Here is a 72,089-nt window from a genome sequence, read left to right on the forward strand (position 1 = left end):
AAGAAACTTCAACCTGAAAAGCTCGAACCCAAGTCGGAAAAATGCGTATTCATAGGATACCCTAAGGAAACTGTAGGGTATACCTTCTACTTAAGATCCGAAGGCAAGATCTTTGTTGCCAAGAACGGATGCTTTCTGGAAAAAGAGTTTCTCTCGAAAGAAGTAAGTGGGAGGAAAGTAGAACTCGATGAAGTACTACCTCTTGAGCGGGATAGTGACGCAGCACAGGAAACCGTTCCTGTGATGCCCACACCAACTGAAGAGGAAAACCATGATAATGATCAAGGTACTTCGGATCAAGTTACTACTGAACTTCGTAGGTCCACAAGGACACGTTCCGCACCAGAGTGGTACGGCAACCCTGTCCTGGAAATCATGTTGTTAGACAACAATGAACCTTCGAACTATGAAGAAGCAATGGCGGGCCCGGATTCCAACAAATGGCTTGAAGCCAGGAAATCCGAGATAGAATCCATGTATGAAAACAAAGTATGGACTTTGACAGACTTTCCCGATGATCGGCGAGCGATAGAAAACAAATGGATCTTTAAGAAGAAGACGGACGCGGATGGTAATGTTACCATCTATAAAGCTCGACTTGTCGCTAAGGGTTATCGACAGGTTCAAGGGATTGACTACGACGAGACATTCTCTCCCGTAGCAAAGCTAAAGTCCGTCCGAATCATGTTAGCAATTGCCGCATACTATGATTATGAGATATGGCAGATGGACGTCAAAACAGCATTCCTTAACGGGCATCTTAAGGAAGAACTGTATATGATGCAGCCGGAAGGTTTTGTCGATCCTCGGAACGCTAACAAAGTATGCAAGCTCCAGCGATCCATTTATGGACTGGTGCAAGCATCTCGGAGTTGGAACATTCGCTTTGATGAGATGATCAAAGCGTTTGGGTTTATGCAGACTTATGGAGAAGCCTGCGTTTACAAGAAAGTGAGTGGGAGCTATGTAGCATTTCTCATATTATATGTAGATGACATACTCCTGATGGGAAATAATATAGAATTTCTGGACAGCATTAAGGCCTACTTGAATAAGTGTTTTTCAATGAAGGACCTTGGAGAAGCTGCTTATATATTAGGCATCAAGATCTATAGAGATAGATCGAGACGCCTCATAGGTCTTTCACAAAGCACATACCTTGATAAGATTTTGAAGAGATTCAGAATGGATCAGTCCAAGAAGGGGTTCTTGCCTATGTTACAAGGTATGAGACTGAGCTCAGCTCAGTCACCGACCACGGCAAAAGATAAAGAAGAGATGAGTGTCATCCCCTATGCTTCAGCCATAGGATCTATTATGTATGCCATGCTGTGTACCAGACCCGATGTAAACCTTGCCGTAAGTTTGGTAGCAAGATACCAAAGTAATCCCGGCAAGGAACACTGGACAGAGGTCAAGAATATCCAGAAGTACCTGAAAAGGACAAAGGACATGTTTCTCGTTTATGGAGGAGACGAAGAGCTCGTCGTAAAGGGTTACGTCGACGCTAGCTTCGACTCAGATCTGGATGACTCTAAGTCACAAACCGGATATGTGTATATGTTGAATGGTGGAGCAGTAAGCTGGTGCAGCTGCAAGCAGAGCGTCGTGGCGGGATCTACATGTGAAGCGGAGTACATGGCAGCCTCGGAGGCAGCACATGAAGCGATTTGGGTGAAGGAGTTCATCACCGACCTAGGAGTCATACCCAATGCGTCGGGGCCGATCAAACTCTTCTGTGACAACACTGGAGCAATTGCCCTCGCAAAGGAGCCCAGGTTTCACAAGAAGACCAGGCACATCAAGCGTCGTTTCAACTCCATCCGTGAAAATGTTCAAGATGGAGACATAGAGATTTGCAAAGTGCACACGGATCTGAATGTCGCAGATCCGCTGACTAAACCTCTCTCGCGTGCAAAACATGATCAACACCAGAACTCTATGGGTGTTCGATTCATCACAATGTAACTAGATTGGTGACTCTAGTGCAAGTGGGAGACTGTTGGAAATATGCCCTAGAGGCAATAATAAAAGTATTATTATATTTCATTGTTCATGATAATTGTTTTTTTATTCATGCTATAACTGTATTATCCGGAAATTGTAATACACGTGTGAATACTTAGACCACACTATGTCCCTGGTAAGCCTCTAGTTGACCAGCTCGTTGTGATCAACAGATAGTCATGGTTTCCTGACTATGGACATTGGATGTCGTTGATAACGGGATCACATCATTAGGATAATGATGTGATGGACAAGACCCAATCCTAAGCATAGCATAAAAGATCGTGTAGTTCGTTTTGCTAGAGCTTTGCAAGTGTCAAGTATCTCTTCCTTCGACCATGAGATCGTGTAACTCCCGGATACCGTAAGAGTGCCTTGGGTGTATCAAACGTCACAACGTAACTGGGTGACTATAAAGGTGCATTACAGGTATCTCCGAAAGTAGCTGTTGGGTTGACACGGATCGAGACTGGGATTTGTCACTCCGTATGACGGAGAGGTATCTCTGGGCCCACTCGGTAATGCATCATCATATTGAGCTCAATGTGACCAAGGTGTTGGACACGGGATCATGCATTACGGTATGAGTAAAGTGACTTGCCGGTAACGAGACTGAACAAGGTATTGGGATACCGACGATCGAGTCTCGGGCAAGTAACGTGCCGATTGACAAAGGGAATTGCATACAGGGTTTGATCGAATCCTCGACATAGTGGTTCATCCGATGACAACATCGAGGAGCATGTGGGAGCCATCATGGGTATCCAGATCCCGCTGATGGTTATTGACTGAGAGCGTCTCGGTCATGTCTGCATGTCTCCCGAACCCGTAGGGTCTACACACTTAAGGTTCGGTGACGCTAGGATTATGAAGATATGTATATGCAGAAACCCGAATGTTGTTCGGAGTCCCGGATGAGATCCCGGACGTCATGAGGAGTTCCGGAATGGTCCGGAGGTAAAGAATTATATATAGGAAGTGCTATTTCGGGCATCGGGACAAGTTTCGGGGTTATCGGTATTGTACCGGGACCACCGGAAGGGTCCCGGGGGTCCACCGGGTGGGGCCACCTGTCCCGGAGGGCCACATGGGCTGTAGGGGGTGCGCCTTGGCCATCATGGGCCAAGGGCACCAGCCCCTATAGGCCCATGCGCCTAGGGTTTCCCCCTAGGAGGAGTCCTAGTGGTGGAAGGCACCCCTAGGTGCCTTGGGGGGGAGGGAAACCTCCCCTAGGCCGCCGCCCCCCCTAGTAGATCTCATCTACTAGGGCCGGCGCCCCCCCGGCACCCCTATATATAGTGGGGGAGAGGAGGGACTTCATACACCAGCCCCTGGCGCCTCCACCTCCCCCCGTTACGTCTCTCCCTCGTAGTCTCGGCGAAGCCCTGCTGCTGTGACGCCCTGCATCCACCACCACGCCGTCGTGCTGCTGTATCTTCATCAACCTCTCCTTCCCCCTTGCTGGATCAAGAAGGAGGAGACGTCTCCCATCCCGTACGTGTGTTGAACGCGGAGGTGCCATCCGTTCGGCGCTGGTCATCGGTGATTTGGATCACGTCGAGTACGACTACATCATCACCTTGCAAGCTTCCGCACGCGATCTAAAAGTGGTATGTAGATGCAAACTCTCTCCCTAGACTCGTTGCTTAGATGAACTCATAGATGGATCTTGGTGAAACCGTAGGAAAAATTTTAATTTTCCGCAACGTTCCCCAACAGCAGGTTCATTCACACCAAGGCTGCGCATGGTAAGAGAAACTTGGCCGCGATCGCCCGGATTGTTGAACGACTCCCTCGTTGCTCTAGGAATTCTCTGTTTGCAAACAAGAAGAGATACCCAAACAGTTAGATCAACACACTGAATCATGTGAAACAACATGGAAAGAAAAAAGAACGAAGCACTTGGGCGGCCAATGCTTACCAAGAAGGTGGACATGTCGGTTTTTGTAAGGACTTTGGTATATGAAGTGCAAACTTCAGCCTAGTCTGTTGCCGGTGCAACTGCACGGGCCGGAGCAGATGCAAGTGCAAGTGTTAGTGGAGGTGCCAAAGCCGCTGCTGCTGTCGGAGATGGTGCTCCTTGTAGAGCTGGTGCCGACGTCGATGCCCGATCCTCCGGTAGATCAGACCGATCCGCTGACGCGGTCGGTGCCCAATCCTCAACTGGATCAGACTGAGCTGCTGCCGCTGTCAGTTCTAGAGCAACTATCGGTGCTCGATCTGTGCGAGACAGTGGCGATCGTGTCTGGTCTGCTATGATCAGCTTTCTAACTTGACTAGGATCCGTGACCGTGATCCAGTTTTTTTCTTCATTTCTTTTAAACGCGAGAAGGACTAATTGTGGCGTTTTTGTTAAACCAAACTGCAGTTCATCATAGGGATTCAGCTTATACTCAGACAACAGAATGGTCCAATTTTTTTAGTAATATAAGTGATGGACAATGCCTTTGTTACTGACACGACATAAGAAGTGAAACCTGCAAAAATAGTCATCATAGAGCAAACCAAACGTATTATTTTGTGATGAATGTCACATGGCAAAACCTGCATCGTAAAATTGCAGGAAAAGAAAGAAAACATGGCATTAAATCAATAAGATTTAGACAGTAAATCAATAAGATTTACTTGATGTGATACGAGTGAATCCTTACCAGGAAATCACTATGTTGAAGTACTAAACAGAAGATTGATCGTCCAACTACGCGTGGCATGTAGGGGCCCCGCCTACTCCCACAAGCAGGACAGTCCAAAGGTCGTGACAAATCGTATAGACCAAACATCCATGGGGCTGGAAATCCTGGTGGGTGCGATAAACCCTGCAATGCATACAGATATTGGAGTGTAACCATAATTAATAGACCGTCCTCACAAAAAATATGATATGGATACTTCAAAATATACAGACTGAATTGAGTGGACAGACATTAACATAGACCATTCTCAGGACTGACCACACACCAAAAGCGGTAGTACTAATAAATAATACAGGGTTCACAAACACAAATCAAGTACTGAACAATAGTACTTACTACAGACAAGAAAAGTTGCACTAACTAAACTCTGCAGACTATTTTTTGCCACCGACCTACGGGATGAACCCCGCATAACTGACTAGGCCATGGACTTCGTGTGAGATGTCTACATGCTCCATCACCATCTTGTCAACCTTGGAGAACCTAACAGAGTGGTCTTTCCACTCATAAACATGATGATGAAGACATGCCACATCAGATTTGCTGGGAAGCTTTACAAGAACCACACCCTTTGTAATCGAAGGCACAGCCAGGAAATTGTTGTGGTCAAGTACAGCCTCGAGAACGCGCCTGACAACAATGCTACAGGAAAACACTAGTTCAGGACACGTGGCGACAAGGACACATCAGCTGGATAGTTCAATAGTAGAACTCATCATCAGGTCTTCCAGTTCACACGACATGACTTTGAGAACCTCATCTCCACCGCAGACCAGGTTCTAATTCAAACAGAAACCATATTTTATTACTACCTCCGTTCAGAAATATAAGATGATTTTCGATATTATAGTCCATATATGACTACATATACGCACACAAATGAGTGAACAAAGACACTAAAACATGTCTTCAAAGGCATGAGAGCAGAGGGATTACATGCAATATCCATAACACAAGTTATTGAGGCAAATATACCCTCTTAAAAGGTAGCATTGATGTTCATAAAGTACTCCCTCCGTCCCAAAATTCTTGTCTTAGATTTGTCTAGATACGGATGTATCAAGTCAGATTTTAGTATCAGATACATCCCTATCTAGACAAATCTAAGACAAAAAATTTGGGACAGAGGGAGTAGTTGAAAGTAATCTATAAGAAATCAGTGTCAACCTCTCACATTTTTTGGTCAAAAGAGGAATTTAGAACCGTCATTTGGCACACAAAAATCACATGCAAGATCACCCAGAAAGTTGTACTACTAGTACTAGTACTGCGTGTTAGATGAAAAAACACGATCAAGATTGAGAAAAAGATCGTCAAGAAGAGATATTACCTGGACTTGCTTAATGAGCGATCCCGGAGAGCCAGGCTTGGATAGGGCGATGGCTTTGAGCTTGTCTGCGGTAGTCTTGGCGGGGTGCTTGCGCTTCTTCGTACCATGAGCCTCGATGGTTTTGTCCAGAGCCATAGACATCACTTCGGCCGGTGCTCCAGCGTCCATCAAGAATTTGTCAAATAGAAATAAAATAAAAGAAACCATAATCACAAACCCAAAAAAAGAAAAGAGAGGGAGTTATAGGATCAGTCTCGGGGTTGCAAGACCGGGCCTTGGCCAGAGTCAACACCATTGATGCGCTCACCTTTCCTTCTTTGGGAGAGAAGAACAATGGCAGAAGCAGGTTGGGGTTTTCTTGAAGAAATTAGGAACAAGATGAGGCAGAAGCGAGGGTTGGGTAGAGAGGAAGCTGAGAGAGAAGAGTGAAATGATGGTTGCTTCGTCCGTCCAACTTACTGCTGGAAAGGAGGGGGTTTTGTGATTTGACGGCTCATTGGGCATTACTGCGGCGCTTCGATCGGGGTAGTCTACCGTCACTCTACTACGGAGTAATTTAGTGCATGGCTGGTGGACCCCGATGCTGGCTGTCCCACACGTCGGCGGAAGTGAGTAATTTAGTGCATGGCTGGAGGAGGATCTGCATGGTAGAGCATGTCCACTATTTTTCAGAAGAAAAAAATGATTACAACAAGCGTTTCAACTCTTACGACGGAGGAGTGCGAAACACGGCAGCCACTTGAACATACACAGTGCTCCTACTACTAGGCATGTGAAGTGGTTCATACGTCAGTACTACACAATCTTGTTGCTAGTGTAGTAAGATATGACGATAACAAATGATGTTGTGTGCATGTCAACTAGATCTATATGTAACATAGTACCACTTTTTCAACTGTCCGGTCGAGAATGGACGGTGAGATCAATGTTAACAGAACTAGGTTCACAGCGCACGGAGAGTACGGTGCTACAGTACTCCACGAAACACGAACCATATGAAGCACGAATAGTGTTAGGCAGGGTGTATGAAGGGTGCACGGGATGGGAGCAAAAGTTCCCTTCTCGACCCACTTTTGGGTGTTTGGCAGAGTGCATGAAGGGTGCATGAGTCCACACTAGTAGGTTGACAAAAATATACGAAGAGGAAACAACTATATTGAGATGAGAATGCAACCAAACACACCCACACGCTTTGTGCTATAGTGACTGATCTGCACCGTCTGAGTTTGATCTAACAGTCATGTTGCGCCGAGACATGGACATGCCCATGCAGAGGGTGCCTAAACACCACTGAAGTCCCTCTGCTTCTTGAGGCGCACGACGTTGGTGATGCAGGGTGCAACCGCCCGCAGAGCCCACTCCCGGTCGACGGGGGCCAGCTCGTCAAAGAAGGCGTCCAATGGCACGAATGGATTCCTGTGACGGAGCCCTGAAAGGATTTTCCCGGCAACGGCGACGGCAGCCCGCAACCCCTCCTTGTCCAGCTCAGCCCCCATCATCGCGTGGAGACGGCTCAGCTCCTCGGAGATATAGGTGAAGAAGGAGACCAGGTCAGGAAGCCGCAGCTCATTGAAGTCGACCGGGTGGTCGAACGGGTTTAGCCCGACGGCCGGCATCGTCGCGCTGGCACGACGGTAGGCATCACGCGGCCACAACACATGCGTGGCAACTTGGTTCACCAAGTGGCTGAGGCGATCCTGGACCTCGTCACGATCGGCCCGCTCGCACTCCAGCTGGCTCCCCTGACGGCCTATCGTCTCTCCCGCTTTCTGCAGCAACGCCACCGACGCCTCGAGCATCTTTGTGGTGGACGCCTACCGCTTTTGAAGCTCCGTGAACTCCCACACATAACGGAGGAGCGTGGCACTCCTCTCCTCCTTGAGCTCACGGAGCTCCACGTCCTTGGCCCTGAGCTCTGCATCCTTGGCATGGAGCTCCTGTGTCAGGAGCCTCACCTCGGACTCCGTGATCTGCTGCGCCGCCATGGCACCAGGTAGAAGCAATGGGGAGAGGAAGCAAAGGGGGCGAAACGGCTGAAAGGCAATGCAATCTACGGGAAGGCGGAGGGAGCGGGGAATCTTTTGGTTTTCACCACGGTAAAACACCAGTCGACGACTTCTCACATCAGGGAGCAGTGGGTACAGGCGGAGTCATCGTGACTAATTGCCACCGCGCCTGCTCCCGTCAATCAAAAAATTAAAAATCCTGCCGCGCCTGCTCCTGTCAATCAAAAAATTAAAAATCCTGCCGCACCCAAACACCAGAGCAACGCCGCGGTGGATATTTAAATTTACCTACCGGCAAGTAGATAAAAAAAGGGGTGAAAAAACAAATGTGGCGGTGGCCTAGCTAATCGGTCGAACTAGCCCAACTAGCTAGCCACCGTGCTTCACTGATGTACTTGGCGGGAAAGGTGGTCTTTCATGATTTGACGACTCATTTATTTCTTCGGTGCTATGACCAAGGAGGACCCAGAAAACGCGCGGTAGGGCGTCCCACGTCAGGAAGAATATATGCGTGCACCACCCGGGAGGACCCCGAAACCGCACGGTAGGTTGTGCCACGTCTCGGCACGGAGGAAAAATGTGCGTGTAAAAATATACTGTATCACACGTAGTACCTATGGTTCGACCTTGGGACCCAGCCAGTCGGTTGAAAACACCCCACTAGCCACACAGCTTCATCATGCAAACGTGGCACAGAGGATAGATGTGGTTAGCCCCGTCTCGACCAGCCACAACGTCTCTTGTTCTAGGCGATTCTTCTATTTTCCAAGTTTTTTAGTTGTAATAACACCACAGCAAGCTAGCGCCGCTCTTCGTGTGTGCCTGTGCAAAGGTTAGACGATGGAGAGAAGAGAGATTGAGATCGCAGACCTGGGACCCACCAGTAAGTGAGATAACGTTCATGCACGTGTTGACGAGGCACTCCCTCTACTCTACTCAATGCAAGTACTGTATAAAATCAAGTTATGGGACAAAGCCAACAACCGTTCATTTTTTCAGGCTATCGACTTACGCTTTGTAGTCCAGGTTGCCAGTTCGAATCTCGTCTTTCAGATTTGTTAGTTTTAGGTCCAAATTTGATTAATGACAAGTGGTACCCCCGTGTGTTGTTCCGATATTTCAGTGTAGGATGGTTTTTTTTTTGAACAAACACTTTGCACGGTTAGACAAGTAACGGCACGAGTTACACGTTTTTTGCAAGTTTACGAAAAAATGACAACGGCATAGAATATCACATCCACCCCACAACTTAGATACTATGGTGATACGAGTTTTTACATCGTTGGAAGTGAGATCCAATGGCTTGGGAGTAGTCTTTGTAATTATGCACAATTTCCAAACTCTCCAAAGGTTTTTTGAAAATATAACATTCAGGCCTCGTGTGTGCCGCTGCATCTTCGATCCAACGGCTCCCCGGTGCTCATATTAGGTGCTCCCCGTAGCTTAATTACCCGCTACGGTGATTGGAGTAGTTGTGGGCCATACTAAGTTTCAAAAAGTTGACATTGGCTCAGTTTGTTGTGCTATTTTGTAGGTCATATGTTTGAATCCATCCAAAAGTTTTCTCACTACCATGGTGTTCATCATATACATATGAATTTGTATTAAAAAAGTAGCGTGGATACAGTGAAATGCGAAATCCATGTTAGAATTGGAGATCGCTACGTGACACACACTCTAATTCAAATAACTAACTACGTGACACACACTCTAATTCAAATAACTAATTATGTGACACACACTCTAATCCACGTTAGCGTGGGTACCGTTTCAATTTTTTTCAAATAACTCCTCATTAATTAATTTATAGTACTCCCTATGTTCACTTTTATAAGACCTTGAAGACATTTTAGACAATGTGCAAAACAGTTCATTTTAAGTTGTCTGAAATGACTTACAAAAGTGAACGGATGGAGTATCTCATTTCGAATGACTAATTATTGCAAGGAAAACACGGGCATGGTAATACATACAGATTCGTTTGTAAATGAAAGAAGATTCGTTTGCATTCTCAAATGTAGGCGCACCAGGCAAACCAGGGTCGTGTCGGGGTGGACGCTGCTTTGGTACCTTAAAGGCAATTGCCTTTGGGTCACTGACATATGGGCCAACCACCTGTTGGGCCCATATGTCATGGACACAAAGGTAGGTGCCTTAAGGCACCTAAGCATTGTCCTGTCGGGGTGGTCGCGTGTGTCGGACGGACGTGTAGCACCTAGCCACCCACCCCCTCCCCCCCAAAAAAGGACGACGACAATATAAGTTCGCGCTTCCATGTTTCGCATTGAAATATCGGGCGGCCCCAATTCCAGCCCTGCAAAATCTCTCTTCTCCACCATCCCCTTCCGCGCCCAGATTTCTCAAATCCCTAATTGCCGCGAACCCTCGAATCGCCCCTCGTCTCGTCTCTTTCCCCACTGTTCCCCACCTCTATGCCGGACGACGACGACGAAGACAACAGTCACACTTCACCACCGCATCAGAGCTACCTCATCTACGCCCTCGTCCACCGCACCGGGTGGTCCACCGACAACGTCGGCTGCCGCAACTGACGTGCCTCACAGACACCGAGTTCCACCGCATCAGGTCCGCTTCACCGATGCCGTCTCCCAGCTCACCGGGGCTACTTCACCGAGCACATCGTCGCACCTCCGCACCCCGAGGCCGTTGGGGCTTCACCAATGGTCTCGTCCACCACATCGTAGTGCTCCGCTGCCACTCAAGATCTGCATCCGTGCACGGCCAGCCAACGCCAGCGCATCACCCTCAACGGTTTTGAAGTGACCCACACTCTAGCCAGGCGAGCATGCCCAAACATCGGCCTAAACTAGGTATCCACACATCACTCCCTTGTGCACTATTCCGACAATGTTTGGATATCCTTTCACTGCTCTCTTAGCTTACACGCCTATGCAACTCTAACCTTAACTCGTATTTCTTCTGGAGATATCATCTGAAACAAGCAAATCCATATTTTAGCGAAGCATGATGGCGCTACGGGATCTGGTACACATCCTGCACACCCGTATAACCTTGTAAGTATCTGTCCTCCAGTACAACATCAAGGACGATTCCTCTTATTTGATCAACCATCCGTCGTGTCAAAAATGCAGAGGGGGATGCAAGGAGCACAAGGCCTACACATCCAAGAAAGTGGTAACATGGACTTGTACATGGAACATCCCAAGCGCAAGCAGAGCTGCAGTGAGCCTATACAACGAGCTAGCGTAAGTCCATGCATTTCGTTCAATTCGTACTGGCATTCGTGTATGATTTGTGTGTAGTGGCTGATCCATGAATTCAAGTTACCAGGGGCGAACATTTAACTTAAAAAATACGAAGGCACTTGCACTCCAGAAATCAACATAACTTGAGAAATGTGAAGCTACATGCACTTTGAAAACCAGCTAATGATCCAAAGTAGTTCAGATTATAAACACTAAATGATGCAAGCACCAAAAAACACAAAATGCAACATGGTGTACAAGGACTACAAACATGGTCTGTACCTGCTTGAATTATTCGTTCTCTAGCTGAAAATATCGAAGTGTAATTGCACGTATAACCAGTGCGCAAACTGCATATCAATATATCTATCCTGCACAAGTATGCCAATAGTTTCAAACAACAGATTAGAAAAGTATTTATGCTATGTTGTCATGATACGGGGACTTTCTGGTAGATGGCCTCGACGTTTCCTCAAGCTATGAAAATGCACTACAATTTGCTTGTCATCAATGCCTACAAATCTCTGTCTCTCTCAACATAGTAGATCATAATTAGACACTAAATCCTTCCATGAGCTTGCAAAATGCTTGCATTAGATCCCTCATTAGACACTATATGTTCATCATCAGGAGCATGTAAAATGTTTGCATCAAATCCTTCATTAGCAGTCTGTTCATTAGACACTTCAGGCTCAAGAACAACATGAGCTTGTATGTTTGCACCGGAAACTTGATTAGATACATCAGATTCAGTCAGTTCAGTATTGATTGGGGGAGTTATAAAATAAGTAGAAATTGGTTTCATTTTCTCATAGATTCCCTACATACAAGCAGTTTTACAACACCGTCAGGTTTAACTATTGGCCAGAAATTGAAGAGTTGAATTAGATATAATCAGGGAAGTGATGTACCTGCTCGTTGCGCATGCTACTCTTGCAAGCTGCGACTGTCCGTTTGCGCAAGCTCGATGCCATGCCCGTGCTGCCGCCGCTACCTCCCACGCAGGCTACACCCAGGGTTGGATCTTCATCTTCTTGTCCTTCTGTTTGCTTGAAGCCCGGCGACCTCCCTCCAACGAGGGCGCGAGGAAGTGTTGTGTCGGTCTGTCCAGCGGCGGCTAGGTTAGGAGCGAACCAGACTGGAGGCTGGAGCGAATGAATTGGGATTTTTCCTGCTGTCGATCGATATGGGAGGCGCTCGTTTGGGCCGCGAGCCTGCTATAGGGCTTGCCTTGCACTTATGTTATTGGCCCATCCAAATTGAAACATTTTTCTTCATTTTTTACATTGCCTGCTCGTGCGTTGGGACGAACAAAATTAGCATGGGCGAACCTGGACGACTCAAACTAGGTGCACACTTTCCAGCCACCTCAGGCGGCCGCCCATACCAGCCCCTATGGTGGCGTCGCCGCTTTTTGCATGTATGATTGGATAGTGAAAAATATTCCAGTGGCGCTTTTGATTTACCCACAGAATGATTGAATTGCTTGTTTCTATGAACTGAGTTCGCCAATAATGTGAAGGATGCCAGTCTTTTCATCCTATTGTAGATTGCTTAGATCTCGATATGCCAAAAGTAATCGCATGAAATATACAGTAAAAGCCAGTGTGATTTGTTTGGCTACAACTAGTCTGACTACACGTCCTCATATAACATATCAAGGACGCACCATCTTACCAGATTAACCATTCGACTTACCCATGTAGTGTGGGAAGAAAGAAGTATTGGGATTGCGTATCCAAGCAATTGATGCCATGGACTCCTTCATACAACCTTGTAAGCGAAAAAGAAGTTGCAGTGTGCCTGTACAAAGAACTAGCATAAGTTCAATTACCTGCTTCTCGGAATTTTAGTTAGCCACTTATTGCAAAATTGTTCAATTACGTTGCTTGGCTTAATTTAGTTTGCTACTGATTACATAATGGCACAGCCTGTTAATCATATTGTAGACTGCGCCTATCTATGTGTTTGATACTTATTGTTAAGAATTACCTGTTTGCCTTAACTTAAATATCTACTTGTTTGTTTAACTGCTTTGCTGCTGCAAAAACAGCGGGTTACAATGATGTTAATAACTACTTTTCAGCATCCAACTGAAACTATTTAATTCCTTGTTTGTTTAACTGGTCTACTGTTATAACTCCCAGTTGAGATGTTTTGCTAACTTCAACTTTTCTGAATCCAATCGGAACTTTAGTGGCAAAACAGGTTAGCCAAAGATCAAAGAGCGAGGTCCCCATGGACGTTGCATCATCCCACAACAGTGGTACTGGCCCAATCGTGCATTATGAATTTCCAACTGCTGATGCTCTAGAGGCTAAACTAGTGGTAGCAAGAGATTCTGCTTCTGCACTTAGAGATGCTCTAGAGGCTAAACTAGTGGTAGAAAGAGATTCTGCTTCCGTACTCCTTTTCGCGCCTAGTCTGGGAATCTCCGGGACGAGATTCTTGTAAGGGGGTAAATATGTCACACCCTAATTTTCAGGCCACAACACTTAAGCTAATAAATCATGATAAAATGTGGTTTGACAAAAACTTTTGGGTGTTTTGCCTTTGCTTTGATTGAATGTTTGACTGCTGTTTGCAAGTGCTCTAAAAATCAAATAAACCCTCCAACTCCTATACTTAATCTCCTTGCTCCAAACTCTTGAACCAATGATCATGCCATGTGTATAGGACATAAAAATAATTTCTTACAAAAATAATTTGGCCAAAAAGTATTTTCTAAATTTAGTTTTCCAAAAACCCCTGAATTGAGGTTTGCACCGCAAGTACTTGATTTGGGGTATGAAAAATCTTTAAAAGAGTATGTTTGACTCCTACTAGGTATAGGACTACCAAAAACCACAAAAATATAATTTTAGAAGTTATTTTCCTATTTTATTTAAAGGATTGTTCTTTAGGCCAGAAATGGTCATTAATAGGTTAAAATTATTTTAATGCTATAAAAATATTTGGGAAAAACTTAGGGATACTCAGTGGACATATATTGTCCATATATAAGAGTTTCAACACATGGTCATGTTCAAAATATTGGTCAAATCCCTCAAAAACCATTTCTGGATATTTCAAGCTTTTGAAATATTTACAAAGGAAATATTGCCCAAAAATTCCAAGAAACTTCTAGCATGTCACATATGACATGTTTGATGATCTTGCCAAGTATCATGTCATGGAGAATAGTATAACCCCATGAAATCTCCTCAAAACCATTTCTGTCCATTTTGAAGTTTGAGCAACTTTACATTTCCAAACATGTCCAGATGTTCTCAAACCTTGTGAACATGCTCAAATGGTCTAATTATTCATCTAGACCAAATGGCACAAGTTGGAGAGAATGTTATCTTGCTCAAAGTGCCCCAAAACCCTCTCTGACCAGAATCAAATTTGAACAACTTTGTGCTACCAACTTTCTCTCCTTGACCCCTACTTTTGTGAGCATGTTCACATGAACAAATGAGGCCACTACACCAAGTGGTTCATCAAGGGGAAGTGATTTGCCCAACTAGATCTACACAAGTTCATTTCTGCTAATTTCTAGGGTTTACAAAAGTTGCTTTGGCAACTTTGCCCAAATAAGCTCCAAATTGGTGGAAGGCCCTAATCATATGTGTCATTTCACCCTGTGGAGTCTCATGGCAGTTGGAAATCATCTGCTAGCCCAAACCATTATCAAACACCTTCTGCCACTTTTCCAAAAACACCATTTTGACCCCTTCCACTAATCTCCATGGGCTCAAAGTTTTACCACAGCCCCTCCTAGTCCCCTTCCACCACCATTAACAATGGAAAATCCACAGCTCAATTATTGGAGGGGTAAAACCCCACTTTCTCTCTCTGGACAACCCATTTCCCTCTCTCTCTCAACCCCACCTCTCTCCCATTGGGTCACCAGGGCATCCAAGGCCACCACCCCTTTGTTTACTCCTCCCCTGACCCCCTAGACACTAGTGGCCATGCCCTGGGCGCCGAAAAGATGCCAATGCCAGGCATATGCGTGCTCTGGAGCGCGCTACAGTGCATCAGGGCACTATAGCCGCGTCCTTCCCAAGGCTTTTGACCACCTAGGGCCTTCCCCTTTTGTCCCCCGAGGCCACCTCGGCGTCTGGGACACACAAGACGGTCGGCCCCCTCCTCCTTCTCTCTCCGGCGACCTCTGACACGTGTGCCCGAGCATCGCCCGCATCCGCCAGTCGCCGCACTTGTGCGGGACCTCCTCGAGCTCGCTCTGCTTTTCCTCTCCCCTAAGAGAGCCATGGACCATGCCCACGAGCACCCCAGGCACGCACCAGAGCGCCCGTTTGGCCTCTGGCGATGCCCCGGGCCACGGCTGTGAGCTCCGATCATGGTGCACCTCGGCCTCGCCGTATATGTCCCTCCCGACCCCCTTCGAGGTCACCATTGAACTCACTGACCCAAACACTCTCCGAGACCCCTCTCCTCCTCTCTGGAGCCGCTCCATCGCTTCCCATGGCCGGAGCCGAGCCGCCGTCCATCCCCAAAATTCGCATCGTCCCGACCCTCTCCTTCCCCTTGAACCATACCATAGGACACCCATAGCCCCAAGGATCCTCACCTGCACATATGTCCTTCCTCCCCGTGCCTGCCTCGTCGTGCCCGAATCTCACCGCCGGCCTCGTCCGCCGTGGCCAGCACCCTGCTCGACCCGGTGCCCTTGGGCGACCTTGGCACCCACAGTTGGACGCGGCCGGGTCCCCTGAGCACGCCGGTGGGCAGAGCATTGCCGGAGACGCCCTGTAGCGCCGGCGACCGGTGTTGAACGCCTGCTTTGTCTCATAACACGCCCACGCGGGAGGTGGAGGACGAACCTGCCAGCGGGCCCCACCTGTCGGCCGGCCAGCGTGGCCGAGCCGCTGACGGGAGGGGCCCCACCCCGTTTAAGTGGAGACGGATAGGGGAAATCCGCCTCCCCCAGGCAAAGGCGCACTTCCGGGAAGACGCTTCCGGCGTCGCCCTGTCGCCCGTGTGGCCGAGCCACTGGGCCGGCCCAGTTGCGCCCCGCCGTTAAATCCCGCCCAGTGCGCGCTGCCGCAGCTGGAATTTGGCCTATTAGGTATTTCCATTTACTTTCTCTTTTTCAGCAAGATTAAAATTTTTCCATATACCTCATTTCAAGTCCAAATTTTATTATTCAAATTTCCAGAGACTCCATACATCTAGATCTATTTAATGCACCATATTGAACATTTTTACTGTGCTCGTTGTTCACTGGATACATTACATAGGTCATTTATCCACATAAGTCCACTTCAAAAATCCATAGATTATTCATTTGAACTCCAAAGCCAGTGAAACCAATTTCTAAATGTTTCCAAAATCATGCCTGATTTAATGGGTACTTTTACTCATTTTTATAAAAAGGGATTCTATAGACAACTTGCAGATCCATTCAAATCCCTTATATCCCTCATATTGAAATGTTCCAAAATATTCACTTATCCAATTCCATTGAAATCACTTTGGTCATTCCTCATATGACCATAGGTATCCTAGAAAAGTCCAACTCACATTTTTGGAGCACTTTTATTTTTTCCTTGTTGTGTTGCTTATTGCAATTGTTTATGACGTTAGTTGACGAAGTAGGCGGAATACTCGGAGATGGACTAGAGGACTTGAAGACTCTGATGAACCAGGCAAGCAGCCCTTTGACCATGTCTATGAAACCCTTTTTATGCATGACATATAGCATCATATTGTTGTTGCAACGGAATCATGATGAGGTGGAACCACTTTGATGGTTTACCTCCGTTACTTCCTCATTGATACTTGCATTGTGCATGACCCTACCTCCTTATGAGGGTTATGCCGGTGGTAGTAGATAGGATGCTATAGTAGTGGCTACGCAAATGGGACGGGAATATGCATGGTGATGGAGACAAAGTATTTTCAAAGGACTTTTCAAAAACCCCGTCGGGTTCCACTTATGCCCGAGGGAGATAATGAGATGGGTAACCGCTTGATGACGAAGTGGTGTACCGAGGCAAGTGTGTGTGTTGCTTTTAAAAACGGATTGGTTTAAGTTGCGACCGTTATTCCAACCTTACATGCGCAACCACTCTACCCTTATATAGGAAAGGGCATTATTGATTACCTAGGCCGATACTAGCTTGGAGCCCACATTACTAGTGACGGGGGAGAGTTGGTGCTCTCTCTCGGGACGGGGTCATGCCAGGTAGGGCGGCCAAGAACATTTTTATGGGGCACCGGACACACCGTTGGTACCCCGTGCCAGTGGTATGTGATGAATATGGGAGCGAGGCTCCACAATTTTAAGTTGTGAAATGTTGGGCATAGGGGTTACTACCAATCGAGTGGACTCCATGTTAGTGTCATCTAGGGAAAGATAGTGATCGGGTGCTTACCCCGGGTACTTGAGGTACCGCGGGTCGTGGATGACACAGAAGTTCCTCAGATCTTGTGGGTAAAGTGTGCAACCTCTGCAGAGTGTAAAACTATTCGAATAGCCATGTCCACGGTCAAGGACCGTTGGGTAACCGCTCTTGGGCTACGTCCACTTGTTTACAAACCAGTGTGTGGGAAGAACTACTTGGGTCAAGTCAAAGGACTTGACCTGATTGAGTTGGGTTCATGCCCATTCTATTTATGTTGATATCTGTAACTAGTCCTCATGGTTAATTGAATTCTCCTGATGCATGTCTTATAAGTTGTTGAACATGTCATTGCACTCAAAACTAGCTTTCTACAAAAAAATCTGCCTATGTCATGCATTGTTGTATCTTGAACCAAAACATGGGTTGCTTGCGAGTACATTCAAAGTACTCATTGGCTTGCGACTGGTTATTTTATTGGCCAGGCATGAAAGAACATGATATATTGAAGAGTACCTTGGTGACGAACATGCGAGCTAGGACGCTTCCCAGTCAGAATGCCTGTAGGGTTAAGGCAGATGGCATGGGTCCAAGTTGTTATTGAAGATTTCCGCTGCGATGATACACTCAAGACTTGACCATAATGGTCCTACTTGTGTAAAATGGTATGTATGGATGTAAGACTCTTGCTATTCAGCTTCTGTGTGTTCAATGAGCATTGATATCTGGGATCACCGTACACGTGCATTCGGTGATCTCGACTTATGAGCCGGGGTCCCTACAGAGCTGGTATCAGAGCCATCCTGACTGTAGGAAGCCTTAGTTAGCATGGTCGTTAGTTAGGGATAAAACTATTTCCAAAACTATTACCAGTTTTCAAAACTATCTGTACTTCTCTTCCCTTCTTAGTTTTTTTGAAAACTAAGGTATACTTTCTTTATTGATCTCTTCCCCTTCAAAACTTATGGTCGCTAGAACCCTTATGCCCCTGACCACTAGATTCCTTGTAATGCTCGTGGATGATCTAGGAGGAATATGCCTTGCTAGACATTCACCCACATCCTCTGAACACAAGCTTGGCAACACCACGACAAGACGACACCAACATAAGATACATCCTCGAGGAATGAGGACATCAAGACTCAGAAGATGGTGACACCCTCGACACTGCCCCAAGATGATGCAACCTTGGCCTACGATGATTAGGGCATAGGGCATGCAAGATCATGATATACATCGCTAATAGAGTAATCTTGTCACTACCGTTGTTATATCGGCAACCACCGGTGGATGAGAACCTCGCCATTTGGTCCGCCTCACTACAGTGACCAGGAAAACGGTTCTCCTCATCCCCCGCTCTTGGTGTCGATGTTGTCATCAACGTAACCGACATGTTGTACCTCTACTATGCCTTGATAATGTCATTTCATAAAGGATTACCTACTTGGTACCATCGACGCCTTAGAAGACAAAAAGGGATCGTCATGATTAAGAAGACAACAGAAGACCAATTCAATGCCTGCTACGAGGAGCCACCTTCACCCCATCACTTCACAGGTGAGAAGTTGTTGAAGAATCTTCAGGCTCAACCCGGATTGTTTCATCAAACAACTACAAGAGATGTAGCAACACCTGAGGAAAACCCAGAAGACTGCATGAGGCACGGAGCAAAGCACGACTACTGAATCCAAGAACCCCTAGGGTAGGATGAGTCGTGTACCACCTATGCGCAGTCGAGTCCGTATGATGGTTCGAATAGAACCATGATTGTGTGTTGCTTGTTTTTATTTGTTTGTGTTTTGATATAAGTCGCACTCTTGCCCTAGGCAACAAGTACACGACTATATCACCTGCCTTATGTTGTTGGTTGTGTTTGGCCCTTCCGGCACTTGTTTGTTTGCACTTAGAACCCCCTTTTTGGCATTCCCCTCCTCTATGCTATTTTCCCTCTCATCTCTCTCCTCAACTGAAGACCGGCATGATAAGGTACACCAAGGATTCTACTTCGACAACCAACTAGCACCGAAGAACTTTTCTACAGCCTCCTCGACCAAGTATAACCCCGTAGAGTTATGTTTAACCCCCCAGACTAGAAACCCATTCCTAGACCCTTCAAGACTTCACGAGATACCCCAGCTCGAGTCCTTAACCATGTGCTTAACCCATAGAATTGCAAGAGAACCAGTTAAGCCTCTGTAAACCTTGCACATCACTGGGTTCATTATGGAACTAGTGGACATAGTGAATGAGCATATTATCATCCTAATATAGCACCAGAACTAACAATGCCATAGGGAAGACCAGTTTGAGGATATAGGAATGGAGGACAAATGACTTGATGAGTTTATATCAGTGACCTTGAGGAATTATTTGAGACTCTTCGGAGGATTATAAGGCTTTCATGTTGGTAGATGAACTTGGTGGGGTCAATTAATAGAGTAGCATGACTCTCATTACCCCTGAGTAAATTGGATTTGGTAGGATAATTGTGTTTGCAAGCTGAAATTCTTGGAGGTGCAAGGATTTGACTTGATCAGATGATATTGATAGGAGATAGTTGTTATGATAATGACTTGGGGGAGACATATAGAAATTCTTGTTGGAAATGAGATTTGGATTTAAGTAGGTGATTCTAGTTGAGTATAGATGCTGAGTAAGTCTATATGGTTCGGAGTAAATTCGATTCAGACTGATAATCTTGATCGTGATACCATGTTTCCCGGTGGGCGATAAACTAGGAGATTGGATTAATTATCGGAGTTTATCTAGGGATCTGTATGAGCTGATCTTGGAGTTTACTTGATCATGATAATCGAAATTGGTGGACTTACTATAGTAGAGATAGCCCTTTCAAGTATTTGGGATTATAGGGACTTTAGGAGATCATGTGGAACACCAGCATAGCCGTTGGATTTGTAGAATTAATGGATTGTGTAGTGGTTGATAGAAGTGAATGGGCTTTTTGGAGTTAATCAAAAGGGAGGAAACAAGATCTTGGAGTGGCATGCGACATGTTTCCTTAGGATAGAGATGCACTATCTTGGACCTTGGAAGAATAGGCTGAGCACTTGGATCGTGGTGTTTAATTCAAGCTTAGCAGCTTGTACGTTCTACCCATGGATTTTTGCATAGATATGAGTTTGGGGATAGTTCACATGTATGATCTTGTTAGACCTCTTCTCAGGAACCATGAGTATAATAATAGCATGAGTGATGATTGGAGCTGACCTACAAGAGTTGATGCTTTCGGTGGTATAAGGTTATTTGTTTAAAGGACTAGATAGAACAATTGGCCTCTGAGAAACTGTGCTCAAGGATAAGATGATAAATGTTCACTCGCACCCTAGAATCCTTGAAACCCTTAAGCCCTACCAAGCTACAACGTGGTCGGATCATGACCATGGGTCTTGACTCTAGATCGAGAACACCTTGGACCATACTCAACCGTGACCACCACCAATACCCCCATCCTACTTTATGTACCTCATGAACAAGTCTTCATGAATTACTTGGACAAGTTGGTTGTCATCTTTAGTGACATACTTGTCTACCCGGAAACGAAAGAAGAGTCGTTCAGCTGGTTAGACGACATTTGAAGACCGCCATGTCAAGAAGGAAGAACTACACCAACCACCATCGTCAAGAAGTAAACCTCCACGTTCAAGACAAGGTGTATCTACAAGCCACTTCTCTCAAAGGAACCCAACATTTTCATGTCAAAGTGAAGCTCACACCAAGATTCAACGGCCCCCTTCGAGATCACTCCAAGATTTAACAACCCCCTCTGAGATCACTACGAGACGAAGAGAAGACATTTACCAGCTGGAGTTGCCACCTGAGTTACCCACTATGCACAGCGTTTTCAACGCGACACACCCCCAGAAGTGTTTTCAACTTCCTAACTAGCCCGATCTCTACGAGGGCATCGACCACCGATCCATCGATCCCCAGCCCAACCTGACCTACGCGAAAACCCCCTTAGCAACCTGGATCAAGCAGAATATCATACATAAAGACACACCATTAGGTACTTCAAGGTTCAAAGGTGCACCACTCGGAAGCAGAAGCATTATGAGGACGTGAAGACTACCCTAGATCCAAGTTTCCGTACTCCTTTCCGCGCCTAGTCTGGGAATCTCGGGGACGAGATTCTTGTAAGGGGGTAGGTCTGTCACATCCTGATTTTCAGGCCACAACACTTAAGCTAATAAATCATGATAAAATGTGGTTTGACAAAAACTTTGGGTGTTTTGTCTTTGCTTTGATTGAATGTTTGACTGCTGTTTGCAAGTGCTCTAAAAATCAAATAAATCCTCCAACTCCTATACTTCATCTCCTTGCTCCAAACTCTTGAACCAATGATCATGCCATGTGTATAGGACATAAAAATAATTTCTTACAAAACTAATTTGGCCAAAAAGTATTTTCTAAATTTAGTTTTCCAAAAACCCCTAAATTGAGGTTTGCACTGCGAGTACTTGATTTGGGGTATGAAAAATCTTTAAAAGAGTATGTTTGACTCCTATTAGGTATAGGACTACCAAAAACCACAAAAATATAATTTTAGAAGTTATTTTCCTATTTTATTTAAAGGATTGTTCTTTAGGCTAGAAATGGTCTTTAATAGGTTAAAATTATTTTAATGCTATAAAAATATTTGGGAAAAACTTAGGGAAACTCAGTGGACATATATTGTCCATATATAAGAGTTTCAACACATGGTCATGTTCAAAATATTGGTCAAATCCCTCAAAAACCCTTTCTGGATATTTCAAGCTTTTGAAATATTTACAAAGGAAATATTGCCCAAAAATTCCAAGAAAATTCTAGCATGTCACATATGACATGTTTGATGATCTTGCCAAGTATCATGTCATGGAGAATAGTATAACCCCATGAAATCTCCTCAAAACCATTTCTGTCCATTTTGAAGTTTGAGCAACTTTACATTTCCAAACATGTCCAAATGTTCTCAAACCTTGTGAACATGCTCAAATGGTCTAATTATTTATCTAGACCAAATGGCACAAGTTGGAGAGAATGTTATCTTGCTCAAAGTGCCCCAAAACCCTCTCTGACCAGAATCAAATTTGAACAACTTTGTGCTACCAACTTTCTCTCCTTGACCCCTACTTTTGTGAGCATGTTCACATGAACAAATGAGGACACTACACCAAGTGGTTCATCAAGGGGAAGTGATTTGCTCAACTAGATCTACACAAGTTCATTTCTGCTAATTTCTAGGGTTTACAAAAGTTGCTTTGGCAACTTTGCCCAAATAAGCTCCAAATTGGTGGAAGGCCCTAATCATATGTGTCATTTCACCCTGTGGAGTCTCATGGCAGTTGGAAATCATCTGCTGGCCCAAACCATTATCAAACACCTTCTGCCACTTTTCCAAAAACACCATTTTGACCCCTTCCACTAATCTCCATGGGCTCAAAGTTTTACCACAGCCCCTCCTAGTCCCCTTCCACCTCCAATAACAATGGAAAATCCACAGCTCAATTATTGGAGGGGTAAAACCCCACTTTCTCTCTCTGGACAGCCCATTTCCCTCTCTCTCAACCCCACCTCTCTCCCATTGGGTCACCAGGGCATCCAAGGCCACCACCCCTTTGTTTACTCCTCCCCTGACCCCCTAGACACTAGTGGCCACGCCCTGGGCGCCGAAAAGATGCCAATGCCAGGCATATGCATGCTCTGGAGCGCGCTACAGTGCATCAGGGCACTATAGCCGTGTCCTGCCCAAGGCTTTTGACTACCTAGGGCCTTCCCCTTGTGTCCCCCGAGGCCACCTCGGCGTCCGGTACACGCAAGACGGTCGGCCCCCTCCTCCTTCTCTCTCCGGCGACCTCTGACATTCGTGCCCGAGCGTCGCCCGTGTCCGCCAGTCGCCGCACTCGTGCGGGACCTCCTCGAGCTCGCTCTGCTTCTCGTCTCCCGAAAGAGAGCCATGGGCCATGCCCACGAGCACCCCAGGCACGCACCAGAGCGCCCGTTTGGCCTCTGGCGATGCCCCGGGCCACGGCTGTGAGCTCCGCTCATGGTGCACCTCGGCCTCGCCGTATATGTCCCTCCTGACCCCTTTCGAGGTCACCATTCAACTCACCGCCCCCAAACACTCTCCCAGACCCCTCTCCTCCTCTCAGGAGCCGCTCCATCGCTTCCCATGGCTGGAGCCGAGCCGCCGTCCATCCCCAAAATTTGCATCGTCCCGACCCTCTCCTTCCCCTTGAACCATACCATAGGACACCCATAGCCCCAAGGATCCTCGCCCGCACATATGTCCTTCCTCCCCGTGCCTGCCTCGTCGTACCCGGATCTCACCGCCGGCCTCGTCCGTGCGGCCAGCGCCCTGCTCGACCCGGTGCCCCTGGGCGACCTTGACACCCACAGTTGGACGCGGCCGGGTCCCCTAAGCACGCTGGTGGGCAGAGCATCGCCGGAGACGCCCTGTAGCATCGGCGACCGGCGTCGAACGCCTTCTCTGTCTCACAACGCGCCCGCGCGGGAGGTGGAGGACGAACCTGCCAGCGGGCCCCGCCTGTCGGCCGGCCAGCATGGCCGAGCCACTGACGGGAGGGGCCCCACCCCGTTTAAGTGGAGACAGATAGGGGAAATCCGCCTCCCCCAGGCGAAGGCGCACTTCCGGGAAGACGCTTCCGGCGTCGCCCTGTCGCCCGCGTGGCCGAGCCACTGGGCCGGCCCAGTTGCGCCCCGCTGTTAAATCCCGCCCAGTGCGCGCTGCCGCCGCTGGAATTTGGCCTATTAGGTATTTCCATTTACTTTTTCTTTTTCAGCAAGATTCAAACTATTCTAGAGACCTCATTTCAAGTCCAAATTTTATTATTCAAATTTCCAGAGACTCCATACATCTAGATCTATTTAATGCACCATATTGAACATTTTTACTGTGCTCGTTGTTCACTGGATACATTACATAGGTCATTTATCCACATAAGTCCACTTCAAAAATCCATAGATTATTCATTTGAACTCCAAATCCAGTGAAACCAATTTCTAAATGTTTCTAAAATCATGCCTGATTTAATGGGTACTTTTACTCATTTTTATAAAAAGGCATTCTGTAGACAACTTGTAGATCCATTCAAATCCCTTATATCCCTCATATTGAAATGTTCCAAAATATTCACTTATCCAATTCCATTGAAATCACTTTGGTCATTCCTCATATGACCAGAGGTATCCTAGAAAAGTCCAACACACATTTTTAGAGCACTTTTATTTTTGCCTTGTTGTGTTGCTTATTGCGATTGTTTCCGACGTTAGTTGACGAAGTAGACGGAATACTCGGAGATGGACTAGAAGACTTGAAGACTCTGATGAACCAGGCAAGCAGCCCTTTGACCATGTCTATGAAACCCTTTTTATGCATGACATATAGCATCATATTGTTGTTGCAACGGAATCATGATGATGTGGAACCACTTTGATGGTTTGCCTCCGTTACTTCCTCGTTGATACTTGCATTGTGCATGACCCTACCTACTTATGAGGGTTATGCCGGTGGGAGTAGATAGGATGCTATAGTAGTGGCTACGCAAATGGGACGGGAATATGCATGGTTATGGAGACAAAGTATTTTCAAAGGACTTTTCGAAATCCCCGTAGGGTGCCACTTATGCCCGAGGGAGATAATGAGATGGGTAACCGCTTGATGACAAAGTGGTGTACCGAGGCAAGTGTGTGTGTTGCTTTTAAAAATGGACTGGTTTAAGTTGCGACTGTTATTCCAACCTTACATGTGCAACCACTCTACCCTTATATGGGGAAGGGCATTATTGATTACCTAGGCCGATACTAGCTTGGAGCCCGCATTACTAGTGACGGGGGAGAGTTGGTGCTCTCTCTCGGGATGGGGTCGTGCCAGGTAGGGCGGCCAAGAACATTTTTATGGGGCACCGGACACACCGTTGGTACCCCGTGCCAGTGGTATGTGATGAATATGGGAGCGAGGCTCCACAATTTTAAGTTGTGAAATGTTGGGCACGGGGGTTACTACCAATCGAGTGGACTCCATGTTAGTGTCGTCTAGGGAAAGATAGTGATCGGGTGCTTACCCCGGGTACTTGAGGTACCGCGGGTCGTGGATGACACGGAAGTTCCCCGGATCTTGTGGGTAAAGAGTGCAACCTCTGCAAAGTGTAAAACTATTCGAATAGCCGTGTCCACGGTCAAGAACAGTTGGGTAACCGCTTTTGGGCTACGTCCACTTGTTTACAAACCAGTGTGTGGGAAGAACTACTTGGTCAAGTCAAAGGACTTGACATGATTGAGTTGGGTTGATGCCCACTCTGTTTATGTTGATATCTGTAACCTGTCCTCATGGTTAATTGAATTCTCCTGATGCATGTCTTATAAGTTGTTTAACATGCCATTGCACTCAAAACTAGCTTTCTGCGAAGAAATCTGCCTATGTCATGCATTGTTGTATCTTGAACCAAAACATGGGTTGCTTGCGAGTACATTCAAAGTACTCATTGGCTTACCACTGGTTATTTTATTGGCCAGGCATGAAAGAACATGATATATTGAAGAGTACCTTGGTGACAAACATGCGAGCTAGGACGCTTCCCAGTCAGAATGCCTGTAGGGTTAAGGCAGATGGAATGGGTCCAAGTTGTTATTAAAGATTTGTGCTGCAATGATACACTCAAGACTTGACCATAATGGTCCTACTTGTGTAAAACGGTATGTATGGATGTAAGACTCTTGTTATTCAGCTTCTGTGTGTTCAGTGAGCATTGATCTCTGGGATCACTATACACGTGCATTCGGTGATCTCGACTTATGAGTCGGGGTCCCTACAAAATCATAGGTGAAATGTTCTTTCCATAGTTGAATAACCTTTGTGTTGTATGCTCATGTAATCAATCAAACCATTTGTTTTAGAGATCATGTAATAATTGTTTTTTGTTTTTTTGTTTGTAATTTTATTTGAGCACAAGTCTTTATTAATTGATAAGACTCGGAGACATTTCATTTGGATTGTTGTGCCAGACCTACAAATATGCCAATCGGGTTGAATGTGCATTCAGCAATAGTAGTATAGATGGACCATAAGTGGCACGCATCGGAAAGGGCCAAGATGCTGGCTAAAAAAAGGATGCTGTTGTATCCAAAAAAAGTACAGCGGCCTGGCTTATGTATGTTAGTTGACATTATTGATCCATATACTCTATAAGTGTTTATATGTCTGTTAGTTCCGTACATTCTTGGTTGATTGACTCGGTATTTGAATCTTGATACATCACTTGTGTACATATCTAAATGGGAGTACACATTATGCTGCGTGTGACATTTGAGTTGGACATGAAGTGTTCCAAATATTCGAATTCACCTTAAACTGGATTCTAGTTTCTGAATTTGAGTAACGGCATTTGTAAACCATATTCATATATGACAGTGGAATACATCTTCGTCGTCCTTTTGAAGATATATAAAAACACATAGAATGATTTATAAAGATTCATATAGGAATAAAAATGGATTCGAATTTAGTTGCCAGGGTAAACGTGGATGCTTATTGTTCCAAAATTCGAAAGAAACATCAAAATGTCCACTCCCACATTGGCTGCCTAAAGCCAAGTGTTTGGGAGATGGAAATTACTCTCTACCCATTACACGGATAATCCATTGGCCCGATTTACACTGCTCTAAATAGGGGTAGGTTAGTAACTTCAATTAGACGTGACACGACCGCCTCTGAGCCCATTCCGACATGGTGGGCGTCAAACATGGGCGGCAAAACTCATTTGATTCAAGCTCGTCCGAAAGACCTCTGTTTCTCCCTCCACTCCCCATTCATACACGGTGGGCGGCAAAACACCCTCTCCTCGTCCGAAATAGATGTAGGCTAATATTTTAAATAGGGGCAGATGTGTAACTTCCATCAGACATGACACAACCGCCCTACCGGTCAGCCCCGTTCATACACCATGGGCACCAACCGTGGGCGGAAAAACACCCTCTCGTCGCCCGAAATAGTTACCGGCAAATATTTCGGAGATGCAAGATTACCGTCCTATCCCCAACAAACGAGACGTCCAAATTTGAAACGGGGGATAAGTTCGTAACTTTCCCATATTCTAGACAGGCGTCGTCCCAAAAACATGGTTCCCCGTACCTGTCATGGTTTTGTCGCGGCAGATGTCCTAGAGAAAGGACTTAGTCGTGAAGCCATCGCGATGGGTTAGCTTGAAGGGGTTAAAGCGGACACAAGGACGCAAGAGAGTTTATACTAGTTCGGCCCCTTCGATGAAGGTAAAAGCCTACGTCTAGTTGTGATAGAATTGATGGGGTTTCGATGACTAGGGAGCAAACAAGCTTCACCTATGTCTCGAGTTGTTGTCTGTTGTCCTTGAACCGCTACTGGGTCGTCCCCTTATATACATGGGTGACTCTCGCCGGCTTACAGAGTCCCAATACCGGCTTATAGATGTGCCCGGTTTGGTCTCTTCTTATTCCTAACTTACAATACAGGTTAACTACTAATGCCGGTTTACAGCTGCAGGCCTTGAGCCGACCATGGGCCTTGAGCCCTCCTCTGTCTTCTTGGGCTTTAACTTACTTAACTACTGACGAAGTTAATCCGGCCCAGATAGGCCAGTTTACGCCCAGTAGTAATATCCCCAACATTAGGCCCCAGATTGGTTTGAACGGGTTCATGTCAATCCTTTAATAAAAGCTTCATCTTCAACATCTTCTTATAAATTGGTAAACCGCCATGATGTCATCTTCTCTGATTGCTGTAAACCGGAGTGATGTCACCTATCATAACGAAGCTATCCATTATGCTTCTTTGTTTAATAGATCGGCGGAAGTCGAGGCGACAGCTCCGTTTTGTGGCCCCTTGATTGTCATGCCTGACTCATGTTCTTTCGCCTTATAAATAGGACCGAAGGGTCATTTCTTTTCTCCTTCCGTGCCTTCTTCATCTTCCTCGCGTCGCCAGCCTCGAAGCTCCGCCGCCGCTGTCGACCTCTGCCTCATCCTTGGCCGCTGCATCAACCTGAGACCAGAACATCGCGGCAACCTTCCGCATCTTCCTCAGTTCCGGTAAATCTTTTATCTTTTCCCCCGCGGATCTGGCCTAGGGTTTCGCAGTTCTTCAGTGTTCATCGTCTGCCTCTTGCTCATACAATAGATCTTTAGATGAATTCGCAAATCTTTATTCTGTGCAATGATAGTTTTTTGACCTTCGCCTTTACTTATGCATCTCAAACCATGGGTCTATATGAACGTTTTGCTCATTGGTTCGGTACTGCTCCTTTGAACCTCTAAGTATTTATCTCTTCTCTGAACTTGCTTCAGATCCAATGCTGTAAAGAAATCTTGTGAAACATGTTTGTGCGTACTTGTCCATCCGCAATCTCAGCTTTTTAATGCTTAGATCAGGCGGTTTAACCTTATAGAAAATTTTCCAAACCGGTATATGCCATTAGTCCCCTTGTTGAACCGCCAGATGTTGGTTGCTTCATGAAACTCCGGTTCAGATAGTTCTGTCTCCGGTTTAACAGTGCACATACCAACGTACCTTGATCAAATGCATTTTTGAATCGGGATCTTCTACCTTGTAGATTCCATCATGGCCAAGCAAGTATATGAGTGCAATTGGGTTCCTTCTCGCGTCACAGAGGATCAACTGGACGATAGTCCTGATTGGCGCTTTAGGCAGCAAAGATACCATCCATTGGAGGGCTCCTGGCAAAGAATGCCCTCCCACACCTCGAGAAGGAGAGGTTGTTGTTTTCGTAGATCACTTAGCCCGGGGCTTTAAGCCGCCCGGTTCCAAATTTTACCGGGATGTTTTAGCCGATTTCCAATTCCATCCGCAAGACACTGGCCACAAATATGTGCCACTTCCAAGTGCTCTGTGAGGTGTTCTTTCAAGAGGAGCCCACAGTGGAATTGTTCAGAGATCTTTTCCATCTAAACCGCCGTACTGAGTTTACTGATGGCTCTAATACGGAGTTGGGTGGCATGGCGATTCAGAAAAGGAAAGAGGTCACATACCCTCACGCCAAGCTGCACAGTCACCCCAAGGAGTGGAATCAGACATGGTTCTACTGCAAAGACACCTCCCCTGCTGGTGAGAATCCCTTGCCTGGCTTTCGTCCGGAGCGGCTCAGCAATACACACCCTTTTCCTCAAAGATTGACTGCCCAGGAGAGAAGCAAATATGCTCCCCAGCTGTCAAAGCTCAGAGCCTTTATGGCCAACGGTTTAACAGGGGTTGATCTTGCTCAATGTTGGATATCATGGAGCATACTGCCCCTTAGTCAGCGCTCCGGTTTGATGTGTGAGTATACCGATAGTGTTGATGATCCACTTCGACATTCAAAACTCCAGCTCTCCGATGAAGAAATCACAGAGGCCGTGCATAAGATACTGAATGAACCGGAACACGTCTGCGCTAGAACCGGCCTGCTTCCCTTCTGTGCCACCAACAAACCGCCAGCTGTAAGATTTTGATTTTTCTCTTTGCTGAATCTGTTATTGATATGTCTGGTCATTGTTTTTAATATCAGTGTCTACATAATCAGGGCGATGATCCATTTTGGAGCAAAAAACTGCCGCAGGAGAAACCAGAAAAACAAGACAAACCGGAAAGAGCAACCCGGCAAAAGATTAAAGCTGTGAAGAAGACTGCCCACAGGAAAAGAACCACTGCATCTTCTAATCTGGCCCCTGATGATGAGGTGGACAATCCGGACTTTGAGGTAGAGCTTGACTCACTTGGTTTATTTTTCATGCGTCTTATTGATGATGATATTTTTCAGGATGATGCCGAAGCCAGCCACGCGGATGTTGCAGAGGTAATTATTCTCTCTTCCGATTCAGAAACTATGCCTTCACAAAAAATTCGTCAGGCAAACCGAAAAGTTAAATTTTCTCATCCTCTTGCTTATTTGGATCCTAAACTTCTTATGAAGACCAATCAACACGAAGCTCGCCGCACCACCCGGCACAGCGGCCAGGTAGTTACCTCCGCCGGTTTACCGAACAGTCCAGTTCGGAAACGCCATTCCGAGGTCTCTAATTTGCTTGTCATTAATCCGCCTGACTCCGATTACCAGGTTACTTCCCACTCATCTTCTGGCGAGTCATTGGCTACTCAGCTCCCACCGCTCAAAACGGTGCTTGGGTAAGCTATACTTATTGTGATGTTTGCAGTACATTGCCTTAGAACATATGTTGTATTTGATTTTGTTATTCTTCTCAGGGCCAAACCTAGGCCAAGCAAGAAGGCCCGCCTGGACAAAGCGGCCGAAGAAGATGTCATTCTTGAACCAGGCAAGACACCCAATCTTGAAGCGGCTATTCCTGAGGATATACCCAACGATCCACCGCAGCAGGACGATGATCTTATTGCTGATGAGAGACCTACTGACGCCTTAGGTCCTGTCAATCAGCCCATAGGTCCCATCCGGATTGAAAGTTCCACCAGTCCAGCAAAACCTACTAACAAGCCAACAGCCCCAGTGCAAACCGGCGGTACCCAGGATGATGAGGTTGTCATTACTAGCACTGGCCATACTGAGCCAAGCAATCCTGTCGCTTTATCCAAACATTCTGCCAAGGAAGAATTTGCTGCCTTTGGCAAAGGCAAGTGGAACGCTAATCTGACGACTTATGCTGCTCTGAACGCCCAAGATATCCATTCCGGCTATCTGAACTGGTTGTATACCAGTCGCGACTATGAAGCCGGTCTGGTTAATATGATGAAAGAGAAATATGAGGTAACTTCCATATGCTCCTTCCTGCTTGTATGCTTCCATTCTTGCTGACTCTCCTAGCCCCCAAGGGCCGGTTTGTTATATTCTTTCAAACCGGGACTTACCAATATAAATCTTGATGCTTTGAAGTTTGCTGATGTAGCCCCCAAGGGCCGGTTCAACTTAACGTAGTTAAACCGGTACTTTAAGTAATTGAAATTGCCGCATCAGAATATATACGAGAAAATAGCCATTAGCCCCCAAGTGCCAAGTTGAATACTTGTATTGATCTTGGGACTTTGTAAGCAATTGAAAGATGAAGACCGAATATGCATTAGCCCCCAAGTGCTAAGTGCATAATTTGTTATGTGATTGGTACTTGAATCCTTATACCGATTTGTTGAAGCATATATCTGTATGCATGCAGGCGGAGCTAAAGATGAAAGAAAACCAAGTCACCGATCTCCAAGAAAACCTGAAAACCCAACAGGCTGAAACCTCCAAAGCAAAAGAGGAATTGGCCAGCGCCTTAAGCGCCATGGAACAGCTTAAGGAGAGCTTCAAGAAGAAGAGGGCGGATTGGGCCACTGAATAGTCCGCTTTGATCAAACAAGCAGAGGATGCCGAGGCTGCACTAAAACCAGTGGCGGATGAACTGACCAGCATAAAGGGGCACGTGCATGCCATGACTACTGCTATCTTTGGTAAGCCAGTTTGCCTTCTGAATTGGCTCTGCCTTCTGACAGAGTCGCCTGTTTATTAACCCATTATGGTATTTCAGGGACACGCATTGATCACTTGGGGTCAGATGTGCGGAAGAAACTAAAAGCTACCTATACATTGGTTGAACAATTGTATAGTGGTGCCCAGCGGATCATCTGTACCGCATCTCATAACAAACCGGAGCCCACTTTGATTCAAGATACTCCGATGAAACTGTCGGTGCTTCCTGCCCGGGTTGAAGAGCTGAAGAAATCTGCTACTCGAACCGGTGCAATCAATGCCTTAATCCGGGCAAAAGCCTGGGTGCCGGATTTTGATCCTATTGAAGCGGCTCAGGGCTATCCCAGCTTGAAGGAAGATGGGTCAGAATTTGGCGAAGCAGATCTGCGAGCAATAAACCGGGAGGTACGTCCGCTAGCTTGTCAACTGGCTGAGGAAGCAGACTTGTCTCATTATCAAGCCCAATATGATAGTCAGAACAAGCGAATAGCTGCACCAATCCATGAATCGGAAAATCTGATCCCTCCAATCCGTAAGCATACTTACGCTCCCGATATTGACCCGTCATTGCTGATCCATGATGAAGCTGTTTTTCAAGCATTAATGGGAATCGACTGGACAACTGTGGATTTCCAGCCACTGGGTAGAGAAACGGAAGCTGAAGCGGCGCAGGATGACCCACAACCATCAGGCCAGGCTGGTGGCCAAGCTTGAACCGGAAGACGGTTTTAAAACTGCCTCTCCTTTGTGAAAAACAATTATATTATTATGGGCACCATGTTGCCTTGTAATAGGCTAGCTGATACCTTTGATGTTGATATGCCTTCGTGCATAACTTGTTCTTCCTATGGTAATGAACTTTCCAAAACACTTTCTGAAATAAGAAATTCGTCAAGTGCCACCGCGGTTGTACCGTCAGGTGGAATATGATGTCTGTATATATGAAATCAAAACATCCAAAACAAAATTTTAAGTATATGATCAAATTTTTGAGATACATAATACCTGCCATCGTTGAGTGTGAAGTTGGCTTGGCCAACCTTGAAGCGGAGTTTTGCAAACCCACATTGTTGGAGGAGATAACAACTCCTGTATATATATATGATGGTGGTTTACCATGTAAACCGTGCCGGGTTATAATAAACACCGTGTTACTCCATAAGAGGATGTTAACAACAAGGATCAAACTGGACAAATAGTCTCCGGATTGACGTGAACTGTGTTCCGTCAATTGATTGGTTAAAAAACTTTGTCGGTTTAAAAACACAATGAAAAGCAAAAAAACCCTTCAAAGAAAAGTGTGAAGCAAAAGCAATGACAAAAACGTTTGCCAAAAAAGGTTTATTTAAGCTGATCAAATGGCGTTACCATGGCCAAACATGACCAAGCTCCCGTTAGGTGTAACTATGGTTCTAGTCAGCCAGGTCCCCAAGTGATTCTGTCGCATTTATGCCGACCAAATGGCATGGTCATGGCTCGGGTTCGACCAAGCCCCCAAGTGATTCTGTGGCCTTAGGCCGATCAAGAGGCATGACTGGTTCAGACATGACCAAGTCCCCAAGTGATCTGGTGGCTCTTGCCTATCAAGAGGCATGGTATTGGTTCGGACACGACCAATCCTCCAAGTGATATAACACGATGCTTTTAGCAAAGCGAACTCAAGGGGTAAACCGGAGGCCGCTTTAGAGCAACTCGGTGTAACCTCACATGATGTAAAAGAACAGATACCCCGCTTTAGCTGAGGTTCTGGTTTATTATATTTAATCATAATATATACATTGTCGTAATATGTACATAAGTATAGCCAATGGCTCAGGTATAGTAAGGCCAAAGATGAGCTATATTCCACGGCCTATTAGTCTCCTCCTCTAATGTACGTGAGTCCTTATGCTCTCGAATATCGATCAGATAGTACGACCCATTGTGTAGATTCTTGCTAACCACGAAAGGCCCCTCCCAAGGTGGGGATAGCTTATGCATATCAGTCTGATCTTGGATGAGCTGAAGCACCAAATCTCCTTCCTGAAAGGCTCTGGTTCTAACCCGGCGACTGTGATAACGACGAAGATCCTGCTAGTAAATCGCCGATCGGGCGGCTGCGATGTCACGCTCTTCATCCAACCGGTCCAAAGCATCTTGCCGTGATGTCTCATTGTCCGCTTCAATATAAGCCGTGACACGAGGTGAATCATGACGGATATCACTGGGGAGAACCGCCTCCGCTCCATAAACCATGAAGAACGGTGTGTATCCTCTTGATCTGTTGGGTGTTGTATTGATGCTCCATAACACAGATGGTAATTCTTCTACCCAACAACCCGGCGTTCTCTGCAAAGGAACCATGAGCCGGGGCTTGATGCCTCTCAAGATCTCTTGATTAGCTCTTTCTGCTTGACCATTGGACTGTGGATGTGCCACTGATGAAACGTCGAGCCGGATGTGCTCCCGTTCACAGAACTCCTTCATAGCACCTTTGGACAAATTGGTACCATTATCTTTGATAATACTGTGCGGAAAGCCAAACCGGGAAATCACCTTTTTGATGAACTGAACCACCGTGGCCGCATCACACTTGCTAACAGGTTCTGCCTCCACCCACTTTGTAAACTTGTCAACCGCCACCAGGAGGTGGGTCTTCTTATCTTTGGACCTTTTGAAAGGCCCAACCATATCCAGCCCCCAAGTCGCAAACGGCCAAGTAATTAGAATCATTCTCAATTCTTGAGCCGGTACATGAGCACGCCTTGAAAACCTTTGACAACCATCACATCGTCTGACCAGATCCTCCGCATCAGCATGAGCAGTTAACCAATAGAAACCATGGCGAAACGCTTTAGCCACCAGAGACTTTGAACCGGCGTGGTGACCACAATCTCCTTCGTGGATTTCATGCAAAATTTCACGGCCTTCTTTAGGAGACACGCAGCGTTGAAAAGCTCCTGATATACTGCAATGATGCAACTCGCTGTTGATGATAGCCATGGATTTGGATCGCCGGATTATCTGCCGGGCTAGAATCTCATCCTATGGCAACTCACCCCGGTTCTTGTACGCCAGGTAAGGAAGCGTCCAATCTGGAATAACATGAAGAGCCACCACCAATTGAGCCTCCGGATCAGGAATAGCCAAATCCTCTTCACCAGGGATCTTGACCGACGGGTTGTGCAGCACATCCAGAAAAACATTGGGTGGGACCGGTTTGCGCGGAGAGCCCAGCCGGCTTAAAGCGTCCGCCGCTTCATTTTTCCGCCGGTCCACGTGGTCCACCTGATAGCCTTTGAAATAACCTACGACAGTATCCACCTCACGACGATATGCTGCCATGAGTGGGTCCTTGGAGTCCCAAGTTCCAGACACTTGCTGAGCCACAAGGTCCGAGTCACCGGAGCACTTAACTCGACTTAGATTCATCTCCTTAGCCATCCGGAGACCATGGAGCAAGGCTTCATACTCAGCTGCATTATTAGTACAAGGGAACATTAAACGGAGAACATAACAAAACTTATCACCTCGTGGGGAAGTTAATACGACTCCAGCCCCCGAGCCTTCCAACTGCCTGGATCCGTCAAAATGGATGGTCCAATATGTATGATCCGGCTTTTCTTCAGGGGCTTGCATTTCCGTCCAATCATTGATGAAATCAACAAGTGCTTGAGACTTAACCGCTGTCCGAGGCACATACTTCAAACTATACGGCCCCAGCTCTATGGCCCACTTTGCAATCCGGACAGTTGCTTCCCGGTTTTGGATGATATCTCCCAAAGGAGCAGAACTGATCACCGAAATTGAGTGCCCTTGGAAATATTGTTTAAGCTTCCGCCCTGACATAAAAACTCCATACACCAGCTTCTGCCAATGCGGATACCTTTGCTTGGAATCAATGAGCACCTCGCTGATATAATAGACCGAACGTTGAACCGGATGCTCCTTACCTGCCTCCTTTCGCTCCACCACAATAGCTACACTGACCGCCCGAACATTAGCAGCAACATATAGCAGTAATGGCTCCTTGTCAACGGGAGCGGCGAGCACAGGCGGATTGGCCAATTGCCGCTTTAAGTCCTCAAATGCTTGATCAGCAGCAGAACTCCAGACAAACTGATCCCGTCTTTTTCAACATCTGATACAAAGGGATTGCCTTCTCACCCAGGCGACTGATAAACCGGCTTAGCGCAGCAATCCGGCCTGCCAGGCGTTGAACATCGTTGATACACTTCGGTTTAGCCAGGGAGGTGATAGCCGTGATCTTCTCCGGATTAGCCTCAATTCTCATGTTGGACACTAGAAAACCCAATAGCTTGCCCGCCGGTACACCAAAGACACACTTGTCCGGATTAAGCATCATCTTGTATGTTCTCAGGTTATCAAAGGTTTCCTTCAAATCATCAATCAGAGTCTCCTTCTCCCTGGATTTAACCACGATATCATCCACGTAAGCATGTACATTACGACCAATCTGCTTGTGAAGACAATTTTGTACACACCGTTGGTAAGTTGCCTGGGCACTCTTGAGCCTGAAGGGCATAGACACATAGCAGAACGCTCCAAAGGGAGTTATAAATGTTGTCTTCTCCTGGTCCTTAACTGCCATTTTGATCTGATGATAGCCAAAATACTCATCCAAAAAACTTAAACGCTCACAACCCGCCGTAGCATCATTAATTTGATCAATATGGGGGAGGGCAAAAGGATCTGCTGGACAAGCTTTATTAAGATCTGTGTAATCCACACACATGCGCCAGGTGCCGTTTTTCTTGAGGACCAGCACCGGATTGGCAAGCCACTCGGGGTGAAAAACTTCAACAATAAAGCCAGCTGCTAAGAGCCTGGTTACCTCTTCTCCAATCGCCTTGCGTCTTTCTTCGTTAAACCGGCGGAGGAACTGTTTCACCGGTTTATATTTAGGATCCACATTAAGTGTGTGCTCAGCGAGTTGCCTCGGTACACCTGGCATGTCGGAGGGCTTCCATGCAAAAATGTCCCGATTCTCACGGATGAACTCGATGAGCGTGCTTTCCTATTTCGGATCCAAGTTGGCACTGATGCTGAACTGCTTGGACGAATCGCTAGGTACGAAGTCAACAAGCTTAGTTTCTGCTGCCGATTTGAACTTCAGGGCCGGATCATGCTCCGTAGTTGGCTTCTTCAACGGAGTCATGTCCGCCAGATCAACATTGTCTTTATAATACTTCAACTCCTCGGTGGCACAAACCGAGTCTGCAGAAGCCGCATCTCCTTCCTCGCATTCCAAAGCGATTTTGCGGCTTCCGTGAGCCGTTATTGTCACCTTGTGACCCGGCATCTTGAGCTGCAAATACACATAACAGGGCCGAGCGATAAACTTGGCGTATGCCGGTCTCCCAAACAGGGCATGATATGGACTTTGGATTTTCACCACTTCAAACGTCAATGTCTCCGACCTGGAATCATGATCATCCCCAAAGGCCACTTCGAGAGCTATCTTACCAACGGGATATGCTGATCTGCCAGGCACTACACCGTGGAATACTATATTAGACGGTTTGAGATTCTTATCTGTTAGTCCCATACGACGGAAGGTCTCATAGTACAGGATGTTAATGCTGCTCCCTCCATCCATGAGCACCTTGGTGAACTTATAACCTCCCACCTGAGGCGCCACCACCAGAGCCAACTGACCCGGATTATCGACCTGGGGTGGGTGATCCTCTCTGCTCCATATGATTGGCTATTCAGACCAATGTAGATAATGGGGTATGGCCGGTTCAACAGAGTTGACTGCCCGCCTCTGAACCTTCCGGTCTCGCTTGTCCAAGATAGTGGTAAAGACATGGTACTGCCCACTACTCAATTGCTTTGGGTTGCTCTGGTAACCTGATTGTTGCTGCTGTTGGTTGTAACCACCCTGGTTGTTCTGACTATTTTGACCATTATGTCCGCCCGGATTACCATTAAATCTTGAACCGGAACTTCCTCCACCGTAACCCGGCCCGGACCCTGAGCCACCGCCAGATTCGTGATCATACCGGAAATTATTAGAATTCTTCAACTCCTGCATAATAAAGCAATCCTTCCAAAGGTGGTTTGCTGGCTCCTCCTTCGTCCCATGTCTTGGACAGGGCTGGCTTAGCAGATAGTTTAGGCGGTTTGGGTTAGGGTTGGGTGCTCCATTACGATTTTTCGGCCTACCCTTGCGTCACTGGCCATTGTCCTGTGCGTTGGTATTAGCCACAAAGTCCATGTTACCATCTGCTTTACACTTGCCTCCTCCGCCATTGCCTGCCCAGTGATGTTGCTGACCTTTGGAGCTGCTGTTCTTCTTCCCTTTCCCTGTCTTGTCATCATCAGATTCGGGATCCTTGGTACTATCAGAATCAGCATATTTCACCAAAGCGGCCATGAGGGTCCCCATGTCGGTGCAATGACGCTTCATCCGTCCTAATTTCAACTTCAGGGGCCCAAACCGGCAGTTGCCTTCTAGGGTTAATACTGCGGTGTCAGCGTTGATGCAGTCTGAGGAGTGCAACACTTGTGAAACCCGGCGCACCCAATGAGTCGTTGATTCTCCTTCCTCCTGGACGCATGCAGCTAAGTCCACTATCGACATAGGCTGTTTACAGGTATCCTTGAAATTGCTGATAAATCGGGCTCGTAATTGGGCCCATGAACTGATAGAATTAGCTGGCAAGCTTTTTAACCAAGTACGGGCTGTTCCTTCAAGCATCATGGTGAAGTATTTCGCACACGCCGTGTCATCCACATCAAGCATCTCCATGGCCATCTCATAGCTCTCCACCCATGTCTCTGGAGGTTGATCCGCCATGTAATTTGGTACCTTGCGCGGGCCTTTGAAATCCTTGGGCAGGCGCACGTTGCGTAAAGCGGGGATAAGGCAAGGCACCCCCAAAGAACTAGAAGTAACACCAGGTTCGATCGAGATGGTTGGACGAACCGGCGTGAGCTGCCGAGCCTGATGCTGTGCGGCTAACTCGGCCTCCCTGCGCGCTCGGGCCCGGTTCACCACTTCCTGAGCGTCATCAGCACCACCCGTCAGGTTATTGCCACGGGGTGCTCCACGTCGTTCATTACTCGACACTGCTGGTTCATCCATATGTCTGCTATAGCTCCGGCTTGGACGGGGGGTCGAGTGGATCCGGTCGCGGCTGTACGAGTACGCTTCCTGTTGGGCCAAAGCTGTCCTTAGAAGTTCCTTGACGCGTCGCATCTCTACTGCCTGTGGCGAGTCACCTTCAATTGGAATGGCCTACAGCCGTGCAGCAGCGGCAACAAGATTTTCTATTGGGTTGGAGTAGTGACCCGGAGGTGTTAAAGCATCCTGAGGTATAACGGTGTTTTGACGAGGTGGGTCCATCTGACGAGGCTGAACCGGTGCACCGGTCCCAGGGGCTTCTGCCCGGTTCCCCTCCAGCGGATTGCCGGCTCTTGGTCCTGGAGTGTTGAAAAGGTCTCTGGCCTCGAAAACCGGAGGTAAGCGGGATCGGTGCTTCCTCCTCATGACTTCATGCGACGCGCTCTGGTCCAACATAAGCTTGTAGGCCTGTGCGTCTAAAGCGGCCCGCTCTGCAGCCATCCTGGTGTCCTCAGCCGCCAGAACCACCTTGGCCTGGGTGATCTATTCCTTTACCTTTGCAATCTCCGTGTTGTGAACGTCCTGATCTGGCGGATTAACTTCCGTCATAAGCACAACCAACGCATCAAATAGTTCTGATAGAACCTGAGCCGGCGGGCGCACAGGGCCTCCTGCCCCGGCAGCCGTCGCCGCCACTGAACCAGAGATCGTTGCCGCGGCTGTCGAAGAATGAAGTGCTGCTTGTGTTCTGGTCATGAATATTCCAACCCGGTTGGGCAGATCAGAGGGGTCCGGAATACTGTCGCCATCGGAACAGCTCCCAATCCGGCCATCTTGTAGCTGATAAAGAGATTCGGTTTTTCCGGTCGAAGATTCGTCACCGGAACAAACGACAGTCGCCCCGCGAAACTCTGATCCGTCCTCATAACTTCCTCCATGGATGACTCCCATGAAGGCACACTTCATGGCCGGTTTAACCCGGGCGGATTGCGCACGCTGAGCCGTCTCGACGAGGTCGGTGCAGATGTCCGGCTCAGGGCCCGGTTCACTGATCTTGCCAATGAAAACGTGAATGCTACCAAAGGGGACCCGGTACGCGTACTCAATTGAGCCGGCCTCGGGGCCCCAGCCTGCATCGTCGATGTAGAGCTTACCGCGATGACTCTTAGTCATCCGGCCTACAGCGTAGCCCTCGAGTCCTTCAAAGCGGCCCTCCAAGAATCGGAAACCATCGTGCGATAGCCCCACGGTGGGTGCCAACTGTCGTGGTTTTGTCACGGCAGATGTCCTGGAGAAAGGACTTAGTCGTGGAGCCATCGCGACAGGTTAGCTTGAAGGGGTTAAAGCGGACACAAGGACGCAAGAGAGTTTATACTAGTTCGGCCCCTTCGATGAAGGTAAAAGCCTACGTCTAGTTGTGATGGAATTGATGGGGTTTTGATGACTAGGGAGCAAACAAGCTTCGCCTATGTCTCGAGTTGTTGTCTGTTGTCCTTGAACCGCCGCCGGGTCGTCCCCTTATATACACGGGTGACTCTCGTCGGCTTACGGAGTCCCAATACTGGCTTATAGATGTGTCCGGTTTGGTCTCTTCTTATTCCTAACTTACAATACAGGTTAACTACTAATGCCGGTTTACGGCTGCAGGCCTTGAGCCGACCATGGGCCTTGAGCCCTCCTCTGTCTTCTTGGGCTTTAACTTACTTAACTATTGACGAAGTTAATCCGGCCCAGATAGGCCAGTTTACGCCCAGTAGTAATATCCCCAACAGTACCTCTCCCTCCATTTTCCCATTCATACACCGTCCGCGCTAGAACACCCCATTCCCACACCAGGCTCCGTCCGCCACCCCATCCATCGCCGCCGTCCTCCACCACATCCATCGCCACCGTCCTCCACCATGCCGGAGCGCCTACCAAGACCACTTCGTCCACTGCTAGAGATGGACGTTTCTCATCCACGGCGACAGACCAATAGCCTTGCATCACGTCCTCTCGCTTCATCGGCGCCGCCGTCCTCTTTGCCGGGGCCGCTCACACGACCTTCTCTTCCACCGCAATGGGACTTATTCCCCGATGCACCCGTCTACCGTCGCAGATTTGCTTCAACGCCACTGACAGCCATTGCACCCCCGATGCCTACACGGCGCCGCAAGAGAGGTGGTACTTCATATGTCCTCAACTTTTTGATCTCAACCAGAAAATAGATCTTAACTTGGTTACTCTACTTTCTTTTCAGCTCTTAGAATTTAGTTCTTAGTTCGAAGAAAACAATGGATGCTAAATATCATTTCTCTGGTTTGCAGCTTCAAATCTGCCATGGCACAACCATAATACGGTTTAATTGATCAAGCTTAGGATTTAATTGATCATGTTGGTTCTGTGGTGGTTTCTTTAATAGAAATCAGAGGGGGGACCCTCTTTTGCTAAAAAAAATATATGCTTAGAGTTTCCCCCTTTTATGATCACTATACGATCAGAATACATGCTTCGTGTCATAATAACACTGCTCCACCCATCAAGCTAAACAAGCTTAGTTGTTCAAATACGAATCTGATATTATTAAAACAAAGTTGTTTAATTGGTCAGCTAAATGTTCCTAAATTAATTTCAAAAATGCATGTTCACCGCTCGAGTGTGTATCTTTGTGTGTGGTCTGGTCAGCACGGTTGGGGAGGTGAACTTTGCATATGCTCGGGTTTATAGGGAGACACTCTCCGAGTTGAAACCGCAATGCATTCCATAGATAATCTGACTATGTTTTATGTTTTTATGAATCTCAGATTCTGAACAGCATCATAATGATTATGAGCTTGCGCGCATGAAAAGAATAAAGCAGAACAATGCCATGGTTGTCAAACTTGGCATTAAGGGACTAAAATCAAGTCTGGATGCAATGCAATGCAAACACTCTCCACCTATATATTCATGCTCAGAATATGATCCGAACAGTGATTCTGAGCTAGAGGGAGACCTAAGTCAATGTAGCTCCCTAGTGGAGGAGTCAGAGGAAGATGCCCTATCTTATTCACCCATCAAGGTACTTGCTCTAGCTTTCCAAGGTTACATTGCTCGCACGTATCTTGCAACTGATGCATTGCATTGCTTCTACTTTGTTGAACTACCATTAGCTTAGTTTACACATCGTGTATGTGAATACGCCCTGCCTATCCATTTTCAGTACATATTCCATCTGTCATCATACCATATTTATCCATTCAAATGTCGTTCTTGTGTATCAGACGTTCAAAAGGAAGATGGCGATTGCTGATCGTGGAGGAGCACAAGAAAAGTATTTGGAAAAGGTAGTGGCACCTGATAAATCAAATAGCCCATTAGGTGTAGTTGCAATATCACCTGACCCACAAAATACCCAACTTTAGCAGACTCTAGCCCTACTACACTGGTCATTTCTGATGCCCCAACTCAGCAGACCCCAACTGCAGCAAACAGTATGATTATGCCAGTTGACATAGCACCAGCTGTATGACGCAAAACCCCCATTCCAGCAAAGAGTACACCAAATCCAGTTGCCAAATCCCTTTTCGAACCAGAGAGAGCCCCAATTGCAGCAAATAGGACCCCTGTTCCATTTCTTCCCAGTTTAGAAGACGAAGCTTATGTTGTTGTCAGGAACTTTGTGTGCATCTTTCCTTCATGGAAATATTATACCGCAGACACAGAACAATTTCCAGTCTTCCTCCGCAACTTACGTGTAAGTAATGTACTAATGTTATTCATGGTCAGTACTGCATATGTTTCTGCTGACAGAAGACACAAGATTTCATTCTTTTAAATAGGCGAGGCGCAAACTGGATTGTGATGACGAGAAAGGGTTGGTTGCGCTTTTCAAGCACTTGTTGATGAAGTATCGTTCCTACCTGAGGCAAGCGCACTTTGATGGCAAGCCTCTAAACGAAATTTCTGTAAAGTCTCCAGTGCTACATTTATCCGACGGTGACTAGAATAATCTTGTTACACATTGGTCTCGGCTACAGCGTAAGGTACTGTCTATGATATCACATCACAATTTGAACTACATTTCTGCATTTTCCTTAATGTCTCACTTGTACGAAAACTGTTAGCAGAAGAACATTCGTTCTCAAGGGACCACAGAATCTCGCAACTATACTGCACACTGCATTACTCTTGTGAGTACCTCTTGCCTTGTATGACCATACTTACTTTCATAGTTGTTTGATTATATAGCATCACTGCACATGTTAGCCTCGTAATCGTCCATTTGGTGGACATTATAAGATCCGTATGGACTCTTACATAAATTTAGAATCAACCCAATGCTTTTGAAGAGGTTTAGCTCTGCAGTCCTCTTGTAAGGACTGAACGTGGTCTATCACTGTACTTACATTAACAGCTACTCCCTCCGTCCCATAATATAAGAATGTTTTGTACAGTACACCAGTGTTCAAAACACTCTTGTATTATGGGAAGAGGGATTGGTTCATTTTGTATCATTCTGCATCTTATCTCCCTCGCCCACCATTCACTAAAAAAGATCAGATCTATATTTAATCTTACCAACAAGTAGAATACACAGACAATGCCAGTGCAGAAGTGTAGCCCATTGCTCTTGTTAGTACATTTTTTCCTGTAACGCTTGTACTTCCAGGGATTGGTAGTTGATTATGTAGCATCAATCTGCATCTTATCTTCATTATCCTCTATCCCTTCCAGTATTATCATATCTATAATTAGTCTCTACAAAATGTAGAGTACAGGCAATGCTTATGAAGAAGATTTTGTGCTGAAATTCTTGAGTTATCCTTCCCTTGCCATGGAGAAGGGCATTATAAAGCCGGTGTTAACTGTTAATGTAAGTCAGTCCTTCTAAAGCCTTTATCCTCAACTGCTATTTAATTTGCTCATACTCCCTATCGTTTACTGCTGTTTAGTTTGATGTTTCTACCAAAATGCATGTTCGTAAGAACCGTAAGTTCTAAGTTTTACTTGTAAAACCAAATTCCTTATTCATACCATGCACATTACTTAATACTCCCTATATGCATGCTTGTTTTTGCGGATCTATAATCCATTGTGTGGTGAAGCAGCCCACGTTTGCACCTTGTCATCTCCTGTTTTATCTTATTGATGTGGCTGATGATATGAACAACATGCCATGCACATTATCCAAAATAGACACAATGATTTTATTTTCCCTTCATCTATGTTTGTTATGTTGACATGGTAATCCAGTAGTGTGGTGAAGCTCCCCGCATTATGAATAATGCCAAATTATGCTATTGATATTTTGAACATACTCTTTATTTTCTAATTTGAAATTGATTAGAATTGACAGAACAGTTATTATCTTTGTTTATACACGTGCAAAACCTGTCATCTCTCTGCTTTGTTTTAGGGTGATATGCCTGATGGCATGCATAAGTCTGCTGAAGGTTGTGAGACAAACCCAACATATATTGCAGCAAAGAAGGCAAAACATCTTGAAGATAGCGAGACAACCCCAAAGTCTTGTCTTGATGTAGTGTTCAAGTTAGTTGAGACTAACAGTCAGACAAGCTCACAGAATTCGTTGTCTGAACCAGTTCGACTTCTTCAGTCCCAAGTTCTAGCAGAAAGGCATTCTGCAACTCAACTTCGACTTGAAGTCTTATCTCTAAGAAAGATTGCGGAGAACACTAATGAGAACCTCATCGCTAAACAGCTACACCTGGAAGCTATGACCGACATGCTAGGCCGGTCTCACAGCCTTGCTCAGCAGCTTGCGTAGTAGTTCCCCTGCAAGGCTAACCTTTCTTGAACTGTCTTGGAAGTGTTCTCAGTTCAGTATTATTTTGTTATGCTGCAATGGTGCCCAGTTTTTGTAATCTGCTTCTTCGTTGCGCTTTATGATCACTGATGGCGAACTTTGATGCCCAGTGGATGTAATATACCTTAAATCCTTTATTGTGTAGTGTAGGTTTATTCTTAGTTACTATGCCGTAATTTCTTTATTGTATAGAGTAGGTTTGTTCTTAATTCCTACTAGTTACGTAGCAGCCCGAAATGAACCCCGGCCCATGATTGTGCGAATCAAATCACGGGCTTTTAACAGGCCAAAATTGTCTGTGTCCTTGTTTGGAGCAATCAGATATCGGCTGTGAGCAGGCCGGATGCAAACCGGGCCGTAGTTTGGCCCAACTATATGACGGGCTTTTAACAAGCCGAAATTAATATAGGACCTAAATGCTAAACGGGCCCTTAACAGGCCAAAACTAATATCAGGCCGAATTACTAAGTGAGCCTTTAGCAAGTGGGCCCAAAAGCATAGTGTCCAGTTGACGGGCTGAATCTGATATGGGCCATAATTTGAGCCCAAAGCCTCTTAAAGGGCCGGACCTAATCTGGGCCGTAATTTGGCCTAGAACGTGGTAGGCTTTTAACGGGCCGGATCTCATATGGGCCATTATTAGGCCCGGAGCATGGCAGGCCATTAATGGACTGGATCAAATATGGACCGGCATTTGGCCCAAAACATGGCAGCCAGTTAATGGGCCGGCCTACTAGGGTCTTCAAAATCTTGTGGGCCTACAGCTGGGCCGACCCATTAATGCCGGCGAAATCTCGTGGGCCTTTAGCTGGGCCGTCCCATTATGACCTGCAAGAATCTTGTGGGCCTTTACCTGGACCGGCCCATTATGGCACACAAAAATCTTGTGGGCCTTTACCTGGGCTGGCCCATTATGGCCCGCAAAATCTTGTGGGCCTTTAGCTGGGCCAGCCCATTATGGTCCGCAAAATCTCATGGGCCTTTAGCTGGGCTGGCCCATTATGGTTCGCAAAATCTTGTGGGCCTTTAGTTGGGCCGGCCCATTTAAACTTGTTGGGCCATGCCACGTGTCGACGTATCATAGGCGCCTTCTGTCCAGCGAGTGGATGATATATGTCCCGACGATGAGCGAACATGTGTTTCCTCTAGCCAATGATGATTTTACACGTGGAAAATCCCCATTGGTCGGGGCTGTTAACGGGTAATAGGATCCTAAACCCGACCCGATAGCTTAACGGCGTTCCGTTACGGTGGATGCCACGTGTCGGTCACCCTTGACGAAAGCACTTCTGCGACGCGCGATTTATCAACATGGAAGTGGACACTTCCATGATGATAATTTTGGTAATGTCATGGAACACTTCTACGACAGCACAGGTATGACTATCTTGATTCTGTCATAAATTTGTCATGGATGTACATGCATGACAAAAAGCGACCTACCGTGACAAACACGTATCATCACGGAAGTGTATTTTTTTGTAGTGCACACCTACGTAGGTGGGGGACATGCACGAAGAGAAGAGGTGCATGCACGGCGCACGTACTCCCGTCTCTTTCCCAACCACACCCGCGCGGGTACACGGTGGAGCTCATTTCTATACGAAGAGGCAGCCCACATGGTAATTGGACCGTGTACTGGTTGTCCACTTGGTGGAGGGAGGATCGTCTACCACGGGTGAACAAACAAATTGCGAATTGACGCGTTATGTTAAAAAAGAGGCAAACCATGTGGGGCCTACCTTAGAGGCAAGGATCTATACACTAGAGTACTTTTGATGTGTCCCGTCAACTCGCAGAACGAGGAGAAGCTTGCTTAGTATGCCGTCTCCCCCGCCCACGGGCGCGGTGGCTCACAGGATGAGGTGAAGCTTGCTTACTAGTAGTAGTACTGTACGCCTTACGCCTGCTCCCTCGCCCACGCGTGCGGTGGATCGCAGGACGAGGAGAAAATTTTACTGCTCCCTCCGTTTACTCCTCGTCCCTACAACCTTGGTTAGAGAGATTGTCATATTGTTTGTAATATATATATGTCCTTTAGTACTCCCTCCATTTACTTATACAAGGCAACTATAAAAAAATACATTTTGCATCTATACCAGGCCACAAATAGTAATCGAGACAAAAGTTACTACTCCCTCCTTTCCAGTTTATGGCTCAATTTCAAAATCTGTCCAACCAAGGTAGACGGTGAGTGGTCAAATTAATTTCGTACTCCTAGTTTGCACAAGTAATTAGTACGCTCGTTTTTCTCAAGAAGTTATGTTTACCGAGGTATTAATTAGAACGAATGCATGAATGACCACTAAATTTCCATGAACTTCTACATGCATTGGTGAGTTTTCTCTTGACACTGCTTGCATCGGGTGATCTAATGCACCTCGAAATCCAACATGTGATGGTACTACTACTAGTAGTAGGATTGAGACTTATAAAATGGAAAAACAAATTTTTTTTAGATGAGCCCTATAAACCCTAATGGGTATGTACTCCATAAAATCAGATTTTCCCAAAACTAAGTCGCTCAACCTTTATTTGCTTGTTTCCCTTCCTGCCTCCTTGCCTTGAATAGACTATGCCAAACTCCCCTGCCTGCCGCGCGGGAAAAGACCCGCCCTCGCCTTTTTTTAGTCTAGGTTTGTATCGCTGGATCGCGCGAAGCAGCAAAACCCCAAGCCGTGTCTTGTACTCCTCTGTCGAGGCTCGCTTTCATGAATTCTCTACTTCCTGTCGCCGACATGTGGGACATATAGCAGCCGGGTCGACGTGTCAAGCACCAAATAATAGTGCAGAACAGCAGGGGGACACACCCTAGTCGTACCGCCCCAGTAGTAGTAGTAATGAGCAATGAGACGTCGAATCACAATGCCGCACCTTCCCAGACAGACAAAGCAACCATTATTTCACACTTCGGTTCGCCATCATCTCAAACCACGTAGTATTGCTTCTGCCTCAAGAGGGACATGCGCATCTCCTTGGTACATCATGACACATGGGACCGCATGATAGGCCATGCTCCCCCGCCGATCGCTCGGTAAAATCACCTCATTTTTACTACTATACTTCATCCGTATCGGTTTACATGGCATGCACGTCGTTCTAGGTTGAGAATTTAACTGGTTATATATGTGATGAACAATATATGTTTAGAAACTACATCCGCTTAATAATCCAATGATATACTTTTTGTGACATAGTAACTCATATTAGGTAGTCAAATGGATGACCTAGAACTACGTGCATGCCCTATAAACCGAGACGCCTAAAAAACGAGACGGAGAGGGTAGTTCAGTACGTATATTTTTAGATCCATATAGTCAGGATTCACCAAGGAGCAAAACCAAGTGGTAGGCTGCACCTGTCGTGTTGGCGTAGCAACTCAAGCAGGGTCAGTCCACACACGAAATGCCGACACACTTAACAGGACCCGTTTGGCCGACATGTGGCTCATCCACCGTCTTTTTCCACATGCGATGTACCAAATTACAGTTCGGAGCAGCGGTTTGAATTGGAGGCACCCCGGTTGTAGCGCCGCAGTAGTAGAAAATGAGCAATGAGGGGTCAAATCACAAAGCCCCACCTTTCCCGCATTAAGCTGGACGGACGAAGCAACCATCATTTCACTCTAGGGTGCAAGAGCATAAAGAAAAGAGAAAACCAATGATGCGTGCGGCAGCTACCTAGGGCACCCTAGGGTACGGGTCTCTAGTACAGATCATTTTTTTGAAAGCGCCTCCACTACAAATTGGCTTCTCCCTCGTCCTCTTGAAGAAAACCGATGATGCGTGCGGCGGTAGGGTTTGTAGGAGTACTACTACGGCGTGCGGAGCCATGTCGTAGTAAACGGGAGAGGGATTGAGTTCGAGTCGACGCCTTAAATATGTGTGGGCTGCTTGGTTTTAGGGGAATGATGCAGCATTTTGGGTTCGGGGACCAGCGGAGATACAGTACGTACAAAAAATTGTGGGCGTAGGTTCGACCAAAAGGCAATGATGCATGGGCCCTGCATTTTGATATACCCGGGGCCGCATGAAATTTGTTACTCTACTCAAAACTAGTAAGGTACACATGCATTGAATGCATGAGATTTCGAAACCAAATTATGAATAAATACACACTATAGCATGTAAAGCTTTGAGTCATATATGCATGATGTAGATGTTCGTTTAGTTCTTATAGTTCATCTCATTAAAAATCAATTAGTTTTATAAAAATGTTAAGATTCATGGGGTTGTGCATTGTAAAGCATAAAGTAAAAAAACAAATAATGGCAATTCATTTGGAAAAAAATCAATTATGATACAGAAGATTCTAGAACAAAGGAGAAGTGCTTGTGTTTTGAGGTTTGTGCATTATGCTTAAGTTCAACCATGGAGTCTTCTAAATTGTACATGTGGCAGATCTTGTGGAATGTTGATGATATCCAACGACCAGTAGTGCTCGGATTTGCCATCTCTGCACTGTCGGATTAGCTTCATCTAGCGACCATCTTTCAAAGTTATTCGCACACTATATAGTTCTTGTGCCATAGTTGCATGTCTTGGAAAAAAGCTACTAGTGGGTTGTACTAGCTATTTAGGAATAGAAGATGTATACATGAAAGTTGTAGGGAAAGAGATGACATCAAGTATCTCAATACCTATGAGTAGGGATTGCAAAAGAGATGTCATTTGGTTCACATCATAGGAACTTTTCTATTGAATCTAGAGATGACATGTATCTCAATTCCTATGAGGAGGGATTAGAAAAGAGATGTAATTTGGTTCATATCATAGGAACTTTTCTATTGAATATACGCTAATGTTTATTCTCCTTTGAAATTATGGGAGTATAGGAATCCATTCATATGAACCAAGTGGCTCTAAAGCTATAGAAATGATATCATGTTTATTTCCTTTGAAATGTGGAGTATATGAATCTATTCCTATGAACCAATTGGCTCTAAAGGAAAAAATCCTATAAAAATCATATCATATAGAGTTCATATGATATTCGTCCACACCAAAAGGATGGTTGAAATTGCTGCAGGTGATACGATGGTCTTTCTTTGTAGACTCCCCCCATCTTTATAGTTACCTCTCGAAGATGAATTAAATGATATATACATGATATTCTACATGTGCAATTTGGTACATGAAAACTCGGTAAAAAGTTTGTGAGGTTCGAATTTTCAATAAAGATATATGCACTGCATTTTGGAACGGAGGGAGCATATGACAGTTGCTAACACTCACGTGGAAGATTTGTGTGTGGGAGGAGTGACCGTTATGTTAAATGACATGGCAAAATTGGCACTGTCGGATGCCAATCTAACGGTTCTTACGGCATTCGTCGGGAAAAGGCTTGTGGCGAACATTTGTTGGATAATGATTTACGGACACATGCATTGCATTGATACGTGCCCCCTCCCTCATGCACATGCACCCTCACGAGTCACGACTCTCTTGAGTCCTCTCGCACCCACCGTCTATCTGCAGGTAGACGTCACACACATATGTGCTCTTCACACCCTACCCTCAGAATTTCTAAAAAAACAAAAAACGTCCCACACATTTTATTTTAGCTCACACGTCACACACTTATACTATTACTCTTGTGGAGAACGTTCTTTGGGCATAGTATATTGTACTCTCACAAAGAGAAGCGGTGCACGCACACACTAGTTCTCTCACACCCACTCGTGGGTACATGTAGGAGCGCATTTTTTTGAAGCTGGTACAACAAAATCACTCCACTATATATAAGAAGGAGCCTTAGCGCTTGATTTACTAGGGTTCCTCTCATTCACTCTCTAATGCTCTCTAGATCTAAGCAAGACATAGGTGGCCACACTCTCTCTCAGCTCAGGGCTGGTCACAAATCCGGCCGGACAACCTCGACAGGGGCAGGGGCGTAGGTGCATCGTTCATGCTGTCGTTGGCGGCGAGGGAGGAGACCAACGGCTGCCCGCGCGTCCCGATCAGTGGCCGTGCCGTTCTCTCCGAGAGAGCACCCGCTCGGGAGGGCCTCCAACCCCTTCTTCCTCCTTGCGGTATTGTGGCCAAGATGCAGCCTCCCGACACCGTGTTTGCCACATGCTGACGACCCTCAGGTATATATTCCTTCGAAGCCTGCCTTGCTCTACTGCCCTAGCTCCCCACTTGGCTTCGTGTGGATCTTTTTCTACTTCCGTCCGCTGTTCCATAGCCACCTAGACTTTTACTATTATTAGAGGTAAAGCTAGTTCATACAGTCGACTCTAAGAGTTGGTTCAAACAGGGAAGAAAGTGGTAAAGCTGTAGCATGAATCTAGGACTTGGTTCTAAGAGGAAACGGGGGAAAGTAGTAGATACTGTCTACCCAACCGGTCTCTTGGTTGAAAAGACGAAGAAAGCATGGTGGATGGCGAAGGGTGGGGGAAGTGGACCTATCTCTTGGTTGAAAAAGGAAAGAAAGTAACAGGTGTTCGGGGACAACGCAAATGAGAATGAGCAGGTCTAGATTTCCCGTGCTCACATAGGAAAATGTCGCCCAGGAGATAAAAAATGGGACAAATGCATACATGCTGCCTGAGTGTTTGCCGCTCTCGGCAACCACATCTGCCTCACCACTTTATGCCCCTGCTGTCCCTACGCCCATATCGCTACCTTTAATGTAAAATCACATGAAGCATTAAGAAATGCCTCCTAATGTCACTATAAGTAATGGTCTAGTGCCGTTGATAAATTGAAGCAATGCCACCACCATTTTATGAAGTGCTTCCATCTTGCTTTATTTCCCATGAATTGTGTTTTTGCAGTTACACTTAATCTCACACCGCTAACATTGCTTCATCCCAGTGGAACTGCACAAATTTCATTGCACATTTACTGACCATGTGCTACTCTCATGACAGTAATACTAATGCTATTGTTCTGCATGTTAATCTAGTGGCAGTGTTGATGTGATGTGATGCTACTTACTTAAGGACACATTCATACAATCAATCTAGTGCCAATTATAACACAATAGATGTTGCTGTTTATCATACGCCACTTCAAATATTTATCACTATTTAAATAACCGTATTTCGTATTTGCGCAAATAGGGATGTCTGTCTCCATATCGTTTCGGGATATCTGTCTCCATATCGTTTCTATCCGCGCAATCAAAAGCACACACCTTAGTTTTAGTAGAACTACACAAAATGAGATGGCTATCCCTCGTTGCCGTCGTCTAACCACCCGTCTTCCAGGTATTCCTGCATTGGTAGTTACTAGGTAGAATGACCAACGCAATATAAAAGAAGTTGATTCGTACGTTTTACTTCCTGATTGCAGTGTAGGGACGAGCGAAAACAACTGCATCCTAGTCCGGAATGCACTTTCTACCAGTTCATCCATGGACCGAGGACTAGCCGGCACGGCTGCATGGCGGTTTTTTGGACAGGTGCACGGACAAGAGGCATTGTGGTCTAGTTATTTCTACAAATAGCAGTGCTTAAATTTAGTGGAATGCACAAGAATTTCACCTGGTCAGTACACTACATGGTTTAGTTCAGCATTCCAGCTGAGAACACAATTATAATTGGTTATTCTGAAAAGAGAGAACCTAACCCTGGATGGTGGCAACAAGAAAAAACCAGAGTGAACTCCAGGAAATTTAAGCCTGCTGGGAGGCCCTTTGCTCAGAGAAGCCTTGCTTGTTTTTTTTTCCTGATTTGTAAACCTTCTCACAACTTTGCCTTTTGCTGTGAACTAGTATATGTTTGTTATGTTCTATGAATCATTGAGATGTATAAAATTGCTTAACTTATGCTTTTCAAGTTCCTTATGAAGCCGAGTTTAATGTGAGTATTCCACATGAACGCCGGACTAGCGTGTGAAAGTTTGGAATTTACATTGTGGCCTCAGTTAACTGCATGAACCACTATAACAAGATACATAGTTGCTTACATTGTGGCCTCAGTTAACTGCATGAACCACTATAACAAGATACATAGTTGCTTATATGTCAGACAGCAAATTGTTGATTGCTAGCTGGTCGATAGCCTAGTGTTGAAGCGAGCTGAGCCAATGCGTCGTGTTTTGCACAACTGGTTACAAGTGAGGTAGCACCAACATTGTTTACAAGTACTTATGTATACGTCGGCGCACAGTTCTCGAACGAGTACTCTATTTCATCAAAACACACACTGCTCGTGTGATAAACCGTGACAACTTATGTCTTACCATGCCATATTCATGAAAAAACTAGTGAGACGCATCTGTTTCGGCAACAATTACGATGGTTCTCACATGATTCACGGGCACACAAAAGTAGTAGCAGTTCCCATAGACGGGTTCAAACAGAGTACTAGCCCTAGAGGGCTCGATAACAGGCAAGGTTCGGATAATTAGACACAATCCAAACTACTATTAAACACTAGCTGGGGCAACTATTTCATGCCTCGATCTAATTTGGGCTAGACACAAGACGGACCTGGCCATGAACATCATCGAGGACGTCCGGCAGTAGCTCAATCATGTGAACCTTCATGAAGACAACCTTTTGGCCTTGCCACTCATAAACTTGTTTATGGAGGCATGCCACGTCATCTTCCTATGTAAGCTTGACAAGAACAGTATGCCTCACAAATGAAGGAGTAGCTTTGAACTTCTTGTGCTTCAGTACACCCTAGACAACACGCCTGACAACAGTGAGGCTGGAATACAACTCTTCATTGGTATAAGCGCAAATGGCTTCCAGGATCCAACAGCCTAAAAACTCTGTTTTCCCAGTGCGTATATTCAGGTCATCCGCCTCATAGCGAGTGACATGTGCAACCACAAAATCCTTGTCTGTATCAGGGCTCTAACTGAAACAGAAACAAATTCGGAATTACTTTCCAGTATAAGAAACACAAGTTATTTAAACCATCATGTATAGCACGGCATCGACGCTAATAAAATTTTGCATTATTCATCACCACATACTTAGATGAAAAACCACAATCGAGAACGGCAAAGAAGAAAATCACCTTGGGCAGCTTAGCGGGGGGGGGGGCACACATCCTTGATGGGGGGAAACTGATCCTGCAGTGCCACGGGGGCTGTAACCTCAAACGGGGCGTTGACCATCTCAGTAGTGGCCGTGAGCGTATCTGGGGTCGGCTCGGTGGCTGCCTCCATCTTCTTGGAGCTCTCTGTCTCGTGGGGATCAGCCTCTCGCGTCTGCTCCAATATCGGTAGATCTTTGCCTGGTTCTCCTTGGTCCCATGAAACTGACGAATACTAGGAGACCACTGAAAGGAAAACACGATCACAATGACAATGAAACAAAAAAGAGAGTGAGGATCGGTTACTGCTTTGCAAAAGTTCTTTTTTTCTCTGAACGAAAATATACCAACATCACAGATCCGCTTACCTTCCCTTCATTGGGAGAGAAGAACAGTGGCAGATGCGAGTGTTGCCTTTCTTGAAGACGGTGAGGGAGAAGGGGATTCAGCAAAGAGTGAAATGATGGTTGCTTCATCCGTCAAACTTAGACTGCGGGGAGGTGGGGTTTTGTGATACGATATCTCGTTACTGCCGCTCTATGACCAGGGTGATTCTCCGCCTTCATACTGCCTTCTAATTTGGTGGATGGCATTTGGGCCCGCGCGCTGCATGGCCCGCATGTCGGTGAACAAAAGTATAACAGCATTCAGTAGAGGGAGACGTTTTGATGACCTAGGTGGAGCCAGAAGCGGTATTGTATCCACTATACTAGTGGTAATTGTTTCTTTGGGTAGCTGTAGAGTGTCTCCACTGTACTACTAGTAAGTGTTTCTCTGGGCCCAAGACAAAACAGCCCATCCACCCTAGTAAATAGTAAAATCAATTCAAAAGTCCATATATTTACTGAATGAGAGGCGCTACCCACACCCAGCACACCACCCCCCAAAAAACATGGGTGTTCTTCTTGCTCCTCACTCCCACCCACCTCACGTCAGCTCGCTCCACTCGTACCCCCAAATTCCTCACCTCACTCTTACAGAAAACCCCAGCTCCCCTTCTTCCTCACTACTACAGAAAAACCCTAGCCCCCCTTCTTCTTCACTCGCGCTACAACTAGGCTTGTCATTTGTTACTCTTCTCAAATCCGTGAACGCAACGCCCTCAAGGAAAATGGAGTCGGCTGACCCCAGCGCCAAGAAGATGAGGCTCCCGCCAGCAGCATCATCTGTTGTAGATCCCGCACCCGGCAGTGTAGGGAGAAGTGGCGACCCCGCCCCCACCGGATCCCAGGAACCCGTAGAATCTCGGGTGGACCGCATCAGCGATCTCCCAGATGTCGTCCTTGGGGAGATCATCTCGCTTCTCCCCACCAAGGCTTGCTGCCGCACCCAATCCTCTCAATTTGGTGGCGCCCTTTATGGCACGCCGTGCCCCTTAATCTTGACTATCGTCAGCTATCTCTCTTCAATGATTTTGAAATCCCCAGAGCTATCATCTCCTCCCACCAGGGCTCCGTTCAAAGCCTCTGCATCCCGTCATGCTACCTGAGCAAGCATACCATGTCCTGCACAGTGGACGCCTAGCTGAAATCCCTTGAATTCACAGAATTAGAGCTGCTTGAGTGATTGATTGTGTGAAATTGAGTGGAATTTGAAACTTTTTGAAAGTTTCATGAGAGGGAATGAAATGACTTTCCCAGGCTTTCATTTTGACTTTTGATCTCTGAGGATTCAAATTCATTTCATCATCATAACACTAGAGTGAAGATGACATGACTTCTTCCATTTGAAATGAAAAGGGTTTTGGAAAACGAATATTTGAATTCCATCTGAAAGTATTTCAAATTCATAAACTTTATGCAACTCAATGATTTTCATGAGGGAAGATAAAATGACTTCTTCAAAGTATATGAAATATGAGTTGGAAGTATGAAGAAAGGTTTGAAGATGGTTTGATTTTTTTTAAATTCAAAACCATTTGGAGTTATTTGGTTTTATTTCAAATTATTTTTCTCCAAAATTAAACTATATGGAAAATAGGGTAAAATGATTCCCTACATTATAAAAATGGAGAAAAAATAGTTTGAAATAATTTTGGTATCTTAATGTAATTTTATTTGAATTTTAATTGCATCAGTAGCACTTTTTTATTTATTAGAATTTATGTGAATTTTATTTCACCATGTAAAAATGTTCATGTTGTAGGATTTATTTTTCCGGTCATTTTGATATATTATATGCCTATATAAAAATATGTTTGTTTGTTTTTTTATGAGTGTGGTTTCTGCGATGTTTAAAAAAAACAAAGCCGCCCGGCCAGACCAGCGAGGCCCAGCTACAGGTCGGCACAGCCCAACGCTAGCCCTAGGGCTAGCGCACATGCGCAGGTACGGGAGGAACTCCCAGGAGCATTGCCGCCACCTCTCTCGCTCGTCTCTCTCTCCCTCGTTTTTTTTCTTTTTTCTTCTCTCTTCACGTTGGGACCCACCTGGTCTTCTTCCTCCTCACGTAAAAAAAGGAACAGGAGATTGCCATGCCACCCGTGTCCGTGATCTCAGGAATCAATTCCTCGAGGCTACCCCCTTGCCCAAGATCATGCCCTATAAATACCCCACAAACTCCTCGTCCGACCCCCAAAAAACCCCACGCCGAGACCACCTCTACCTCACGTGTTCTTCATTTGGATTTCGCCGGAGCCGAGACGGTTCACGGTAGATCCCGACGCTGGTGAGAAACCCCGACCTACGAAACTTTGTCTCTCCAACTCCCATCATGTAGGCATACCTCTTTGACATCTTCTCAATCTCCAGGAAGCACCGGAGCCCCGCCGTGGACCTTGCCCGACATTGCCGGAGCACGGAGTTCATCTCAACGTTCTGCTCACCTCGTTCACCGCTAGACGACCATCTACACCAAAAATCAGTTGCCCTCGCCACACCGCATCTCCTGGACATCACCGCCTCCGCCTCCGGTCACCGGAGCCGTCGCCCCCGCCGACCTCCACTTCCCTGCCTACACTAGTTCCTCTGTGTAAGCACGAACCTCTTCCTCTGTTCATTGGTGTTTTTTTCTTACATCGAACTGTTACGTTAGATTGGATCTGCTTAGCAGGTCGGTTTTATTTTTCATTAGATCGGTTTTAGTGCAGGGTTATTTTTCGGTTTAGATCTAAACCGGCTCACCGGTTTTTGTAATTATACACTGTACGCAGTTTGATTAGTTAGCGCATGAGCGCAGTATAACTTCAAATCGCACAACCCTTAGGCCCAATAGCGCATGTTTTTATTTTTTATGTAATTTCGTTTCTGTTTTTAAAACAGAAAAGTTCCAATCTTGTAAATTCTATATCTCCTAGGTTATTTAATATTTTAATTTGATTCTTTTTGCACTAGTTTAGGAATTTCTTAAAATTTCTGTAGATATGAAGTTTGATCATGTTTGAAACATTGAATTTGAATGTTTATGAAATTTGTTCAGATCACTAGATTTGCAATAACTTGAGCTAGGTATATTATTTTTTATTGATTCTTTTTGCTACAGTTTTATTATGACCTTGCCTATCAGTAGGACTTTATTGAGTGATTTTTAGGAGTATCTTTATTAGGGTTTTATTAGAAATAGTAATGTTTTGTTTAAATAGTTGTTTTAGTCATTTAATTATTGTTTTAATTAATTTTAGTTAGTTCCTTTTGTATAAATTTTACATGTGGTTATATGTTTCTGTTTAGTTGCAGTAGATAAATTTTTATAGGTATCTATTAGTGATTATCTACTATTGAGCTATTTGTTTGTTTAGCTCATAATTTTAGTTAATAGAAATAGTTTATTAGTCTTAAACGTATTTTTTTGCCACTTCAAGTTATTTTGTTATTGTTTCTGTTATTTAGAAACACATTAGTTTATATACTTATTTAGTATACTTACTATTTTCTTGGTGCTTTGCTAGATGTTATAGTTGTTCTAGTATTAACTAGATAGTTATAATAGTTTTTATACTAGTTATTTTTGCTAGTAAATACTTTAGTAAATTATTCTGTGTTGGCTCATTAGAATTATATTTTCTTTTGTGTAGAAAAAATTATTAGAGTAATTTAGTGATGTTATGTTAAGATTTGTGTGAGTTGGTTCTCACTGGTTTTCTATCTGGTTTTCTATTTGATTTTCTATTTGGTTTTCTTTATTGCTTTTATTTTGAATTGAGTGATGATATGATTGATAGAATTGATTGCTAGGATGACTGATTATATGATTGTCATGTTTGACTATATAGATTTTCTCGGAGTGACGAATAGTTTATCAAAGTTCCCGAGAGCGTTATTATCTTCATCAACTCACCAGGCAAGTCCACTTTGACCATGCTTTTCACACCTATGTTTTTATTGCATTTAGGGTCATATTTGCAACAACTTCTCTAGTAGTGATATTGATTTCTTGTAGTGGAGTAGAATGCATGAGGTAGGAACCCACCTCCCTGTTACCAAGCCCGGGACGTATATAGTTTTAATGCTACGCTATAGTAGACGGGGTTTGGTATGAGTGCTCGAGAGTGGTGTGAGAATGGAAGACTTTTCGTCAAAGACGACAACTTCATGATGACATATGCAAGGACTGCATCTTCAAGGCCTCAATACTCCAAGACTCGAGACAAGAATTCAATACACACTACTAGGCGAAGGACGGATTTGATGGGCACCCTGGAGCAACTAGTGGATGGCCGGGATGCATGGAGAAGCGCCATGACATCTTGCGGAAAGCTTCACCCAGATTCAAAGAGATGGAAGAATACTTCATGCCCGGAAGCTTACCTGTGCAACCGCAAGTCAATATGGGCTCTGGCTTGGTTGACCTTAGTAGTGACTCTAGCTGGGACGATGCTAGCAGATGTAGAACTGCGGTAGGATTGGATGAGCCCGGACAGTGGCCAGGGGAACTCTTTGGAAGACCATGTTTCGGTCATCTTGTTCTCAAACACTCTGAAGTGCGAGGACATAAAAAGAGGGACTGAATCTTGCGGTTAAAAGTGCACAACACTCTGCAGAGTTAAAACCTAATCGATTAGCCGTATCCCCGGTTATGGACAATTTGAGCCTCTAGACTTGGATCTATCTCTGAACTCTCAACACCGGATTGATAACTTAATTGTGGGCAACCTCTGATGATTAGGTCCATGAGACATCGGTTGGCGGAACCATGTCATGGTAGAAAACTCTATAGTGAGGACTCCTAATATTCCTTTGTTGTAGGGAAAATAAAACTAGCTTTTACGCAAAAACTCAGACACAGAGCCACAAAGCCATATTGCATATAGTATAGTTTTATCATCTGATCTTTCTACAGTGATCTTGCCGGTACATTCAATGTACTGACCTACACGGCTGCAACGTATCATGTTGCAGGAATTATTTCTACGACGAGTAAGGATTTCGATATAGGGTTACGGTCTACACTCAACCTGCCGATGGCGTTCATGGGACTCCACACCCGATAGTTTGTTTCCGCTGAGACGTATGAGGTATATATCAGTTTTATGTTATTTATACATGTGATTGCACTTTGATATATACATTGATGTACTGTGTGTGCCGGCATACTGATCCAGGGATGGCACAGATACACAGAGGCTTGACCGTTTGAGGTCAGGTCGCTACACACCTACTAGATACCGAACGCCATCTACCTGTGCCCTCAGCACCGATGTCCATCTTGGGGTTGTCCTCCTCTCTCCACACCGCCACCTTTGCGCTATGAGTCCTACCAGATAATCTGGTACTAAACCTTCGACTCCCATTTCTCAAGAAACTTTCACTTGTGCGGGTTCGTATATCGGAGGCCTCATTGCACAACATCATCCACTTGAGTTGCCCTGCCCTGGAGTGCTTGGTGCTTGTTTTCATAGTTAGAATCGGTTGTCTCCAAATAAAGTTGCCTAACCTTGTAAGAATTGGAATTTCTTTTGACGGAAGGCAGCTCATCATCCAAGATGCCCCTTCACTTCAAAGGTTGATCCTTGATTCTAGTTATTCACTGTTGCAAATAACCGTCCTCTCTGCGCCTAAACTGGAGACCTTGGGTGTAATACATGATCTCTGTGCTCATTTCAATATGGTGTTTGGCTCCACAGTTCTTCAGGTACTTTATATTATCATCTACACTTGTAACCATAAGCTACGTTTTAAATTTCTGCGCATAAGTTATATGTCATCTTGGAGTACACAGTTTGTAATAATATTATGTTCTATGCTCAATGAAGAGTTTCTCCATGGATGGCCTATCAATGGTGTTGGATTCTGTCAAGATCTTATATATCCAAATGAATAGTTTTGATATGAACAATATTATTGGCTTGCTGCAATGCATTCCATGTCTGGAGAAGTTGTATATAAAGGTGATAATTTCACGCACATTGGAAGCCCGCATATAGTGTACTAGAATTAACCGTTCAGCTATTGCTCTTTCGGCACTCTTTTTTTAGACCTTAACTGTTTTCAATCTTCATGTCTATTTAGGCAACATGACGGGGTAAGAAAGTTATAAGCAATCGGGATTTTCTCACTTCTCATGAGATTCGATTGAAGACAATAACGCTAGAATGATATGTAGCCAACCATGCAAACACTAGATTTGTCACATTCTTCCTGCTGAATGTGAGGTTACTATTGTTCATCAGGCTTAAGTTTATCAGTATCATGGCTTTGACGGATGGGTATGTGGAAGAGCAAAAAAAGGAGTTTCAGGTGGGCAAAAGAGCTTCTGAACATGCCGGGCTTCTATTTACAACATATTGTGGTCATAATCCAGTAAATTTTACGACCTAGGATGTTCATTCTATGGACCTGACCGATCCATTTGACTGTGGCTGCCGAAAACAGTGCTGGAGTTAGATGTTGTTGCCCTTTTGAACCTGGGGTTTTTTGTAAACTTGATGAACAATTAACCCTCATGCTTTTGTACAGTTTGTAAGGTGGAGTTAGATCTTCTTGCCCTTTTCAACTCGGCTGTAACTGTCATATTTTCTTTGAAGCAAGGCAAATGGCTTGCCAGTCGTTTAATTTAGAGTGAAATATTGTAACAACTAACAATCCCAACCAAGGGAAATAACATCACTCTCGCCGGCTGCTTGAGCTCACTGTGCATTATAGAAGCCAAGTGATTAGCCCCCACCAGCACCCACAAACTTATTTCGAACTAGCACATCAAATGGGCTGTAAATTTTCATAGGAAAGGCTGCATGACCGTGACAGATTTGGATTCTGACATTTGGGACCCGTGAGGAAATAGCCTATCCAAGGTGGTGTCAACTTACTAGCCAGTCAACAAACGATTCTGCCTACCAGCCATTGGATTGACATCCAATATCTATCGTGTATCTTCTATCTCTTGTCTTCTTCTTCCTCTAGCCACCCAAACCAAACCACCCCGTCGGCTCTGCCTGCTCCCGCCTCCCATGGTTGGCTGCGCCTCCGCCACCCTACCATACGTACACTCCAACGTTGGCCAGTCCCTCCCCCTATTCCCCCATGCGTCTTGTTATTCTCCAGCGACGTCGGCCCCAACATGCACCCGCACCCGAACCAGTCAACCCTCGTACTCCCCTCCGCCTGCGACTGGACTGGCGCATCTTCCACGGCTCATGTTCGTTCTGTCCGAGGCCTCGCCATTGTCCTCCGCCTTGCGGCCTTGGTTTTCTCGCCGTGCGCGGTGCACCGCCCTCTTGCGTTGTCAACGCCGTCAACTACCGAGAGGAACAAGGAGATGACTGTACGTGGAGAGGATGACAGTAGGGACCCACCAGCGTCATGGCAGTATGCAAGCAAGTGCCTTTATATTACAAGCCCAAAAATATGGTTCCTCCTAATGGTTGGACATCTGGGCTCACGCCATTGTCAACATAGTCAATAAACGAGAGAATTACACTACGAGCGGCTGACCCTAGGGACCCAGCAGGCCGCGTAGTTTTTTTTTGAGGAACAAGCAGTTGTTATTTATACTAGTTTTAGCGACGGATCAGGGTAACAACGGGGCTGTGCGGGGGCTGTGGACCGTCTAGCCAAGGTTTTATTTATGTTTACCACATCATGAACCCAGTTGTGTTTTTTTCTTGCTGAAAATGGCTAGCCCAGTTCTATTTTTTTAAAAGAAATACCCAAATGAGGCCTACTTGCTTTATCAGCCCTGTTGGGCTGCAAATCTTTCAAGACGAGGAGAGTTTCATTCGGTTTGCCCAGAAATGGGATGTACATTTTTAAAACACATCAAACCAGGAATTAGTTTCAATTTTTTTTCATTACAAGATTTTAAATTCCATTAATTTTTATCCAAATAATTTATATAAATATAAAATCCAAATAATTTTTATAAATTCCATTAATTTTCCATTACAAGATTTATATAAATTATTTGGATTTTATATTTATATAAATTATTTTTCAAAATAGTTTGAATGTGAATCGATATTTTGGGATTAAAAACAGTTGACCGCACCGGAAAATGCAAAATTTCGTATACTTTTTAACCGTGTCGACAATATGGGGTGTAATGCTAACAAAAAGAAGATGGGCTCCAAAAAAATTCTTAAGAATTTGCAAATGGGTTGTACATTATTAGAAATAATGCACACGAGAGCAGTGACTGTTGGATGTCCTTATCCAATGGCTGTTGTACGTCTTCAATCTCTGCTCTTCCTGCTCCAGCCGCTCAAACAAGCGCCAGCGGGACTGCCTGCTCCCTCCTCCCGCGGCCGGATATGCTTCCGCGTAGGCCTCACCGCCCCACCGTACTCACATCGCTGGCCTAGCCATCCCTCTACTCACCCACACCTGCTGTTACTCTCCGTGGACGGCAGAGGAACCAGTAAACCCTCGTACTCCTCCGCGTGGGAAACAACTGTCGAGTCTTCCCTGGCTCCGTGTCGTTCCCTTCCTAGGCCTCGCCGTTGTCCACCGCCCTGGTGCTCTCGGCGCGGCCTGGTCAACATGGTCAACGACCGACATGCATCTGAAGTGGACTATACATGGAGAAGCTGACAGCTGGGTCCACGGCTGCACGCAAGAAAATGCCTCCTTATTACGGGCAAAATAATGATTCCTCCACCTGACATCCGGGACCCACCGAAAGGGCCTCTGTATTTCGCAAAAAAAACGTTACCGCCACTGACAGCTCAGACCCACCAGCTATATCTTCGCATGCAAGGAAGTGCCTCCTTATTACGCACAAAAAATGAAGACCCCCTGCTAGCTGGGACCCACCATAGTGTGTGGCTGACTTGTGGGCCTACTAAGTAGACGGGGACGGAGGGCTTTGTCAACTTAGTCAATATGAACGATTCTAGCTCCAGTTACTGTACGATGTCCATCCAACGGGCATAGTGCTTCTTCAACCTCTGGTCTTCTTGTTCCAGCCGCCCAAAGAAGCACCGGTTGTGCCGCCGGCTCCTGCCTCCCGTGGCCGGCTGTACTGCCGCAGAGGCCTCACCGCCCCCATACTACTCCCACCGCTGGCCAGGCCATCCCTCCACTCATCCACACCCCCTATTATTCTGCGGCGACGACATCCTCACACTGCAGCCGAACCAGTGAACCCTCGTACTCCTCTCCGCGTGGGCATCCACTGTCGCGTCTTCCCCGGCTCCGCGTCGTCCCCTTCCTAGGCCTTGCCGTCGTCCACCGCCTTGGTGCTCTCGGCGCGACGTGGTCAATGTGGTCAACGACCGACTTCCATCGGAAGAGTACTGTACGTGGAGAGGTGGACAGCTGGGTCCATGGCCGTAGCTGGGTCCACAACCACAGCCCAGTTTTTTTGTGATTTGCCAAGTAAGTCGCTTTGTCAGGCCTGTTGAGCTGCAAATCTTTCAAGACGAGGAGACCTTCATTCGGCTGGCCGAGAAAATGGCCTATCAGTAATGAGAAATGGGTTGTACATTTTTAAAACACATCAAACCGGCAATTACTTTCAAATTTCTTTTTTTCATTTCGAGATTTTAAATTGCATTGATTTTTATGCGTGGACAATTTGTTGGATTTTATATTGATATACATTTATTTTTAATATTAGTTTGAATGTGACTCGAAATTTCGGGATTAAAAACAGTTCGGACCGCACCGAAATATGCAAAATTTCGTATAATTTTTTAACCGTGGCCACAATATGGGCTGTAATGCTAACAAAAATAATATGGGCTCCAAAAAAACCTTAAGAATTAGCAAATGGTCTGTAAATTATTAGAAATAATGGCAGATGGGTTGTATGCTATTTTCCACAAATTTGAGGCTTTCCTAAAAAAAGGTTGACGCACAAGCAGTGATTGTTGGATGTTCATCCAACGACCATCGTGCTTCTTCAATCTCTGCTCTTCCTGCTCCAGCCGCTCAAACAAGTGCCGGCGGGACTGCGTACTCCCTCCTCCTCGCGGCCGGCTGTGCTGCCGCGCAGGCCTCACCGCCCCGCCGTACTCCCATCGCTGGCCTAGCCATCCCTCTACTCACCCACACTTGCAGTTATTCTCTAGCAACGGCAGACGAACCAGTAAACCCTCATATAGTCGTACTCCCCTCCATGTGGGAAACAGCTGCCGAGTCTTCCCTGACTCCGTGTCGTTCCCTTCCTACGCCTCGCTGTCGTCCACCACCCTGGTGCTCTCGGCGCGGCCCGGTCAACATGGTCAACGACCGACATGCATCTGAAGTGGACTGTATGTGGAGAGGCTGACAGCTGGGTCGACGGCCGCACGCAAGGAAATGCCTCCTTATTACACGCAAAATAATGATTCCTCCACCTGACATCTGGGACCCACCGAAAGGGCCTCTGTATTTCACAAAAAAAATATTACCGCCGCTAACAGCTCAGACCCACCAGCTATATCTTCGCACGCAAGGAAGTGCCTCCTTATTACGCACAAAAAAAATGAATAGTCCCCCTGCTAGCTGGGACCCAGTATAGTGGCAGGCTGACTTGTGGGCCTACTAAGTTGACGGGGACGTAGGGCTTTGTTAACTTAGTCAATATGCACGATTCTAGATCCAGTGACTGTACGATGTCCATCCAACGGCCATGGTGCTTCTTCAACCTCTGGTCTTCTTGCTCCAACCGCCCAAACCAGCGCCGGTCGTGCCTCGGGCTCCTACCTCCCATGGCCAGCTACGATGCGACGGAGGCCTCACCGCCCCCTACTACTCCCACCGCTGGCCAAGCCATCCCTCTACTCACCCACACCCCTTGTTATTCTGCGGCGACGGCAGCCTCACACCGCAGTGAACCAGTGAACCCTCATACTCCTCTACGCGTGGGCATCCACTACCGCGTCTTCCCCGGCTCCGCGTCGTCCCCTTCCTAGGCCTTGCCATCGTCCACTGCCCTGGTGCTCTCGGCGCGACGTGGTCAACATGGTCAAGGAATGGCTTCCATCGGACGTGGACTATACATGGAGAGGCTGACAGCTGGGTCCACGGCTGCAGCAAGGAAGTGCCTCCTTATTACGCGGAAAATAATGATTCCTCCAACTGACAGCAGGGACCCACCGTATGGGCCACCGTATTTTGTGAAAAAACGTTTCCCCCCTGACTGCTAGGACCCATCGGACGGGCCACCAAATTTCGCGAAAAAACATTCCCCCCGCTATCACCTCGGACCCATCGGAAGTGCCTCCTTATTACACAGAAAAAATGAATACTCCCCCTGCTAGCTGGGACCCACCTTGGTGGGAGGCTAACTTGTGGGCCTACTAAGTTAAGGGGACGGAGGGCTTTGTCAACTTAGTCAATATGAATGATTCTAACTCCAGTGACCCTACGATATCCATCCAACGGACATAGTGCTTCTTCAACCTCTGGTCTTCTTGCTCCAGCCGCCCAAACCAGCGCCGGTCGTGTCGCGTGCACCTGCCTTCCGTGGCCGGCTGTGATGCCGTGGAGGCCTCACCGCCCCTACTACTCCCACCGATGGCCAGGCCATCCCTCTACTCACCCACACCCCCTGTTATTCTGCGGCGACGGCAGCCTCACACCGCAGCCGAACCAGTGAATCCTCATACTCCTCTACGCGTGGGCATCGACTGTCGCATCTTCCCCGGCTCCGCGTCGTCCCCTTCCTAGGCCTCGCCGTTGTCCACCGCCCTGGTGCTCTCTGCGCGGCGTGGTCACGTGGTCAAGGAACGGATTCCATCGGACATGGACTTTACGTGGAGAGGCTGACAGCTGGGTCCACGACCACAACAAGGAAGTGCCTCCTTATTACACGGAGAATAATGATTCCTCCACCTGACAGCAGGGACCCACCGGACAGCCAACCGTACTTTGCGGAAAAAAACGTTTCCCCCTGACTGCTGGGACCTACCAGCTATATCTTCACACACAAGGAAGTGCGTCCGGGGCAAAAAAACAATTCGCCCCCCTGACTGCTGGGACCCACCAGCTACATCTTTGGACGCAAGGAAGTGACTGGTAGTTGGGACCCACCTGGCCAAAGCGTATGTAGCATTGTCATTCTGGTCGCGAACATGTACGTACATACTGGTCGATGTAGAGGCGCGCACGTGTCGTAGTAGAGGCGTGCACGTGTCGTAGTAGAGGCGCGCACGTAGCATGTACACGTACGTACAGCGGCCAGTGTGCAAGAAAGAAAATACGACCACGTACGTACATACGGGCAGGGTCTCGAACACCAACTTGCGCATACGTACAGCCAGGGCTTGTGTACATGGCTGGGTCAGAATGGAGAAACTACGTCGTCGTCGTGTTCATGGGGAGGCAATGGAATGCGTCATGTTCATCAGGAGGCAACGGAACGCGTGGGAGCCAACCGGCTTGGATGGAACAGCCGATGGGAACGAGGCCTGGCGTACAGCACAACGGAGGAAACGGCCTTGTGTTCGACCGGCCATGTTCAAAACGGGATCCTGTTCATCGGGAGGGGTCTGGCTTACCACAAAACGGAGGAAACGGACCTCCTACAGTCGAAATGGGGGTCCTGTTCATCAGGAGGGGTGTGGCGTACCGGAAAACAGAGGAAACAGACTTGTGTTGGAGCGCTATGGTCGAAACAGGGGTCCTGTTCATCGGGAGGGGTGTGGCGTACCGCAAAACGGGACTCCACGGGATACTGTTCATCTCCACCGTCGACCCCCTCCAGCCTCCACGGGCTACTGTTCATCCACCGTCGACCTCCTCCAGCCTCCACCTGTGACTGTTCATCCACGGGCTCCTGTTCATCCACCCTCCACCGCGCTCTACTGCATCGGCCGTTGTTCAACCAGCCCTCTCCACGGGCTCCTGTTCAACCACCCCTCCACAGGCTAATGTTCATCCAACCCTCCACCATCTACTGTTCATCCAGCCCTCCATGGGGTGGTCCTGTTCATCCAGCCCTCCACGGGGTCCTGTTCATCCATCCCCAACCGGCTCGATCGATCGGGGTCCTGTTCATCCAGAGGCAACACCATGGGGTCCTGTTCATCCACCCCCACCAGGAACTGTTCATCAACCCCCCCCCAGCAATGCTCACTGTTCATCCAGAGGCAGCATCGATCGGCTTCAATTAGCAGCAGTAGCGAAGAATCGCTCGATCAGGTTCAGTTAACAACCATCGGTCGATCACTCGGGGTCTGTAATGCGTAGCCTGCAGTGCAATCGCTCGGGTTCAGTAGGCGAACACCTCGCTCAGGTTCAGTTAGATCCCAACGCCTCGCACCCACGCGCGTGCATGTACGAGAGAAATGTGCATCACTCGGCCCCGATCACCCACCGTAATCGGGAACACCCTGATATTTTCCTCGCCCTCGCTTCTACCACGGTTTTGCCGTCATGGACGGCCCAAAGAATGTCATGCAGCTGCGTCTCCGGCCCACCCAGGATGAAAAGCCCATTTTTTGTCATGATTTTTTGTCATAGAAGTAGGAGCCCACCACATCAATGATGATACCGGGTTTTGTCACAATTATCGTCATAGAAGTGTTATAAGTATGACAGAAAAAAATTTCATTCAGCCCAAAATGTCACGGATGTGTCTTTTTTTGTAGTGTCACCTGACCTTTGGTGAAAGGATTGGGCTTCTTACCTGAACTTCCATTGCCATTTCCATTCTTTGCTTCAGAACACTCAGTGGCGTAGTGTCCAGTCTTCCCGCACTTGAAACAAGTAATGTGACTTAGATCCTTCTTGGTGGATGTTGCTGGGTTGGAACAGTTCTGGCTAGTCCTTCCACCATTCCCATTTCCATTCCTGGGGCCACTGTGGTTATGTGAACTTCCTCCATTGTGAGTGTGGACTCCATGGTTATGGGTGTAACCTCCGGAGTTAGGGGTAAAGCGAGGCTTCTTCTGAGCTCCACAATTGTACTTCCCCTGTCCATACTTCCGTTTGCGGCTCTCTATCTGCTGCTGTTTGCTTTCAATCATAAGGGCCCGGTCTACCAACTCCTGATATTTAGTGAATGTTGCCACCATCAACTGCATACTCATCTCATCATTCAGTCCTTCCATAAACTTCTCCTGCTTCGCGGCATCTGTGGCCACATCATCTGGGGTATAGCGGGCTAACTTGCTAAACTCATCCATGTACTGCCCCATAGTATGATTTCCCTAGCGTAAGTTGTGAGACTCACGCTTATTCATATTCATTGCTCCTGTAGAGACATGGGCTGTGCGGAAAGCTTGCTGAAACTGATCCCAAGTGACATTGGCTATGGGAAAAGTGGTTGTGTAATTCTCCCACCATGAGGCTGCGGGTCCATCCAGTTGGTGTGCAGCAAACCACACCTTCTCCACATCTGTGCAACCTGCGGTGGTCAACTCCCTTCCAATCCTGCGTAGCCAATCATCAGCAACAATCATCTCGATGCTACTGGAAAACACCGGCAGATTCAACCTTAGAAAACGGGCTAAGTTGTCAACAGGGGTGGTGGCAGTGGGTTGTTGTTGTTGTTGCCTTGGTTCTGGACTTGTAGCTGCATCAAGGCATTCTGCTGTTGGATCAACTGAGTGAGCTCTAGTGGGAAGACAAATTCGGGGTCACGTCTCGGAGGCATCTGATGGGTTTAGAGGGAAGAGATTATAATAGAATTAGGTCTAAAGAGAAAGCACTACCCGTATGCACATGAGACAAACACATTCATATCGCACCACTCAATTCAGACAAGGGCATAAAATCGATCTAGCTACCGTTACAAAGATACCCGGGCTACTACTATTTACATGGGGGTAATTCTACTAATAATATGGTGGTCATATAGAAATTTTGATCAGTGGAAGACTCCATGATGTCCGCTCCAGCTTCGTCTTTGTAATCATCATCACTACTTTCGGGGTCGGAGTCGGTGTCGTCGATGATGATGTAGTCCTCGGGATGGTCGTCTTCTCCTCCTAGCGCGGGGTTGATAACCCACAAGTATAGGGGATCGCAACAGCTTTCGAGGGTAGACTATTCAACCCAAATTTATTGATTCGACACAAGGGGAGCCAAAGAATATTCTCAAGTATTAGCAGCTGAGTTGTCAATTCAACCACACCTGGAAACTTAGTATCTGTAGCAAATTAATATGATAGTGGTGGTAACGGTAACAAAAGAGTAATGAAAGCAAAGTAATGTTTTTGGTATTTTGTAGTGATTGTAACAATAGCAACGGGAAAGTAAATAAGCGTAAACCAGTATATGGAAAGCTCGTAGGCATCGGATCAGTAATGGATAATTATGCCGGATGTAGTTCATCATGTAACAGTCATAACATAGGGTGACACAGAACTAGCTCCAATTCATCAATGTAATGTAGGCATGTATTCCGAATATAGTCATACGTACTTATGGAAAAGAACTTGCATGACATCTTTTGTCCTACCCTCCCGTGGTAGCGGGGTCCTAATGGAAACTAAGAGATATTAAGGCCTCCTTTTAATAGAGTACCGGAACAAAGCATTAGCACATAGTGAATACATGAACTCCTCAAACTACGGTCATCACCGGTAAGTATCCCGATTATTGTCACTTCGGGGTTAACGGATCATAACACATAATAGGTGACTATAGACTTGCAAGATAGGATCAAGAACACTCATATATTGATGAAACACATAATGGGTTCAGATGTGAAATCATGGCACTCGGGACCTAGTGACAAGCATTAAGCATAGCAAAGTCATAGCAACATCAATCTCAGAACATAGTGGATACTAGGGATCAAACCCTAACAAAACTAACTCGATTACATGATAAATCTCATCCAACCCATCACCGCCCAGCAAGCCTACGATGGAATTACTCATGCACGGCGGTGAGCATCATGAAATTGGTGATGGAGGATGGTTGATGATGATGACAACGACGAATCCCTCTCTCTGGAGCCCAGAACGGACTCCAGATCAGCCCTCCCAAGAGGTTTTAGGGCTTGGCGGCGGCTCCGTATCGTAAAACGTGATGAATTCTTCTCCCTAATTTTTTTCTCCCCGAAAGCAAATATATAGAGTTGGAGTTGGAGTCGGGAGGTCTCCAGGGGGCCCACGAGGTAGGGGGCGCGCCCTAGGGGGCGCCCCCACCCTCGTGGACAGGGTGTGGGCCCCCTGGTCTTCATCTTTGGCGAGGATTTTTTATTATTTATTGTAAGATATTCCGTGGAGTTTCGGGTCATTCTAAGAACTTTTGTTTTCTGCACATAAAACAACATCATGGCAATTCTGCTGAAAACAGCGTCAGTCTGGGTTAGTTCCATTCAAATCATACAAGTTAGAGTCCAAAGCAAGGGAAAAAGTGTTTGGAAAAGTAGATACGACAGAGACGTATCAACTCCCCCAAGCTTAAACCCTTGCTTGTCCTCAAGCAATTCAGTTGACAAACTGAAAGAAATAAAGAAAAACTTTTACAAACTCTGTTTGCTCTTGTTGTTGTAAATATGTCAAGCTAGCATTCAAGTTTTCAGCAAACATTATAACTAACCACATTTGCAATAATTCTCAGGTCTCATGATTACCCATATCAATAGCATAATCAACTAGCAAGCCATAATAATAAATCTTGGATGACAACACTTTCTCAAAACAATCATAATATGATATAACAAGATGGTATCTCGCTAGCCCTTTCTGAGACCGCAAAACATAAATGCAGAGCACCTTTAAAGATCAAGGACTGACTAGACATTGTAATTCATGGTAAAAGAGATCCAATCATAGTCACACCCAATATAAATTAACAGTGATGAATGCAAATGACAGCTGCGCTCTCCAGCTAGTGCTTTTAATAAGAGGGTGATGACTCAACATAAAAGTAAATAGATAGGCCCTTCGCAGAGGGAAGCAGGGATTTGTAGAGGTGCCAGAACTCGGTTTTGAAATAGAGATAATTAATATTTTGAGCGGTATACTTTCATTGTCAACATAACAACCAAGAGATGGCGATATCTTCCATGCTACACACATTATAGGCGGTTCCCAAACAGAATGGTAAAGTTTATACTCCCCCTCCACCAACAAACATCAATCCATGGCTTGCTCAAAACAACGAGTGCCTCCAACTAACAACAGTCCCAGGGGGAGTTTTGTTTTGCAATTATTTTGATTTAGTTTGCATAGATCATGGGACTGGGCATCCCGGTGACCAGCCATTTTCTCGTGAGTGAGGAGCGGAGTCCACTCCTCTTGAGAATAACCCGCCTAGCATGGAAGATACAGATAGCCCTAGTTGATACATGAGCTATTCGAGCATACAAAACAGGATGATTATTTGAAGGTTTAGAGTTTGGCACATACAAATTTACTTGGAACGGCATGTAGATACCGCATATAGGAAGGTATAGTGGACTCATCTGGAATAACTTTGGGGTTTAAGGGATTGGATGCACAAGCGGTATTCCCGTTTAGTACAGGTGAAGGCTAGCAAAAGACTGGGAAGCGACCAACTAGAGAGCGACAACAGCCATGTACATGCATTAAAATTAATAAACATTGGATGCAAGCATGAGTAGGATATAATCCACCATGAACATAAATATTGTGAAGGCTATGTTGATTTGTTTCAACTACATGCATGAACATGTGCCAAGTCAAGTCACTTCAATCATTCAAACAAGGATACCACCCCATCATACCACATCATAGCCATCTCAATAGCATGTTGGCACGCAAGGTAAACCATTATAACTCATAGCTAATCAAGCATGGCACAAGCAACTATGATCTCTAATTGTCATTGCAAACATGTTTATTCATAACAAGCTGAATCAAGATTGATGAACTCATCATAT

The sequence above is a fragment of the Triticum dicoccoides genome, chromosome 5A (genome assembly GCF_002162155.2).
Source record: "Triticum dicoccoides isolate Atlit2015 ecotype Zavitan chromosome 5A, WEW_v2.0, whole genome shotgun sequence".
NCBI classification, from domain to species: domain Eukaryota; kingdom Viridiplantae; phylum Streptophyta; class Magnoliopsida; order Poales; family Poaceae; genus Triticum; species Triticum dicoccoides.